Below are 69321 nucleotides of genomic sequence, written 5' to 3' on the forward strand. Positions count from 1 at the left end.
GAGTGACTGTCAGGGTCTCCAGCTGGGCACCTGTCCTCGATGTCAGTGGCTTTGAGGTCTGGTCTGTCTGATTTCCATCAGTCACAGATGAGCCACAAGTATTTGAACAGGTGTTCCCAAGGCCACCTTGACCGGTGGCCCTCTGCTGAGCCATCCTGGGAAGATGGACAGGGACGTCGATGCTGACCAGCTCTCGACAAACTTCTTTTGGGGAGAATTAAGGCTTGATGTTCTGAGGGCACTTTCACAAGGGGTTTGTGATGAGAAAGCAGGTTCTTCCTGGGGAATCCTCCCAGAAGGGCTTGCACCTTCAGGGCTCCTGCAGACAAGTCCCCAGAGCTGGTCCAGCCTCCGGCTTCTGGGGCTTTCCTGTCCTTTTCACATCCCGGGGCAGTGATGGGCTTATATCCCAGGACAGAGGTGGCCTACTGGAGGCACAGGCCACTCCCTGCATCCAAGAGTGGTTTGCAATCTGAAAGCAAAAATCAAAGAGAGATGAAAGGGTGCAGTCCCACACCTGGGTGTATATCCAGAGAAAACCGTGAACTCGACAAAATCCATGCACCCCCATGTCCTAAGCAGCACTGTTCACAATAGCCAAGACATGGAAGCAGCCTCAATGTCCATGGACAGAGGAGTGGGTAAAGAAGACACAGTGGAATATGACTCAGCCATAAAAAACAATGAAATAACACCATTTGCAGCCACATGGATGGACCTAGAGATTATCCTACTGGTGAAATAAGTCAGACAGAAAAGCAAATACCTTATGATATCACTTATACGTGGAATCTGAAAAAAGATACAAATGAACTTATTTACAAAACAGAAATAGACCCACAGACATAGAAAATAAACGTCTGCTTACTAAAGGGGAAAGGGGAGTATAAATTCGGCGTTTGGGATTAACGTATACACACTACTACGTATAAAAGAGGTAAACAACAAAGACCCACAGTGCAGCACAGGGGAATCTGCTCAGTGTTCTGTAATAGCCTATAACGGGAAAGAATCGGAAAAAGAGTGTATGTGTATATGTAACCGAATCGCTGTGCTGTACATCTGAAAATAACAGTTTTATAAATCAACTATACTTCAATGAAAAAGGAAAAAGTGGGAGTTCCCGTGGTGGCGCAGTGGAAATGAATCTGACTTGTATCCATGGGGATGCTGGTTCGATTCCTGGTCTTGCTCAGTGAGGCAGGGATCTGGTGTTGACGTGAGCTGTGGTGTAGGTCGCAGACGTGGCTCGGATCCCATGTTGGTGTGGCTGTGGTGTAGGCTGGCGGCCACAGCTACAATTCAGCCTCTAGCCTGGGAGCTTGCATATGCTGAGGGTGCAGCCCTAAAAAGAAAAAAAAAAAAAAAGAAAGAAAGAGAAAAAGACATGTCAAAATATGTGTGGCCTGTCACAGCAGGCCATCTATTGTATGGCCCGTTTTTATGGCTTTCCCAGAGTGGGCCTGTTCAGATGGGCAGAAAATAGGTGAGTACTGGCTCGTGGCTGGACTGGGGGTTGGGGGGAAAGGGCACAGTTGTTATGGGTCAAACTTTCTGTGGGTGATTAGCACTTTCTAAGGTTGGTAGGGGTGACGGCTGCGCATCTGACTACCCTAAACCAGCTGAACCCACTAAACCCTTTAACTGGGTGGCCTGTGTGGTACGTAAAAGATAACTCAATAAGGCTCTGTAAAAACTGCTAAGCAAGTGAGCTGGCATTGCAGAAAGTGCCTGGGGAATGGCCTGTGGCCAAGTCCCACGGCAGCCTCAGCAGGACGGGGGCGGTGGGTGACCCTACCGGGCTGTCCCCAGGCGCTGGGTCATGTCAGGTCCCACCATGTCTCTTTGCCAAAATGTGGCCTTGCCGGGTACAAGAAAGACTGGAGTTAACAGCTGACCAGGGATTTCTCTCATGGCACAGCAGGTAAAGGATCCCATGTTGTCCCTGCAGTGGCTTGGGTCTCTGCCGAGGTGCAGGTTCGATCCCTGGCCCTGGAACTTCCACCTGCCATCATCAGCGGTGATCAAAAGGCTGCTGGCAAAGTCATGGCTTTAGAAGCGAGGCTGCGGCAGCCACGGCGGGGAGACCCATCTTGGGGCAAAGGGCTTGGTCTTTTGCCTTTACTGGGAGCTGCGTCTCCGGGACCACGTGCCCCTGATGCCCGTGGGCCCCACACTTTGTCCTCGGCGGGTGGGAAGAGGCCTAGGACCCTGGGCAGCATCTTTTCCAGATGTGATTGGGCCAGAGCGCCCCCCCCATCTCCCCGGAGATAGTGGGGCCCCAAGGGTTGGGAAGATGGGGCAAGAGGAGCGCAGAGCGTCCAGGGAGCAAGGGCTGGCGGGCAGGTGAGGGCAAAACTGCAGGACCAAAGCGGCCGAGGTGATTGTCCAGCAAAGGCAGGCGGTGTTCTGGGGAGCGGGCAGCCCAGCCCGACCTCAGAGTGCACCCCGAAGGAGCCCCTGCCCCGGGAAGAAGGGCCGCGTTCAGGGCAAAGGTCAGGGTTGGACTTGGATTCTGGTGTCCGCTTTGCACTCGGAATGAGAGTACGGCAGAGCAGGTGGAAGGCCTTCCGGACCGCGGGCCCCGCACCGCTGGGAAGCCCCTGGGTGAGGCCGGCCGCCCTGGATGGAGCTGGTGTCGCGGCTCCGAGCCATTCTTTGCATTTGTGTGTCTGTCCACGGCAGAGACACATGGACCTCGGAACAACCCGTAAGGAGGCTGGCCAGGGACTTTAAGCCCACGCCTTCCCCCGGCCTAATGACGGCACCGAGAAGGCTGCCCATTGTCCCATAATCTGTGGCTAAAAGGATTTAAAATTCGAGGGAGAAAAATGTTGAGGCCAATTAGCTACATTGTGTGGGCCTCGAGCAGGCAGTGGCCGTGGCCAGCGGGCCCCAAGTCCCCTCTTTAAGTCAAGTGGGGGCTTTGTGTAAGTCCCTCAGTTTCTGGGTTGGATCTGCTTTCATCTCACGTGTGTGCACTGGGAGAGCGAGGCCAGGGCCTGGGGTCTACCCTCTCGTTCACCACTTGCAATGCCGGAGAGCGGGGTGGGGTGGGAAGGCTTCTGTTTGTGCAGACACGCCCAAAATAATCTCCAAGGGGGACATTTGGCGGGTCTGCTTTTCTGAGAGTGGAGCCAGAATCCAGCCCCACCAGCCACCCGCGCCGAGCGTCCGGCCCCTGGGCTCCCCCCGGCTGGGGATCCCTTCCTGGGCTGAGCCACTCTCCGCTCTCCAGGGGAAGCGCGTGCACGCAGGGCACAGGGCAGGACCCCGCCGCCCCCCACCCGCCTCCTTCCTTCTGTCTCTGCAGTCCTGATCCCTCGAGGTCGCCTCCGCCCCAGCCAAAGGGCTTCGCCAAGCCTGCCTCATGAATCACCAACATGGTACCTGCTCGCAGGAAAAATAAAAACAGCGAAATCAACACCAAGGGGGAAAGTGGCCCATCCCCCCCGCTCTCACCCCTATTTGCATTGTGACTCCCAGAGGTAACTAACCCCTCTCAGTTTCCTGTATCTACAGTGTCCTGTATCTTTCGAAACCATTCTGCGCATCCATCGGTTTGTGCAGATACTAATAACAAGCACAGGTCCAGTGCCCAGTGGACGGAGCGCTTCTTCACCAGCGCTAACTCAGCCTCTCAGGAATCACCCCATTTTGCAGATGAGGAAACTGAGGCCTGGAGAGGTTAACTTGCCCAAGCTCACACAGGCAGACTCTGGATTCAAACCTAGCAAATCACAAATGGAGTTGCCCTCTCCATGCTGCCATGCTCCTGTGTAGTTCCCCAAGGGCCTTCCGTGCCAGAGGACTCTCTGCCATGGTGACGGCCGTGCACCACGGTCTCCACGTGGGGGTGTTTTGTGCAGTTTCCGGTTTGATGTCCCGGTGCCCGATGCTGTGGGGGACATTCCGGGCATATGTCTTCATGGACTTTACGAGATGAGGTGCCACCTGCGGGAGCCCTAGAGCAAGGGGCTTGGTGGTGGCCACTGTCGCAGATGCTGCCTGGTGTCCCTCGTGGTGGCCACCCTGGCCTGCTCACTCTTCAGAACTGTGGGGCACATCTGGTGCCATTCTTGTCTTTGCAGCTGCCCGACAGCTCTGTCTGCTGGACAGATGCCTTCCCGATTGAAACGCGCTCAGCTTTGCGCCTCTGATGAGTAGTTCTTACGATGGGTCATTTTCCAGCCTCCAGTTTTCCTGGACTTTCACCAGATCCGATGTTCCAGAAATTCCCTCCATCCTTATTGGAACGGGGTCTCCGAATGGGCCGTCCTGCACACCAGGCGGGGAGACGCAGCAACGCTGTTTCGTCGCTTGTCCCTCCAACCCCCTCAATGCCCGGATTGTCAGGACCTGATTTCCCGCTTCTTTTCTGCATTTTTTTTCCCTCCACTGACCAAGATATCAGTTCAAGGAGGGTTATGGAGATTCCACTCATTCATCTGGCATCTATGAGGGCACTGATTCAGGCCAAGCCCCATGTGCAGACCCTGAGGCTGCTGAGAAGAGCAGACCAGTCCCGGCCTCCTTAGAACTGCACAGTCCTGGGTGGGTAGGGTGGATGCCGGGAGTCGGAGGGGGGCCCCTGACCCGGCCAGGGAGTGTGTGGGGGATGCAGGGAGGCCAAGAACAGGAAGCTTCTGGCAGCCCAAATTGGGAGCAGAGAAGGGAGTGGGTGCTGCAGGTGGTGGGAACGGCCAGCACAGGGACTCCTAAGGTGGGCAGAGCTGGTGCTGGGGGTGGGGGGCGAAGCGGGGTCAAGGCCAGGTGTGGGGGAGGAGCCAGGGAGGTGGGCAGGGGCCCGACGGAGCCCAAGTGCAAGGCACCTACCCCGAAGGTGCGGGGTTGCAGCTCTGGCTCAAGTGTGGCTGCTGGCAGGATGAGAATGGGAGGTTGGGGGACCTGGGGGTCTCTCTTGCTCCAGGGAGGGCAGCCCTCCTGGTGGGTGACAGGGAGGGGGGAGAGGACTGTCCCTCCCCAGCCTCTTAGAGCTGGGAAATGAGAACCACTTCCTGCGAACAAAGGTAAGCATGCGGCCAGTCAGCTCTGTCCAGACCCCACTCCTGGCGCCTTTGCTGGACTCGCTTCCGGCCACATGGTGGGGAGAGCTCAGGTGGGAACTTGAATCGGAGGGATGCCCGCTGGCAGCTGCTGGGGGGCCAAGTGAGGGCCCAGAACACAGTCCCTTCTCCCTGCAGACTTGGCAGCAGCCGTGAGAGGTTCTGGGGGGAGCAAAGGCACTGACAGGGTGCATGCCGGTCCCTGGGGTGGAGGACCAGGGCACTGCTCCCTGCCAGCTCCTGGCCAGCCCCGCACAGCTCCTGGTCTCCATCTCAGCCCGCACTGGTTGTCCTGCCCACACCTCCCCAGAACACGGGATGGCACTAGGACAGGGACAGACAGGGTCTGCCTGCCCTCTGGGGCGGACTGTCCAGCAGGAGGTGAGAGGAAGCTGACCCCTCCCCCAGGGGCCTCAGAATCCGGCGCCTGGGGGAGGGGAGACTCTCTGAGCCTAGGGAGCAGGGAGCCTCAAGTGCCCTGTGCTAGATCTTGCAGGAAGGGCAGGAGTTTCTAGAAGGAAAAGGCTGATGGGTGCCCTGGACAGAGGCGGGGGCAGGGTAAGGGGCCCAGGTGAGGGCGGGGGGCAGGATGTGATTTTGCGGGTGTGGGTTTACATCCATAGCCCTTGCCAGGCTCTGCCGGTCCATGATGGGGGGGTGTCAATCGCAGGGCCCGCCTCTGACTCCACCCCACCCCTTCCACAGGCCTGGGGCCACACCTCATTGTTAGCATTTACTCTGGACTGAATCGTGTTCCCCAAATTCATATGTTCAAGTCATTTACCCCCAGCACCTCGGAATGTGCCTACGTTTGGAGATGGGTCTTTAAAGAGGTAATTAAAGTAAGTTGTGGTCACTCGGTGGCCCCGAATCTTACAGGACTGGGGTCCTTATAGGACGAGGAGGTCAGGACACAGACCCACACAGAGGGACGGCCTTGCAAGGACACGGGGAGCAGACCAGCCCTGCCCACCCCTGGGTCTCAGACTCCGTCCTCCAGGACTGGGGACAGCGAGTGTCTGTTTGGAAGCCCTCCCAGGCTGTGGGGACTCGTCATGGTGCCCAAGCACACTGGTACCCTCACTGTGCCGTGGTCACCCATCCTTTATCCTGAGTCACCTTTCAGGATGGTCAGGCAGCAGCTCCTGCCCGAGGCCATGGTTCCCGCAAGTGAGTGGATGGCTTGCGGCAGGCCCTGACCTCAGTGAATTCCCACTCCCAGGGCCTTCAGTGGGAGGGACTGTCACCCTAGTCACAGAGGGGGACACTGAGGCATGCAGAGGACTGGCCAGGTGCCTCAGGGCATGGACATAGGCCAGCACCTCCAGAGGCCACCCTCCTGGTCACTCCAGCTGCCCTGTGTGTGGCCTGAGGCCAGGCCCTGAGGGGGTGCAGGGGCTGGGGGCTGCCCTTGGTGGGGAGGATCAGGGTGGGGGCTGCTCACAGGTGTGTCCCTCCCCTAATCCTGAAAGAATTCCTTTTCCTTCTGCTGTCAGACTCAGGTCAGAGCCTCCCCAATAGCCAGGAAACTACCCCGAGCTCCATCGACAGGTGAGAGATGCTCAAGATGAGCTCCATCCAAACAAGGACTAGGACTCGGCCGTTAAAAGGCACGGACACGGACACAGGCCATCACACAGATACACCTCAAAACATTACATCAGGGAGTTCCCCTGTGGCCCAGTGGGTTAAGGATCTGGCGTTGTCACTGCAGTGGTACGGGTTCCTGCTATGGCGCGGGTTCTATCCCTGACCCAGGAACCTCCCAATGCCAGGGGCTGGGCTGAAACCAAACATTAGACCAGGTGAAAGAAAGCAGACCCAAGAAACAGGGTATGAGTCCATTTATAGGAAAGGTTCAGAATCGAGAAACCTGCGGAGACGGCGCCTAGATTCGTGCTGTTGAGGGCAGGGGGGGATGGAGGAGGCAGGAATGACAGCCAACGGTTCGGGGTTTCTTTTGGGATGATGACAAGGTTCTAAAATCGACCGTGGAGTTGACTGCCTAACGGCGATGCCCTGGAGGCCGTTGGGCTGTATACTTTCAAGTGGTAAATTGCAGGGGATATGGATTAGATCTCAGTGAAGCTTTGGAAAATCAAAAAAATAAATGAAATAAAGTTTCAAAAGACTTAGCTTGCGTGGTCACGCCCCAGACTCTAAGACACCCCCCAGGCGCTCATCGCCCTCTTGATGAGCGGACATGAACTTAGGGTTCCTGGCGACCCACTCCAAGGTCCTGTCGGCATGTATGAAAGTGGGGTCCCTCTCCTCTCTGTGACCAGCAGCCCTCACTCTCCTTGGGCATAAGCAGTGTTCGAGCCCTCTGGGGTGCTTGCAGCTCCACACCCCCTGCAGCCCAGGGTTCCCAGAACCTAGCTAGGTGCCATCCAGGAGATACTCAGGGGGGTGCTGTGTCCCCCTCCACAGTGGGCAGGTTCCTGCCTCATGCCGGGACCAGGGCTCTGCCCATAGGAGTGGAATGGCCTTGCCTGGGGAGGACAGCCAACTGGTCGACCCAGAGGCAGCGCCTACCAGCAAAGACTGGCCCTGGCCTCAAGGATCATCCTTCTTGTTCTTTGGCTTCTCACTTTGCTGGAAGCAGAGGCCCGGGAGGAAGGACGCCCCTGCTCAACCTCGGACCCCCAGCCTGTTGGGGGACGAAGGGCCTGGTGTCCAGGCTGAGGCAGGTGGAGGTTCCAATTGTTTTAGCTCCCAGCTGTGTGACCTCAGACAAGTCTCTTCATGTCTCTGAGCCTCCATTTCTCATTGCTAAGGCGGGGCGGGGCTGAACAGGGCTGCCCTTTGGGTTTCAGGGCCTACTGGCCTGGAGCTGGCCCACTGCAGGCCAGGCCTCTCTCCCTGGCTCTTGGGGGTTAATCAGTGTGAGTCTGGGGCCTGGAGCCGGCACTACATCCGATAGTCAGGCCAGCGGGCAGGCCGGGCCCACCCGCAGAAGACAGCTCTCTGGCCCTCCCCTCCCCTCACTGAGCTCCCTCTCCAGGGGAAGGGGCTGGAGGGGTGGGAGGCCTGGACCTAAGCGGGGTCACAGGGGGTCACCAAGTACCACAGAGGACTGGGGGAGGGGTCTGGGGATGAGGGGACCCAGAGCACGCATCCCAGAACTGGCGGGGAGACGGGCTGGGGCCAGGCCCGAGGGTGTCCAGGCTGGGGTCTGGAAGAGACCAATTAGTCAAACAACTGCAGTGACCATTTGGAAGCAATTAACAGGATCACTGTTGCCACAGGACACACCCCCCACCTGGTTCCGGGTCGAGGGGGAGGTCGCCGGGCGTGGGTTGTGGCTGCATCAGCCGAGCCCAGCCCCGATGCTGTGAATGAGATCTCTGACCTGCCTGGAGGATTCCAGGAAATCGAGCACCCGTCCCTTCCCTCGTCTGGGCCCAGTGTCCGAAGGCCTGGCAGCCCAGTGGCATCCAGAGCCCAGGTTTGCTGGAGTGTCCAGGGTGCTCCCTGGCTGGAAAAGATGGATGCTGGGGAGATTTTAATGAAGAGAAGCCTCCGTGGGACGGGCCACAAAGGAGGGAGAGGCTGTGGCCCTGGGGGCTGGGGCTGCAGGCAGGTGGGCAGGCGCCCCAACACTAACAGAGGATGGGGCTTCCACAGGTCCTGGTGCAGGGGGTGGGGGCTGCAGCCAGCAGCTTTGGGTTTTAGACACCCCCTCTGACGTCAGGCTGGGGGCTCTGGCCAGGGCCCAGGAGCTTTGCTGCCTCGGAAAAGGCCCCGTAACAAGAATGCCTGTGGTGAGCTGCTGGAAGGGACCTGGGGTGTGGGGCCGCCTGTCCCAGCAACACGGCTGTTAGCAGTGCCCTAGTTCGTTCCCAGAGGCATCTCGGTTTGCATAATAAACCGTGGTCTCCTGTCGATGGGCTGCTCTGTGCCCATATGGCGATGGGACTTTTCCAAGGGGACTTCCACTGAGTTTCTCTCGCCACATTGGAGGCATTTCATACACAAGGAGCCAGCATCGCAGAGAGGTGATGCTACATGGCCAAGGTCACAGGTCTAGGAAGCAGCTGAGCCATTCATTCATTCTTTCATTCATTTATTCAGGGAGTTGGCACTGAAGGGTTATGTGGGGCAGGCACTGGCTGGAAGCCGAGGGTACAAGGAGAAACCAAGCCAGCAGAACGTCTGCCCGCCTGACCTCTCACCCCCCCTTAGAACCCTGCTCTCAGCAGCACCCCCTCCAGTTTTAGATCTGGGGGCATTGAAACTGGTCCCAGGCCATGGTCAGGGCCCCAGAGCTGGAGCAGGAAGGAGGCTGCAAGCCCAGCGCTTTTCCTCAGTTGGATTTTTCTGGCTCCTCCCCTCTTCCCGAGGGGACCTCCAGAAGAGGAGGCTGAGGCTCGTCCAGGAAAGGGGGGTCCAAAATGCTGCCCTCTCCCAGGCCCAGGCGATCACTTTTGCTTTCAGGCACTCTTGCTCTCTGAATTCTGTTCTCTCCCCTCCCCGTCCTTAACTTTTGCTCGCTCTCCGTCTGGAACGCTGTAGCTCTTCTCGTCTCTTCTCCACACTGCCTCGGGAGGTAGCTGACCCTCAGCAGCAGGACAAACGGGGTTTAGGGCACCTACAGGCCTGATTGGGGCTCTCCAGGGTTCTCCACGGAAGTTCAAGCAGCCCCGGGCCCGTTTCCATGGGTGCAGCCCCAGGGGTCAAGTCCTCCTCTTGGCTTCATCCTCAAGGGCTGCCTAGGGACTGTCATTTGTCCCTTGTAAAGCAGGCTCCATCATTCAGGGGCTCTAGCAATTGATGGCCAGGTCTTTAGACTCTTCTGGGCTCTGACTAGACAGACCCTGGCCAGAAGCCACCTCCCCTGGGACAGGGGTACTGCGTGATGGCCCAGCGGGGGTCCAGGGCCCTGGAGGCATTGAGCATGCTGGGTGGGCTCCCTGAGGAGACCCCACCCAAGGACATATCTCAGGGAGGTGTGCTAGCTCCTGCTGCTCAACAGAGGACCTGGTGCCCTCACACGCGCCCCTCCCCTGGGAAGGACCTAGTTTCCAATTCTTGATGCAGAGAAAAGGGATGGGGGGAGGAGATGCTGGCTCACCTGGCTCACCTTGGCCAGAGCCAAGACTACGGGACCTTATAGTCGTTCCTCTCACGCCCCCCCCCCCCGCAAATGCCCTTGCTTGAGCCTAGGTGTCAGTATCAGGCTGGCTGCTGGCTTGGAGGCGGGGGCGCTGAGGAGGGGGGGAGGGGGGGAGCTGAGGCCAGGGGAACAACAGAAAGACAGCAGGATGTGGCTATTCCCAACACTGTATCCGCAGCCCCACTTCCCTGGCCCCCAGGGGAGAGGGCCCCATGCCATCTACACCGCCACTCTGCACCCGCCAGGCGGCGGCGGGCCGGGGGGGTGGGGGGGGTCCACCCGCCTTTGCCACGCTTCTCTCATCTCCCTTCTCTGTGGCCACCAGGCTGCCCACTTTTCTCTGGGCACCACTGCCCGGCTCTCTTGGTCTCCACCTCTGCTTCTCAGTCTCGCTCCTTTCCAGCGCGGTGCCTCCTGTTCTCTGAGATCTTGCTCCCTGTCTTGCTCTGTGTGTCTGTCTCTCTTGCTCTCTCCGGCTCCCTGCCTCTGTGTCCCTTTCTCTGGCTCTCTTGTCCCTCCTCCTGTCTCCTCTCTGGCCCGCTGCTGGGATAGGATCCTCTCTCCAAGCGCAAACCTGTCCTTCCCGGTCCACCCGGCTGGGGTGCGCGACCGGATACAGCCCCTCGCGGCGCCCAGGACAGCGTCCTGGCTCCAGCGAGGAGCCCCGGGCACAGTCAGAACCGCGGGGTCCCCCACGCGCGCCCGCGCCCGGGGCCCTCCCCTCTGCGGTGCCCCGTGGCCGCCTTCATTATGCGCCGCCTTTCATGGGCGTTTGTCAGCGCGACTTCCCCGCAAGTTGTTTTCGCGGACATCAGCCATCGGCGGCCTTCCCATTGTGCCAGCGGATTGATGGGGGGCGGGAGGGGGTGACAGGGCCTGGGGCGGCCGCCTCGAGGCCTCGGTCTATAATTTTCGGAGGCATAATTGGTCTGGGGGAGGGGGCGGGGAGGGGCGGGGAAGGGACCTTTCAGAGCCCGGAGGGCGCGCGGGGGCGCGGGGCGCGCGGCGGAGCGGAGCCGCGGCTCGACGGCGGCGCACTGGGGGCTAAGCGTGCGCGGGCGGCGCCCGGCCCGAACCCCGCGCCCCGCGGGGCTCCGCACCCGCCCAGCCAGCCTCCCGCCCCTCCCGCGCCTCCGCCTGGGGACCACGTCGGCCTTTTGTTGCCGCACCGTCTTTTCTTTCAGCTCTTTGCCCAGCAACGGAAATTTCACCCGATCCTGGGTGAAAATTAAAGGATCTCGCTCGCTCGCTCGCTATCTCTCCCCCTCCCTCCCTCCCCGCCCCTCCCCTGCCCTCCCCTCCCCCCACTCCGCGGAGCCCGAGTCGGCACCGCCAGGCGCGGGAGCCGGCTCCGAGCACCTCGCCGGGGCTCCGCTGCCGTCTCTTCTTCCATGGGCGCCGCGCTCGCCTGCAGCCGCCGCCGCCGCGGGGCGGGCGCGATGCCACGATGGGCCTGATCTGGCTCCTGCTGCTCAGCCTGCTGGAGCCCGGCTGGCCGGCCGCGGGCCCCGGGGCGCGGCTGCGGCGCGATGCGGGCGGCCGAGGCGGCGTCTACGAGCACCTCGGCGGGGCGCCCCGGCGCCGCAAGCTCTACTGCGCCACCAAGTACCACCTCCAGCTGCACCCGAGCGGCCGCGTCAACGGCAGCCTAGAGAACAGCGTCTACAGTGAGTGTCCAGCCCCCGAGGCGCCGCGCGGCCCCCCCCCCGGGGAGGAGCGATGCCCAGGAGGGGTCGGTGCGCGAAGAGTGCCCGGGAAAGCGCACCACTTCTGCTGCCAGAGGGAGACCGCCGGGGTCCCCTAGTCTCCTCGTCCTAAATGGGGGCGGGGGAAGGGCGGGTCACGTCCGAAGAGGGCTCGGGCGGCGGCTGTCCACTGTCGGGCCAGCTGGCCCGGTCGTCTGCCACCTCCCCGCCCCGCCCGCTCGTCCGAGGAGGGACGCGGTAGGTGGCCCCGGGGCCTCCCCGCTCGGCTGGGTTCCGCGGCCCTGACAAGTTTGAGCCCTTTGGGTTTTTCGGAGAAAAGGAGCTGGACAAGGCGTTTTTCATCCTCTTTATTGTTTTGACGACTTCTCCTCCTCCTGCCGACCCCGGGGCGCCCGGCCATCCCCTCTGCCCTCCCGGCTCGCCGCCGCCCTGCGCCGCCTTTGCGCAGAAGTCGCTCTCGCGGAGAAAGCGGGGCTCCCGAGAGGCGGCCGCGCGGGTAGAGAATCGTGTCCCCAGGCTGCAGAGCGACAGGCAGCGGGGGAGTCCGACCCAGGGTGGGGGACCACGACTTGCGCGCTAGGAACTCGCAGGGGTGTCTGCCTGGATCTGGGGGCGCAGATACCCTTTGATCCCGCCCCGCAGCCACGACCCGCTCCCGGACCGCGCTCGAGCCGGAGTCGCGCGAGGCTCCAAGGTTTGGCTCCTCTGGCTGCGGGTACCTGGGCTGTCGCCGGGCCCTCCTTCGGGAGCGCAAAGCCGGAGGTGGGGGTGGGAGTGGGGTAGGACTCCTGGCCGCTGGGCTCGGTGGAGAGCGGGAGGCCAGAGCTCGGGACCAGGCAGGAACTCAGTGGGGAGCGTGGGCGTGTGGCTAGGAGACCCACGCTCTGCTCCCGCCCCGGGCGGAGGAAACGGTGCGGTGGATTCAAGGCGGCGGCGGGAATACGCTGCCTGCTCAGGAAAGCTGCAGCCCTGCGAGGGCGTCTTCGGAAGACGCGCCGGGAGCCGCGCGGTGAGGGCCAAATGTTCCCGGGGGCGCCCCGGCGCCCAGGACGGGGCTGCGGGGGCGCCTGTGCTATAGCCTCCTAGCGACACCTCGGGTCTCCCCAAATCCAGTCTCCCCCTCGGAGTGGCAGAGCATCCAAACTCTTGATGCAACCAAGGCGGGCAGCCCGGAGGCAGAGGAGGGCGCGCGCCCGCAGCCGCCCCTGTCGAGCATCCAGACGCGCCCTTCTCTGGTCCTCAGGCGGGCGCCGCGGAATCCCCCTGCCCGAATCTCACGGGAGCGGGAGCGAGAGGCGCGCATTCTTCACGCACCCTCGCTCTGGGCAAGCCCCTGGCGGCCCGCGTCTGGGCCTTGTGATCGCTGATGCGCTGGGATCCAGGCGCAAGCCCAAAGGGGCCGGCCCTGGAGGGATGCCCCAGCCACCCCTTGGTGGACAATGGCCCCACCCCCGGCTTTGTTGCAGTCGCCTGAAAAAAGAGGAAAGAAGAAGAAAAAAAAAGGTGCTTTCCAGTCCAAAAAGAAGGCATTAGGGGACACAAAGTTTCTTATAGACATAGGGGAGTGGGTGAGCACAGGTGGCTTCCCTTGTGAGCTCCCAAGTCTAACCAGGCTTCCTGCCAACATCCTGTAACCTGCACTCTGGCCGGAGACTGTTAGTTATCTCCTGCCCAGATCCATTGCCTCAATGTACTGGTGGATTCTATTTTCAACCCACCTCGCTAAGGGCCCAGCTCTCTCTCCCCGACCTCCACTGGCTTTCCGGGGCCGGCAGTGACCTGGGGAGCCCAGATGCTGGCCTCTGCTGTGAGGATTTGAACGCTGGATCAAACACCTGCGTTGTAGTCTTGGGCGAGTCAGTCTCGGCTTGCTTGTCTGTCCTTGGAACTAGCTGGCCTGGTGGTTGCGAGGCTCCGAGGGGCTCTGCGTCCTCCACAGAGTCAGCATGGAGAAGTGTTAGTTTTATTTACTATTTTCCTCCAAGTTTGAATAATCCTCCTTGCAGAAGCCTTCCCTCCTGCTCCTCCTGTGGCTCCCCCCCCCCCCACCAGGGGTTTCCCCCTCTCCTGAACTTCCAAAGGCACCACCCTGGGGCCTCTGCTGCCTTCACCACCCCTACGCCCTCCCCAAGCTGGACTTGGCTTTGGGCACGACCAGGTGGCATTCAGCCTTCACCTCTGGGCTCCGTGGGAGACAGAGAGAGTGACGAGCCTTCCCAACTCTTCCTAGGTATTCTGGAGATAACAGCGGTGGAAGTGGGCATTGTGGCCATCAAGGGGCTATTCTCCGGACGCTACCTGGCCATGAACAAGAGGGGACGGCTCTACGCTTCGGTGAGTCCGGTCTTTCATGTCCAGAGGCACAGATGGAGCAGCCCTCTCCCTTGAGCGTCCCCTCTGAGGACAGAAGGGACGGGGCAGTAGAATGCTCTGACCAGGGACGTGCAGGACCTGAGCTGGGGCCAGAACCCCGGGACCTATGGCTTCTCACCCAGGACTCTGATGGCTACTTTAGTTAGCAGCGGCTGCAGGCTGGGCGGTCGATGTGTCCTGTGTTCTCTGGTGCTGTCGGGTTAGTCTGCGTTCCTCCAGGGGTTTTGTGGTCACCTTCCAGCTAGCTGAGTGCAGAGGAGACATTGTCCTCCAAATTTCTACCAACTTAACTGAACCTTCATGAGGCTTGGGATGGAACAAACGTGTGCATTGGGCAAAAGCTCTTGGGTGCCCTGCCCAGGCTTTCCTGGGAGGGAGGACGGGCAGGGGAGGGGAAGCAGGGCACGGCACAGTCAGACCTTCCCAAGGGTGGAAAGGCAAGAGCTTAGTTCATGCGAGGGAACCTAGAGGAAGGGAGATGGACCCAGGTCCCAGGCACACAGGTTTGGAACCCATTTCCACCTGGGGATCCACAACAAAAAGGGTCCTGTGCCTGCCTGGGCATTGGCAGTGTCCCACTTCCAAGGGCAGGGGATACAGGGATACTTGGAGTAAAATACATGTACGAGGAAATTTGCTGCCTCCAACAAGTCATTACATGCAGTCCAGCTGATACTCCGCCAGCAATGAGAGGTTTTCCATGCACATGCCCCGTAGACGGCACAGCCAAGGACCATCTCTGTGCCCCTGGCATTGCCCGTTCATGTGCATTTGCAGGGGAAATACACCCACATTTCCCTGCTGCTCTGAGGTCGGGCAAAGCGCGGGCAAGAGTTGCAGGGAATGGAATTCCCACTGTGGCACGGGGGGTTAAGAATCAGACTGCAGCAGTTTGGGTCACTGCCAAGGCATGGGCTTGATACCCGACCCGGTGCAGTGGGTTAAAGGATCCAGCATTGCTGCAGCTGTGGTGTAGGTCACAGCTGCAGCTTTGGATTCAACCCCTGGTCCAGGAACTTTCCCACACCACGGGTGTGGCTTAAAAACAATTGCAGGGACATCTTCCTTTAAGGAAACCATTTTGCCGCGGCTTTTCCACAGCTTTGCTAAAGGAAAAATGCAGAAGTTGGAATCTCGCCCTTTGTTTTCCGTGGCCCAGGGGCCACTTAACGGAAGCCGTGTCTGAGAGGAGGGACTCCTGGGTGCCCAGCCTCTAGACACTGCAAACACCAGTTGTGGTTTACAAGGCTGGGCCCTTAGCTCGGGGTCTGCTCTGACTTTTCCTTGAGTGGACGGTGCCTTTCCAGCCCTCTCTGGCCCTGTGCCCCTGGTGCCAAGTGAGCAGAACTGAATTTCTGTTCCCGAAATGGTCTCAGACCACCCACGTTTGCTCCCCTCCCTTATGGAGGGGATGCCTGCTCCGCCTGCAGTGATGGTGCAGAGAGGGGCAGGTTCACACCGGGCAAGTTCACAGCGGGGGCAGGTAGGGCTGCCTCAGGAGGGGATGCCTCAAGCCTCTGCCATCTCTTGTATGGGACACCCAGGACCAGGACAAAGCATGCCCTGGGGGGTCCCAGAGGGACAGAAATCTCCCTGTGGTGTCTGTCCCTGAGCCTGACAGCAATGGCCTTGGAGACAGAGGAGGAGAGGCTCTTGGCCCACCTGGGAGAGCCAGGAGGTCTAACTGGATGGTAGGGAACCTTCTAGAGCACCTGGCAGGGAAGATCTCACCGCTTCACAGGCAGCCTGGGAGGTGCGGTAGCCCGGGTGCCATCCCTGCCACCTGCCGCTCCTTGTCTCCATCCTGGGCACCACCCATTTGCCTGCTAGTGCTGGTCCCACTGCCCTGCTTCTCGGCTGTCTCAGGTCCCTGGTCTTGGCCGTCACCTTGCTCCTCATCTACTCTGTGGGTCCGTGGCCACTGCACCCTCACAGCCCCCAATTCCAGCTCTGACCTCCCTTCTGAGTTATAGATTCCCCCCAAAATGTCCTGCAGCTCAGAGACCCCTGGAAGAGGGCAGCACACCTCAACTGAACTCAGCAGCTCCCCGACTCCTGTGCCATGATCATGAGCCACTCATTCAAGCCCAGGGTCAGCTGGGAGCCATGGAAGACCTTTCCTTCCCCCTCAGCCCCACACTCAGTTCCTCTCCAGGTCCTTGAAGATACCTTCTGAATATCTCTCTTCAGTCCCCACCTCCCTCTGCCCTGTCCCTGTGGCCAGTGCCCCTGTAACTCAGGTCCTCATCACCTCCTGGCTGGACTGTCACAACAGCCTTGGGTCCCAGCCACTGGCTTTCAGGGTCTTCCTCCTCCAGCCCATTCACCTTCCCTCCATCCCGCCTGTCTCCTTCCCTTCATCCAGCCACCCCGTCCATCCGTCCACCTCTATCCGTCCGTCTCTCCACTTATCCTTCCGTCCATCCATCCGCCTGGCATTCATTCTTCCATTCGTCAGTGTCCTGGGCATTTACCGTGGGTCACTCTCTGCTGGGTATATACTTAGCAGTCTTCCTAAACTGCACATCCAGGCATGGAGGAGCCACCAGGACTTCCCCGCCACCCACGAGTTATCACCCGGATTCCTTAGCTCAGCCCACGGAGGAGTGACCCAGACCACCTCTGCTCCCACCTCCCACCATCACTCCATAGGCCATGCCCCCACGCCAGGCTCAGGGCCCCTCCATTCTCCAGAGCAAGCCCTGCTGCCCACCCTTCCCTGCCTTCCCCAGGCAGGTGCTGTCACGGCCAGGAGTGCTCCTGCCCCAAAGTGTCCACTAGAAAATGTTGTCCTCTCCCTAGTGACTCTCTCCAAATCTCACCTCCTTGGGAAGGTGTGTGCCCTCCCTGGGCAACCCCTGCGGGTCCCCACCCCCACCCCGCCCCCCACCCAGCTTGTCTGGAGCATCTCCCAGCACAGGCAAACCTGGGAAGGAAGAGCAGCCTCCTGGGTCGGGACCTGAAAGCAACAAGGAGAATTTCGGCAGGTGGAGCCTGGGATCGGGTGACTCTGGGTGTGACCCATGTGAAGCAAAGGGCCTGGGGTTCTGGGGTGGGACAGCAGGGACAGGACGGGCATTGGGAACCATTGTCAAAGGAGTCTGTGATGCCTTTTTCCCAGGTCATCTCAAGCCCCCCCACCCAGGGACCCCTACAAGGTACAAACACGTGCTGTGCCAGCCCAGATCCCCTTCTGTAGGGCCTGAGTCTCTCCCCTTTGGGGACCCCAGGACTGTGCCCCTTCAATTGTTCTCAAGTGTCCCTAGCAAAGAGCAAGCTCACCAGAACTCCTGGGCTAGAGGGCTTAGCCTGGGGAATGTACCTTCCCTGGGACAGAGGGGCCGCAGAGTTTCTCAGAGAACCTTTATCAGGAAAGTGGTGGGGGAGGGGTAGGACAGTAAAGCCATATGCCCCACGGTGGGGGAGGGGGAGGGGCAGCTCTGCCCTGCCCCCACCACTCAGCCCAGCCCGACCCACAGTGTGCAGGGGGTGGGCACAGGCCATAATGGCATCGGCTCCCGCTGTGATCTGGGGTCTGGCCCCACACCTGGGCCTCAGTCTCCCCATCTAGAAGGTCTGGAAGCTGGCCTTGGGCAGCAGCAATGCCACTCATACCCAAGGACCCCTGGGCATCCTCGAGGGGCCAGAGAGTGGGGGGGGGTCGCGGGGACAGCCACCCCCAATTCAGCCGAAGCTCTCTGCCCCGCCACTGGGCTCCCCTGTCACCGGGAAGAGATGCTGGGCGTCTTCTTGCTGAGGTCCCTCTGGGTCACGTGCTGCCCAATTCTGGGTCTGGTCCCAAATGGCCTGTGACCTCTGAGGATGGGCCTGTGGCTCCATGGGCCACCCACGCTGAGTAGCTGCCCTCCTTCCCTGCAGATGGAGACAGACCGGGACTCCTCTGCGCTTGTCCGTGGCCAGTCCGGGGAGGGAAAGCCAGTCCCTCTGCCCTGAGCCCCAGCCCTGTCCTTGGCCCAGCATGGGGAGGGGAGCACTGTGGGGGTGGCCCTTGGCATGCCCGCCCACCTACAGCTGGGACCGAAGCCTCAGCTGGGTTGGCATGAGGCAAACCTGCCCCTCCCGCACCCCGACCCCGACTGGAGAGCCCCCGCAGCAGCCCCTGGGGGACACCGGTGAAAGAGCCTTTGGTCCTGAGTTTGCACCTTTGTCCCTTCGAGGGGGCGGGGACCCCCATCCGCCACCCTGTCCCAGGCGGACACACACCCCTGCCAAGAGACATGCCCCACGGTGCTTCCCTCCCAGCCTCATCCTGGTGGCCTCTGCGCCCCTGACCGTGACCCCCCCCCCGCCCCTCAGGAGAGCTACAACGCCGAGTGCGAGTTCGTGGAACGCATCCACGAGCTGGGCTACAACACCTACGCCTCCCGGCTGTACCGCACGGTGCCCGGTGGACGCGGGGCCCAGCGCCAGCCCATCGCCGAGAGACTGTGGTACGTGTCGGTGAACGGCAAGGGCCGGCCCCGCAGGGGCTTCAAGACGCGCCGCACGCAGAAGTCCTCGCTGTTCCTGCCGCGCGTGCTGGACCACAAGGACCACGAGATGGTGCGGCTGCTCCAGGGCTCGGCCGGGTTCCGCGGTGGCCTGTCCAGGCCACCCGGCAGGGCCGCCCAACCCAGGCAGCGGCGGCAGCCACAGCGGGGGCGGCAGCAGGGCCGGGGAGGCCGAGCTTAGCCCCGGCCCCTGGGGAGCCGAGGCCTGGAGGGTCCTGGCCCCACGGCTGGGCTCGGGGCTCCCGCCATCTGGTTGGAGGGTGTGGACCAGCCGACGGATGCCTCGTGTCCATGATCAAAGCTGACCCTGTGCACCCAGGGGTCCACTCCAGACTCTTCCCTGCCCCACCCCTTCCCACGCCAGGCTGGCTGCCCTTTCCAGGGCCAATGGAACACGTACTCAACCCTCCCTGCTTCTCTCAAACAAGGATCGCTTTGGAGCTAGGGGCCCGAGTTGTGGCTCAGAGGGAGCTGCTTTCAACCAAGACTGGGGGTTTAGGTTGGCCAGGAATGCCCTTCACGGAAGCTCCCCCTGAGGCCCAGAGTCCCAGTCTAGGATGCATCTCCCGGGGGTACCGCTGTGGGACCGCGGGGGTCGGGGGGTGCTCAAAACATGAAAGTATTTTATTCCACTGTTATTTAACAGACGATGATGCAGCCTGAGGACACACTTGCAGTTTAACGCGAACGTCTTTGCTTGTGATGATGGCAGAGTCTGTGCCAAATCCATGTTTGAAGATGTAAGATTGTGTTCTGAGAAACTGGTCTAAAGACGCGTTTTAATCCCCTGGTTTTGAAAGTTATATCTTTGCACACCAAGAGATGGTTTGCATCGATGAAAAGAAGAGGATAATGCATGTGTGTGTGTGTGTGTCAATTCCCCTGAGTGTCTGCACGCGCCCACGTGTGTTTGTAAATTTCCTTGTGTGTGTGTGTGTGTGTGTGTTTTTCTGGTTGTGCGCCGATAGGCACACGTGTGGAGAGAGGACGAGAGATTTACTTTGCTTAGAAATCCAAAAACCCCTCCATCGTGAAGCCGTGGTCGTCTCCGTGGAGACATTGGAGCGTCGCAGCTGCAGGCCTGGGAGTTCCGTCCTCGCTCCCCCCACCAGGGCCTTGGGCAGTCCTGCCTTTGCCTGAGGCTCAGAGAGGTGCTGTGGACTCGCTGGAATCCACAGCCCGTAGGTGGCCAAACAGCTGCCTTGCCTGCCCGCCCCCCACACCTGCTCCCCCAACAATGGCAGTGGGCGGGGTCACCTGGGCGGGCCCACAGGGCACCTCAGCCCCGCCGAGGGGTGTGGCCTGGGCTTGTGCCCGCAGGGGACCTCGGCGCTCTGCCCCGCCCCCGGAGTTCACCCACACTAGCCGAACACACAGGGAGCCCAGCTCAGCCCCGGCACCTGCGCAACGACGTGTGGAAATCTTGGCTGCCGGGTATGAGGACAAGGATGCTGTTCCCTGCCACCAGCCCCCTGGGCGAGTCAGGTTCCCGGGAACTGTCCCTCCGCCCCATCCCCCACCTCCAGCCAGAGGATGCAGCATCCACGCTGGGCTTCCCTCTTGAGCTTTGCGGATTATCCGGAACGAGCCGAGCCGAGCAGGTGCTACCTTCGGTCCGTTTTGCAGATGAGCATACCGCGACTCAGCAGGTCAACGCGTCCCGCATGTCTTTGGGGGGGTGCCGCGCCCCCCGGGACTCTCTGCTTCCCCAGGAACAGACAGTCCCTGGAGGAGGTGGAGGGAGAGGTTTGGGGGTCGTGGCGAATTTTGCAAACTCGTTAGGCAAGAGAATGTGTGTCTCCCGCAGCTGACAGGCTGCTCTTGGCTCAGTTGTGACCCCTCTGCAGGCTGAGAAGCTTCATCTGGGGCAGCGGTCGGGAGGGAGTTACTGGCTGAATGGCGGCGTCCCGCCAAGGCACATATTGAAGTCTTAGCAGTACCTGCTGGGTACCTTGGGATGTGGCCTCATGTGGGAATAGGGTGGTGCCAGATGGAACCAAGCTAGGGTGGGGCCATGCTGGAGCCCCGTGAGCCCTGCTCCAGTGGGACTGTGTCCTTGTAGGAAGAGGACCCACGAGGGCGGCCTCTTGCACAGGGTCAAGGCCAAGTGGAGATGAGGGCAGAGGCTGGGTGGAGCATCCACACACCAAGGAAGACAGAGATGGCCCAAGTTCGAGGAGAGGCCTGGACAAGATGCCCCGTCACAGACAGTCCTCAGGGGGGGCTCTCCCTGCCCCCGCCTTGATCTTGGACTTCCAGCCCCCAGGATCAGGAGACCACACGTTTCTGTCGGTGAAGCCGCCAGGTCTGCGGTGCTGTTATAGCCACCGGAGCAAGTCCATACAGTGGGCGGGGGCCTGCCTGCCCAGCCACTCAGGTGGCCTCAGGGGAGGGGCCCTGCTTCTGATGAACAAGGGGAGACGGTACCCCCAGGCTGAAGGCACGGGCTAGTCAGGAAGGGTTCGGGGGCACCAGCCTGTGGGGTCCACCATGCTGCCAACACCAGGCCCATCTAACATGGGCTTGGGGGGTCTTGGGGTGCTGAGGATGGGGCCACAGAGGGGTCTCACAAGTGTCCCATCCCTCCGAAAACACCAGCTTTCTGTGGGTTTTGTTTGTTTGTTTGTTTGTTTTTCTTTTGTCTTTCTAGGGTCACACCTGCAGCATGTGGAGGTTCCCAGGCTAGGGGCTGAATCAGAGCTGTAGCCACCAGCCTACACCACAACCACAGCAACGCGGGATCCGAGCCGTGTCTGTGACCTACACCACAGCTCATGGCAACGCCGGATCCTTAACCCACTGAGCGAGGCCAGGGATTGAGCCCGTGTCGCCATAGATACTAGTTGGGTTTGTTAGCGCTGAGCCACAACAAACGGGACTGCAGATTTTTGTGTTTTAAGCAATGCAAATGAGTCCTGAAGAGAAGCAGCACTTAGCATCAGTTTGAAAGCACCTAAGTAAATGCAGTGGAATCCAGCCCCCAGTGTCCAGGTCGCTAACAGCTGCTCTGTCCCTGGGACTTCGGGGAGACCTTACACCCGAGAGTACTTTGTGGGGGGCTCACACTGTGTGGCAAGGGCCACAGACACACCCATCTCCTAGGTGGGGACACTGAGGCGTGATTTGCCCCATGGCACCTGGTACCTGGGAGGGAGCTGAGGACCAGCCAGCTGCCAGGGCTTCTGGGCCCAAATCCAGTTCATGGGGAAGGTGGCTTTGCCTCTGTCCTGCTGCACTCGGCCTCTGGACACGCACCTGTCCCCAGGAGGCCCAGGCACCCTGCTGGACGGGGCCCTTCCCCCAATGCAGGGAGCGAGGTCCACCCACTCAGAGCCACCGGCCGCCCTGGCTTCCCTCTGTCCAGTTGGCACATTTGCAGGACACTGATGCTGGTGGGGTTCTGCCCCAGGCGACATTCCAGCCTGGCACCTCTGGCCACATCCTCGTCCACACCCGAGTTTTATTCCTCCTCCCATTGCTCTGTCCAGCCCGCCAGGCCCTCCCAGTCCACCGCCAGGCGCTATGCGGATGGCTGCCTCTCTCCTTCATGGAACATCAAGTCCTCATGGGGGAGGGGCTGTGGGCTGCGCACAGGAGGGGGGGAGCAGGTGGGCTCCCCGGAAAAGGAAACCAGGAAGGGGGGTGGAGCCTGGTGACCCCAACATCCTTTGGTGTTTGGCCTGGACCCTCCTGCTTAGCCCTGGAGTGGCAGAAGCTGGAGACTGGGCCCCCATCACCTGCTCCGTGAAACTGAGGCCACCGAAGCTAGGACAGGGCCTTCCAGAGGCTCCAGGAGTAGCAGGCTCCCTCCATCACCCCACCTGCCTGGCCAAGGGGGGAGAGGCAGAAGAGGAAGCGGGGAGGGGCATGGACGGGTCTGTGTCTTTGGGGGTCTCTGGGACTTTGGGTCAAGAACCTGCAACAGCAGGACCATACAATGGGCAGATGCTGTGGAGAACAGGGCAATCGTTCCTTGAAAAGCAAAGCACAGAACAGGCTTGTGGTCCAGCAACCCCACCTCTGGGTGCAGGTTCCATGGGAGGGAAAGCAGGATGCCAGCGGGTATCTGCACACTTCAGTGCCCAGCAGCTGTAATCCAATCAGCAAAAGGTGGAAGTAGCCGTGTGCATCGGTGGATGAATGGATGAGCAGAACGGGGTCCATTCCTATGTGGAATATTATTCAGCCCTGAAGAAGATGGAAATTCTGCCACAGGCTATAGCGAGGATGAAACTGGAGGACATGATGCTCCATGAAAGAAGCGAGGCAGAAAGGGACACATCCTGCAAGCGGTCCCCAGTGTAGTTAAATCCATGGGGACAGGAAGTTGACAGTGGGGGCCGGGGGAGGGGAATGGGGAGTGAGTATTTCATGGGGACAGAGTCTGCGTTTGGGATGACGAAAAAGTACTGAGAACAGACAGTGATGACAGTGACATAGGATGGTGAATATATTTCACGCCACAAAATTGTACACTTAAAAGTAGATGAAATGGTTGAAAAAAAAATCAAATCAAAAGTAGCTTCAGTGCCTTGATTTCGGGATCCTGATAATACCTGTCTTATTGTCCTTCCGGCCAAAGGTCAATACCTGAAAGGAGCAACAGAGGTGTTCAATAAACAGTGCTGAATAAATTGAAAAGAAATCTTTAGGGTGTGGCCAGCTGGTCGCCCCTGCCTGGCCAGAGCTAAAGGGAGAGGTGGCCGGCTGGCCTTGGAGGCCGTGAGCCGTTCTGCACACCCAGGCCTGCTCCGCTCACTGCCTAAGTGAGGCCAGCACACCAAGCACCCCCTGCAGGCCCCTGAGCCCTGGCCTGGGACCCCCGCTTGTCCCTCTCTGCCTCTGCTGGGCAAGGGAGGATGGTCCCTGGGTGACGACCAACTTCAGCTGCTGGCAGCGGCCCTTTGAACCCCATGGCAGCTTCAAAGGGGACTAAGGGACACCAAAAGGGGGGTCTATAATTAGTGCCCGCCCATCAGGGGGCAACCTCGGCTGGGCCACATTCCAGGGCAGAGCCAGATATAGCCCCGGAGCTGAACCCCAGGCTCTCTGGGCTGCACTGGAGTGCCCCAGGGGTCAGGGGTGGGCAGCCAGTGCCTGCAGCAGGGCCACCCCTCCACCTCGGAATGGTACCTGGGAGATGGACTTCTGAGTGGGAAGAGAGGCAGCCCACTGATCCAAACATGGCCTCGGCCACTTCTGCCATCCCAACCACTGGTGGCGAGAGCCCAGGATAAGCTCTGCCTCCCTGCAGCCTCCATCTCCCCATCTGTCAAACGGGCTCCCACTTAAGGTTCCTCTGAGAAGACACAGACAGTGACTGGCCCATAAAAATAGCTGCAGAGCTGTGAGCAGGTGGAAGAGAGGGCCGGGCACTGCAATTTCCAGCGAGATCTGGGAGATGCACCGAGAACGAAGCCGGCCTCCCCAAGGTGCCTGTTGGACGGTGCTCTTCTCTGACAGGCTCAAAGGTGAGGGATGGAGGGAAAGTCTTGTGGGCGGACAGACGGGGAGTGTTGATGGCAAGGCAGGGACTCCTAAGAAACCCCACGGCTTGGCCAGGCTGATCTCAAGATGGAAATTTCAAACATTCATTTATCATCACCGATAAGTAAGTACATGTATCTGCCTTTTGCACAGTTCAGGATACTGGCACTGTAATTCTCCATCCATCCATCTGTTTGTCTACCTATTCATCCATCTCTCCAACCATCCATCCATCCACCCATCTATCCATCCATCCATTCAAACATCCATCCATCCACCTATTCCTCCATCCACATCTCCATCCATCCACCTATCCATCTATTTATTTACCCATTTACCCATCCTTTTATCCATCCATCCATCCATCCATTTATTTACCCGTTTCCCCATCCTTTTACCCATCCGTCCATCTCTCCATTCATTCACCCAGCCATCCACTCACCCACCATCCATCCATTGAGCGTGCATCAGCCAAATGCCAGGTCCTCTGCTGGGCCGGGCAGTTAAACAGCTAAAACAGCCTACCCTTATCCATCAGAAGCCTGCAGCCCCACAGGACACAGCTCTAAAGTAAGTGGGTCGGGAGCAGTGACCTAGAGAAATTCAGGAAAAACTGGGGCAGCTCCAGTTAGGACCATGAGACACACCATCAGTCAGGACCCCTTTCTTGAAAGCTGGTACCTTGTGGCCAGTTAGCCACCATCTAGATGACAACCTGACAATATCCCCATCCATCGCCCTTTGGAGCCACCCTGGGACATGCAGGGGTCAAGACGGAAGGGCTGGGGGCATGGAGGTGGGAGATGGGGTAGAGAAAGAAGTGGCCTCACAGCAAAGGGCTTGGAGTCTGGCCGACCTGGGACCTGGGTCTCCATTGAGGCCAGCCCAATCTTGATGCTTCATTGACAGGTTGTGAGGCCAGGCAAGGTGCTCTTACTCTCTCCAAGCCTCAGTCCCCTCCTCTGTGAAATGGGCACAATAATGATGGTGATGTCACAGGGCTGCCTTGAAGATTCAGTGCAGTTTAGGGGTAGAGGCTGGTGCCTGGCACACAGTTGGCAGGGCTCTTAGGTCAGCTTAGGTGTTGTCACCACCTGCCCTGGCCCGGGTCGAAAGCAGCCGTGATGAGAATCATGCAAATCTCCCCCTTGCAGTTCCTTGGTGGTGCATCTGGTTTAAGGATCCAGCGCTGTCACTGCCATGGCTTGGGTCAGCGCTGTGGTGCAGGTTCCATCCCTGGCCTGAGAAGGTCCCTACGCTGTGGGCGTGGCCAAAAAAAAAAAAGAAGAAAAGAAAAGAAAATCTCCCCCTGTCCCCGCAATGAGCACTGACTCAAGGCTAGACGGTCAGTGGGAGATAGGGGTTCTGTCTCCATCTGCTCCGTGCGGAATCTGACACCCAGAGTGGATGCGGAACATGGGCAAGGGGGCAAAGCTGGCCAGTGGGGGCTGGGGAGGCCTGCCCCCCCCCCCACAGAGAGAGAGTCCTTGCCAGGCGAGGCTGCCTGGATGGAGAGAGGGCACCATCCCTGGAGTCCCTGGGGATGCTGGCTGAACACGTGCAGGGAAGACCTGCCCCACCCAATGATTCAGAGGACTGGGTTCTTTTTCTTTACAAGTTAATCCTCTTTGACCCCTGCCTCTGCGAACTCTCACCGCGCAAGCTCAAAACCTTGCCTCAGAAGAGCAGCCCGAACCTCTCAGCCTGCAGCTGGTTTTTGCAACAAGGCTGTCACCTCACCAGGATGCTCTTCTAGCCTCTCCCTGCCTCCCACATCCTGGGTTATTCCTCGCTTTGTGGGTACCAGGCTCTTCCCTGCCACAGGACCTTTCGCATGCTCCTGTCTGGGAATATTCTTCTCTCATTTCTTCACCTGACTGGCTCCTTTTTTTGGTTTGTTTTTTAATCTTTTCAGGGCTGCACCTGTGGCATATGGAAGTTCCCAGGCTAGGGGTCAAGTTGCCCCCTAGCCACTGGCCTACACCACAGCCATAGGAACGAGCTGCGTCTGCGACATACACCACAGCTCATGGCAACGCCAGATCCTTAACCCACTGAGCGAGGCCAGGGATTGAACCTGCATCCTCACAGATACCAGTGTCAGATTCATTTCCGCTGCACCACAGTGGGAACTCCCTGACGGGCTCTGTTTTTGATTTTCACTTCTCAGAGTGTCACTTCCTCAAAAAGACCTTCTGTGGCTATCCTATCCAAAATCAGGGTGCCTTCTCATTTTTTCTCACAGTGCCTTGTTATTTTCATTCACGGAACTAGACACAATCTCTAAGCATCCAGTGAATTGTACACTCACTGCTGGTTCCCCATCCATCACCCCCACCTGAGGGGTGAGGCACCCGGCCTGTTTATCCACCAATAGAGCCAGTCACTCCCTGAACTTCTGGCCCACCCCCTCAGGGGCTTGGGATAGGAAGCTCTGGGGTCCATGCCCATGGGATGGCCAGGGTCCAGGGCATGTGGGTAGAACCCTGCCAGAGTCTGCCACATCCTGTCATCACTGGTACAGGTGAGGAAACTGCGGCTCAGAGAGATTAAGCAATTTCCTTAAGGTCACACAGCCAGGGAAGGGCAGGCCAAGGCTGGTCCCAAGGTCTCTTGGCTTCCAGTGCTTGTACTACGACCCTACCTGGTCCTCAACGACAGGCAGGACATTGAGGAGAGGGCACGATGGTGCCGCCGCTTTGGCCAACAGTCTGGCCGCTCTTTACAATGTTAAACACAGCAATTCCGCTCTCAGGAATGTACCCAAGGGAATTGAAAATACACGTCCACACAAAGACCACATGAGTCAAAGAATGGAAATAATTCCTGTCTCCATTACCTGATGGGTGGATAATCAAAGTATCATATCCACACAATGAAATCGTCATTGGCTAACAAACGGAAGGGTAGTCTGGGAAACACTACAACATAAAGGAAGCCTGGAGATGTTATGCTAAGCGCCGGAAGTCAGACACAGAAAGCCACGTACTTATGACTTCATTTATACGAAATGTTCTGAATTGTAAATCCATGGAGACAACTGATGGTTGCCAGGGGCTGGAGGGAGCTGAAGGAAGGAGGGAAACTGATCATAGCTATGAGGTTTCTTTTTGGGGTGATGGGAATATTTTAACACTGACGTGGTGGTGGCCGTTCACCACAGTACAAAGCCATTGGATTGTACACCTGACATGGGGATACGGTCCAATTTCAACAAATTTGATTGACGCAGCCAGGGCTGCAAGACTTCCTGTGAGAATGGGACTGGCGGGGCCCTCCTAAGCTTTGGGGACAAGAGGGGAACCCGAGGTGGGGGTTGCGTTGCTCCAAGTGGCCTGGGAGGGTGCCCCTGACCGCAGTACCACTGCCCACCAGCAGGTGGCAGTGACCTTGGTGACAAGCCCCAGGGGGGCCCAGCTGACCGAGGACCGCAGGGTCTGCTCAAGCCTGGTGGGTGACAGTGGTGCCTAGGCTGGTGACATGTCTGCAGCACTTGTTGGGCCACACCCTGGGGCAGGCGGTCGGGGAGCAGTGGGCATCAGTTCAGGACCAACTAAACCTGGGAGAATGACGGGACCATGCCCGGCGCCCCCAATGTGCCACCTGGGATGATGCAGAGGGCAGAGGGCCCCTACCCCAGATGCAAGCGCCAGGGCAAGGCAAGGAGCAGGTGGTGGGTCTGGGTCCTGGGCAGGGTATACAGCAGGTGCCCACTGTTGCTGGCAGGAGACATAGGGCTGCTCCCCCTGCTGAAAAGGTGTTTATCTGTGCAAGCTGACAGTGGTGATGATGGCAGAGCAGAGGGGGAGGAGGAAGAGAAACAAGAGAAGCACCTGCCCATGTTGCTTTGATTGATCTGCGTCTCGGCTCTGAGTTGGGTTCTAATTCTCTCCCTGTGTTAGACCAGGAGCCAAGGCTCGGAGAAGGGAGGCTGCTTGCTCAAGGTCACACAGCTTCACAGCTTCCAAGGGTTGAAGCCTACATTCAAACCCAGCCACCTGGCTCCAGAACGCTGCTTGGGCTCAGGTGGTCTTCAAAGAGGGCTGGAGGTGTTCCCTGGTGGCTCCGCAGGTTAAGGATCTTGTGTTGTACTGATATGGCTTGGGTCACTGCTATGGCATGTGTTCGATCCTTGGCCTGGGAACTGCCTCATGCCACGCGGGTACCTCCAGAAAAGGGGGGGTTCAATTTCACATTTTTGTCCTAAGGTCTTTGATTTAAACCAATGCTTCTTGAAATGGGGTCGCCTGACCTGGGATTTGGCTAGAAATGCATTTCTGAGGAGGGGCCTGGCACTCTGTGTGTTAACCAGCTCTCCAGGTGATGTACTGGGCTTCAGGTCACCCACATGTGTTAAGTTAGCACATAGAGCACTGTGTCATGAGCTGCGGGCTTTCCACGTACCCTCACATGGGATTCTCCCAGTGACTCTGCAAGGTTGGCTGTTACAACCCCCATTTTACAAATGGGGAGACTGAGGCTCTGGGTAAAGCCCCAAGTCCCTAAGGGTGAGGCATGAGCTTAGACAGAAAGCTGGGTCTGAGTGGTTTCTCTGTCGGCTGCCCTGGGGAGAGATGATGGCCCTGGGGGACACAGCCGGCCCCCTACCAAAATGCATACTCTCTCTCTCTGCGGGCTAGAGGGCAGGTGGAGAGCTGGGCAAAGAAGTGCTCCCTCCTTCCAGGTATGTGGTCTTGGGAAAGTCATTGCCACTGAAATACATGCACCATTGTCTGGGGCCACCTCGGGCCCTCTGCTGGAAGGAGATTGGCTGAAGTGGGAGGGATCACAGTTCCCTCACGGCTCACCAGTACCTGGTCTGGGGCATCTCTGGCCCTGTCAGGATCAGCTTGGGTCCTGCCAGGGCACATCCCTGCACCCCCACCTCAAGGTTGCTTTTGGAACCAAATGGATTTGGATTCATAGCTCATCTTGGCCTCAGTTAAGTCTTCCAGAGTATCTGTTTTCCATCTATATGTTAGTTAGCCCAGCTAAAAGGGTCAGAAAACTCAAGATAAGTCTACTTTAAACGAGATAAAAATGTACATTTCTCATGTAATGCAGGTCCAGGATAAGGAGGCTGCTTCACATTCATCAGGGACTCTGCTTCCTCCCATCTTTTCCCTTGACAGTCATCATAGAGTTCTTTGACCTCATGATACAAAATGGCTGCTTGGGCTCCAGCCATCACACCCACATTCCATGCAACAGCCGCAAAAAAGACAGGCAGGTCCCCAACCTCACAGGACATGTCCCAGAAGCCACACCTACTAGTGTTGCCTACTTCCCATTGTCCAGGATACCCCACTAGTTTTGCCTATCTCTCATTGACCAGACTTAAATCACACAGCTGCTCCAAGCAGCAAGGGAGGCTGGGAACTGTTGTCTTTACTCCAGGCAGTATTGTATCAAGTAAAACTCGGAATATCTATTACCAAAGAAGAGAAGAGAAAAGAGAGAAAGAGAAAAGAGAGAAAGGCTAGTGGAAGGCTCTGTCTCCTTAGAGTGGGCACCATGATACCCCCTCCACCTGTGTGCCCCCCAGGGTTGTCAGGTCCTCCTTTCCCCGGCGGCTTCTTCAAATGTCAGGAGCACAGGGGAGGAATGCATGGCCCATTGGATGTCCTCTATGCCGCAAGAGCGGAGTTAGGATTTATTGCCCCCCCAGCCCGAGGCCACCTGCTGGAGGTCAGAGCCCCCATCATTCATACCCCTTGCTCAGCCGTGAGAGCTTCCCTATCCAGGGCCCACGGGATGCCCAGAGGCTTCTCCAACAGGACACTGAGCGGCTGTCATCAGAGGCCCCTCCCCAAGCAGGGCTGGTGCCCTCACCTGTCACTCCCACCCTCCCAGGGGTGGGGCCTTTTAGAGGGCCCTCAGCCATGTGCTGGGCCCTGGAACCGACCCACCTGTGGGTGCTGGAAGTTCTGGTCTCCAGAACTTTCCTGGCGGGGACAGGTGGCAGGTCTCAGCTTCCTCCTGGGCATGGGGTTCTCAGAACCCCCAGAAGTGATGCTGGCAAGGCTGGTATGGGGCAATGGTGGTGTGTGATTTATGGACAGCCGTGGAGTGATGGCCACAGAGGCTCAACTGGGGCCTGCACTGGGCACAAGGCTGGACTTTGGCTCAGTCCAGCACCTTCTCCCTGGCAGAAGGAATGGGGCTGCCTCCCCCACCACTTAAAGCCACCATGACTCAGGAGGGCTGGTGTGGGCTGGGAGGAGGAGAGCACAGGACTAGGGGCCAAGGTCTCTTGCTTGGGCCTTACAATTATCCTAAGAAGTATGTGCTGTTACTACCATCCTCGTTTTTCCAGTGAGGAACAGTTCAGAGAGGTAAAGCTAACTGCCCAAAGTCACACAGCACTGGGTCTTAAAAGTCAGAGCACAGGTCTGTGTTCAAATCTGGTTCCATCTCATGTTCCCTGGTGGTCTAGTGGTTAAGGATCCGGCATTGTCACTGCTGTGGCACAGGTTCAATCCCTGGCCCAGGAACTTTGGCATGCTGTAGCTGCGGCCAGAAAAAAGAAATCTGATTCCACTTCTTACTGCCACATGGATGGGACAGTTGCTTTGCCCTTCAGCCTGTTCGCCCCTGTAAAATGCGGGTGCCCATCCTTGCCCCATCCCCTCTTAGAGAACCCTGTAAACCAGGCAGTGTGGGACAGGTGAGGACTTTGGCTTGTCAGAACAGGCAGACCCAGAGGTCACTGGGTCCCTGATGTGATGGCCACGAGAGGGGTCAGGAGAGCTGGCCCCGGAAAGTCAAGGGTCCTGCAGGAGATGCTGCTGAGCGTGATGAGGCTGGAACTCCAGTCCTGGTCAAAGAGCGCCTACCTCTTGTCACTGAGAAAAACTCACCAGTGTCCAGTGCCGGCCCTCACTGCGCCTGCCCTTAGTCCCTGTCTCCCCATCACCAGGGTGGAGCTGTCTGGTGGCCCCGCGCTGCAGCCGCCTCTGGCAGCAGAGGGAGCTGTCTCCCTGGCGGTGGGGAAGGCCTGCCGGCACCGTCTACACTGCCTCTTGTCCGTTTCTTTCCTTCTTTCTCTCTCTCCCTTCCTTCCGTCCTTCCGTCCTTCCTTCCTTCCTTCCTTCCTTCCTTCCTTCCTTCCTTCCTCTCTCTCTCTCTTTCTTTCTTTCCCTTTATAAGGCCCCACCCGAGGCATATGGAAGTTCCTAGGCCAAGGATTGAATCTGAGTCACACCTGTGACCTTGGCAGAGACAGAATTGGCCCTGGCCACCACCAAAAACACGGAAACTGAAATCAAAAAGCAAGGAGGCGCCTAAAGAGAGGAGGTGACCAGATGGGACATGGGGTCCTGGGGCCGTGCGGGACATGAGGAAAAAACTAGGGAAATCTGCTTAAAGCTCAGACATTAGTTAATAACAATGTATTCATACTGGTTCATTAATTGTAACAAATGTAGCACGTTAATGCAGGATGTTAATAACAGGAGCCTACGGGTGGGGCACGTGGGAATTCTTCTCTCTGTCTTTGAATTTCCTATAAAGCTGAAGTTCCTGTGCTGGCTAACGAACCTGACTAGTTAGTGTCCTTGAGGACGCGGGTTCAATCCCTGGCCCTGCTCAGTAGGTTAAGGATCCGGTGTTGCCATGAACTTGGTGTAGATCCAGATATGGCTCAGATCTGGCGTTGCTGTGGCTGACAGTTGTAGCTGCAGCTCCGATTCAGCCCCCAGCTGGGAACCTCCATATGCCCTGGGTGCAGCCCTGAAAAACGAAGAAAGAAAAGAAAAAAAAAAAAAAAGAAAATTTCTTATAAATCTGAAACTCCTATAAAAGTAAAAATTATTAACAAATAAAATACAAGTCCAGCATCGTTACTTGCCTGTGAAATTAGTAAAGACCAGCCGGGAAGAAAACGAAAACCCACTGACCCAGTGCTGCTGAGGATGTGGTTAAACGGACAGGCTGGGACACTGCACTTAGTGTACTTTCGAGAAACGTGAATTTAAAGCCCAAAATGCTTGGCCTGAATTCAGAGATTCTCCTTTACATCCCAAGTGCAGAAAAAAAAAAAGGTTATGCAAAAACATGTTTATCACAACATTGTTGCTAACAGAAAAAATAACACCTCAGAAAGGACCTAATATTGGAAACGGAGCAGGTGGTTAAATAAACCATGGCACATGAATTCTCTCTACAGAAGTCACAAACTTTACGAAGACACTGCAATGACGTGGGACCATAGCAGGGTATATGTATTAACGAAAACTAAAATTGTGCTTACCGTACGGTTCATGCATCCATTAGTTTATCTAGCAAATACATATTTATTGAGAACTTGGCTGTGCCAGGCAGCCCCTACAGTCAGGAGAGGACCTTGGGGCCAGCCGTTACCCCACCCTGGGGTGAGGGTGCCAATAGAGGTGACCGTTCTAGACCCTTGGGTGAGGGAGAGGCTTCTAATGCAGCCTGGGGGCTGGACAGCTTTCCCAAGCCGAGTGGGTCAGCCTCCTGAAAAGGTGGGGGTGGACTTTCCAGGGGGAAGGCAGGTGACGACTGTGGACGGAGACTAGACCTGGGAACTTTTCCTGCCTGTACCCGGAGCCATGGAGGATAAAGAGGCAGTGACCCATCCATCCACGGAGGAAGGAATAAAGAAAAGCTGGTATGTAAAGATGTGTGTGTGTGTGTGTGTGTGTGTGTGTGTGTGTGTGTGTGTGTGTGTGTGATGGAATACAATGCAGTCATAAAAAAAAGAATGAAACAATGCCATTTGCAGCAACAGGGGTGGACCTATAGATTATTCTACTGAGTCACGTAAGTCTGATAGAGAAAGGCAAACATCATATGATATCACTTATGTGTGGAATCTTAAAAAATGACACAAATAAACTTATTTACAAAAAAGAAATAGACTCGTCGTCCTAGCAAACACCTCTGGGGTGACCAAAGGAGAAAGGAAGATAGGGATAAAGCCTCTCCCCCACCCAAGGGTCTAGAACGGTCACCTCTGTCGGCACCCCACCCCAGGGTGGGGTAACGGCTGGCCCCACTAGGATCTTGGGATTAACAGATACACACCACTGTGGATAAAATAGACAAACACAAGGCCCTACTGTACAGCACAGGAAGTATAGTCAGTACCTTGGAATAATCTATCACGGCAAATAATCTGAAAAACAATGCATACATATATTTGTATGTGTGTAGAATCTATTCGCTGCTGTTCACCTGAAACACTGTAAATCAGCTATAGTCCCTTTTTTTTTTTTTTTTCCTTGCTGGAAGCATGTGGAAGTTCCCCAGCCAGGGACTGAACCCAAGCTGCAGAAGCAACCCAAGTGGCTGCAGTGACAACCCACTGCACCACAAAGGAACTCCTCAATCTCTTTAAATTAAAGAGAAAAAAAAAGGCAGTGACCAGATCAGATTGCTTCCGGAGCCACCAGCGGACCCCGGCCCCTGGCCTGCCCCTGGCGCATTGTGGCAGCCCACTCACCGTGACTCGCGCCCTCGGCCAGAGGAAGCGGCCCCTCCCCTCGGAACCTATCGGGACCTCCATCTCCCGGGGCCTTTCTGCTGCTGCATTCCTGGACCGGGCGATCCAGATGGATGGAGGCCCCGCCCCCTCTGAGGGCACGGTCACTGCTTCTGGCGTGTCCGCATCCCCTTCCCCTGGGGACCACAATGGCTTGTGAGAAACCAAACATCCCGGGCTGACCTGACGCCCAATCTCACTGAGCCCTGGGTCCTGGGAAGCAGAGTTGCACAGCTGGGGGCCTCGGTCGTGACCGAGGCCGGCAAGAAGCCCATTTCGCCCTGGCCCAGCGCGTCTGTGCTGAAGAGGGAGCTCCAGCCCTTCCACTGCATTCCAGGGAAAGACCCTGCTGCTCTGAGAGGCACCCGTGAAGAGAGATCAGGATCTTGCCCTCCTCCTTCTCGTTGAATCCCTGCCACGAGGGTAGGAGCAGACCGAGGCTCAGAGACGGTGAGCAATTTGCCCAGAATCGCACAGCAAGGGGACAGCAGAGTGGAGCCCAGACGGGTCTCCCATCAGTAGACTCTCAGCCACTCCAGTAGTGGTTGCTGGGTTTGTTCCCGAGCTGTCCTTGTCAGGGCAACTGGGAAAAGAAAGGCGTATAAAAGACACCCATGGAACACAGAGGCAAAAGGAAAAGCCAGGAAGCCTTGACTTTGGAGTCTCATAAGCCTACACACTGCAGAGAACTGCCATCGTCAGTGGCAGGCGGGGCCCCGGGAGACCTGGAGGGAAATAGTCTCTATTCTGAGCTCAGGTTTCTGGGCTTTGCCCTGAAGCCCGTGGATAACTTACCTGCGGCTTCTTGCTCCCAGGTTCCCTCTGGCTTTGAACTCCACCCCCACCCACCGAAGTGTCCTCTGCCCCAGGGGTCTGAATACTCGCGGGCCAGAGCCGGCCCTCCACCTGTAAATGGCATCTGCCTGTCCTGCGCTGCACCTGTCAGCTGACCTGTGGTCTGTGGCGGGTCTCGGGATAGGATGGCAGAGCTGAGCGGTGGGCACAGAGGCCGTGTGGCCTGTAAAGCCACACATACTGCCTACCAGAGCTGTGTGCCTGCCTGGCCCGGCCCCATGCAGCAAGCTCCCAGACAGACAAGCAGACACCAGCTCCCACTCTCCAACCACTTCTCTTTGGGGTGAAGATAAAATGCCTCTCCAGGCACCTGAGACCCCTTCAACCCCCGCCCCTCCCCAATCTCGGTCCCTACTGTGTGTGCCACGCCCCCCTCTTCCTTCTCTGCAGCCCCAGGGTGAAGGCAGGCCCAGGCTGGCCATCGGGTGAGCAGGTCAAGGACAAACTCCAAGGCCTGGCTTGCACCCTGGGGGGCCTCCCAGGCAGCGAAGGGAGGAGACGGGCTGAGAGCCCTCAGGTTCAGAAGCTGCGGAAGATTTGGTTTAATGCAAATGAACGGTAAAGCCTTTTCTTTTTCTTTTTTTCTTTTCTTTTTACTGCTGCACTTGAGGCATCTGGAAGTTCCCAGGCTAGGGATCAATCAGAGCTACAGCTGCCGGCGTACACCACAGCCACAGCCACACTGGATCTGAGCTGCGTCTGTGACCTATAGCACAGTTTGCAGCAACTCTGGATCCTTAACCCACTGAGTGAGGCCAGGGATCCAACCCGCATCCTCATGGATACTAGACGGGTTCGTAACCCGCTGAGCCACAGTGGGAACTCCAGTAAAGCCTTTTCTGCTGCCTCCATGCTGGACTCTTGGCTGCCCTCTCTCCCCACCCCGGAGGGGATCTGAGAGGCCAGGGGGCCCCGCCTTTAACAGAAAGCCGCTGCATCCCCACCCAAACCTGCCGGGGCCTTTACAAAGTGTGGCCAGCCCCTATAGCCTCTTGGCACAAGACCCCCTGGGCTGCTCCCTGGGCTGTCTGCCCTTCGCCCTGACTGGAGCTTCAGGTCAACCAGGTGCCACCTCCTTAGGGACACGTCCCTGACCCCCAGACCCAGTCAGGACCCTTCACCCCCACATACCCCCCACTTAAGGACCTTGGATCCTGTTTCTGAATCCCCACCTGCGGGGGCACTCCTTGCTCAGCGTCTACTTCTAGTGAATGACAGCTCTCCAAGACGGGGTGGTAATTGCATCTCCGCCACATCCTGGTGCCTGGAACAGAGCCTGCCTGTGCCGGCGCACAGCCAGCGTTTGTTGAATGACTTACCGAGCTTCAGCGTGGGCAAACTACTCCCTGTGCCACGATCATAAGACCGTCTTACCAAAGCCAGAATGGGAAGAGGGTGTGTCCGAGCCTGGTAAAATATTGAGTAAAATCCCTGGAGCTGAAAGGACGGGTGTGGTTTTGTTTCGCCCATGGCCAGTGTTTGGCTCTCTGGTGGCAGATACACGCCTGCGCTGTTTTGCAATTTGAGGCCTGTGGAATGTGGCGGCGGGAGATCTTTAGTAAAATTGAACATGGCATCCCTTTACTGTTGGGATTCCTTTTTGTTTTTACGTCTCATTTGCATGCATGTGATATTAAAGGACTAAAAATATTTAGGTGCATGAACTCGCTTCTCTGACAATGGACATGGTGGGGAGTGGGCCTCGGGGATCAGAGCCGCTGTTCAGAAGCTTGGCTGCCGTGCAGGTTCCCGGGGCTTGGGGTGCAGAAGGCTTTTCTCCCCAGACATGCGTTCATGGAAGTGCCCCAATGCAGCTGGCTCGGCCGGCGTGGCTGGTAGATTCGAATTCCCTCTGCCCCCCGGCCACCTCCTGCAGCGGGTCCCCCAAGATTCCACAAGGACAGACAGAAGGACCGTGAAACTGAGAGGCCTGAGGGGGTCTGCCGGGTTTTATTTTGGCTTCTGCCCCACGTTTGCTGCTGGTATGTCAGTCGCGCCCCCATCCTACCTACGCACGTCAGGACCTGGGTTTAACTTGAATGAGCTACTAAGAAGTCCGGGCTGGTCTGACCTGGTTCTCAGGGAATGACCTCTGGGCTGGGAGCATCTATTTTAAAGGAGGCTGCCATTTGGTCTTTGCCAAAATAGTTGAAAGGAGACCCCAAAATAGCAGGCGGGGTCTGCCCCCGGCTTAGAAGCGCATCTCAGGCTTAGAGGCAGGCGCGTGGGCTGTCAAGGAGCAGGCAGCAGAGGCAGAAAAAGGCCTCCTGCCATTGAGAATGGGGGCCTGGGAAGGCCTTGGGGCTGCCCCCAAAGGCCAGGATCCTGGGCCTGGAGCCGTGGGAAGGCCCCGCGCGGGGATGTCAGAGGCTGGACTGGCTCAGGAGAGCAAAGGCGAACAGAGCACCTGTTCCTCTAGGCATTAACTTGAATCTTCCTCCCCACAGTTACCCATTTTAGAGATGGGAAGACTGAGACGCGGCACCAGGTCTCACAGCCAGGGTCAAGGAGAGAGTCAGCTGGTCCTTGCAGCCGCCAAGAATGGACCACGGGAGCCTGAGTGGCCTCAGCCACCAGTGGCAGTCATGATAAATCAGTGATGACGGATTACTGTGGGCTGTGCCTCCTGCAGTTCACTGAGCCTGGGAGAGAATAGGGTGGGTCCCTCGTCCCGCCCCCCAGGGGCTCGGCTCTGTCCCCGTCCCAGAGCAGGGACTAGTGAGTAGCACAGCATGGACACTGGGGCAGAAGGCCCGGCCTCATAGGACATGGCCAGTGAGGCTGAAGCTGGAGGAAAAACCACCTCCAGGAATCAGACGAGCACAGGCTTCTCGACACTCGGCCCGGATTTAGCCTCCGGGCCCTGGCGCTCTCTCACAGTGCCACATGCAGCCTTTCATGTGGTTGCCTTGTAAGCAGCACCCCAGCCTGCCTGGGGCTGGTCTGGTCATCAGGGTTGCTGAGAGCCTGTACCCTCCCCAGGAACCGGGTCGCTGCCCAGAGGCAGCCTGGGCACAAGCCAGTGACAGGGGCTGCTCTCGGGGACTCAGCACACGGAGGATGGGAGTTGGCGGGTGCCCGTCTGCCCAGAAGGGCCCATTCCAGCAGTGAGGTCAAGAGCCCCTCCTTGCGCAAAAAGGCCCGCGTGGACTTTCTCACGGCCACCCTGTGATAGGGGTTGGACTTGAGAGGCCAGGCAAGGCTCCTCTGAAATGTCAAGGTTGAGCCGGGGTCTGAAAGGGGGTAGGGGCTGGGGGCCAGGAGGGGAAGGAGCGCCTCTGATGAAATCTCCCCCCAGCCCACCCCTGCAGCCCCAGCCCCATCAGCTCGGGCCTGGTGAATAGAGCAGAAGACGCCTTGCTGAATGCATGCTCTCCCAGGACGGACCCCAGCCTGAGCAGCAACCCCCCCCCCCCACCCGCCCAGAGTGTCTCCCCCTCCCATCTCGGTCCACTGGGTCTCCCTCTCACCTGGCAAAAGAAAGGCCAGAACTCACCTGGAACCTGCACCTCTATGGGTGCAGAAGCCTCGGGGCAGAAACCCAAGGACTAGGTGAAGAACCAGTGAGGCTTCTTCCAGCTCTCCCTGACGTGGCAGCAGCCCCTGCAAGGGCCGTGGCAGCTGCAGAAGGCAGGGTGGGCTGCATGGGGGGAGCTGGGAATGAACACGCCTTGGGGAGCAGAGGGCCAGAGGCAGGCCAGATTCATTCTGTGACCTGTTCACACCAAAAGCAAAGGTGCACTTTTTTTTTTTTTTTTTTTTTTTGTATTGTTGACATTTCTAGGGCCGATCTCTTGGCATATGGAGGTTCCCAGGCTAGGGGTCTAATCTGAGCTGCAGCCACCAGCCTACACCACAGCCACAGCAACACCAGACCCGAGCCGTGTCTGCAACCTACATCACAGCTCACAGCAACGCCAGATCCTTAACCCACTACGCGAGGCCAGAGATCGAACCCGCGGCCTCATGGTTCCTAGTCGGATTCGTTAACCCCTGAGCCACGATGGGAACTCCAAGACGCACTTCCGATATTGAGTCCCTGAGGCCAGCAGGCTCCCAGCCGCAGGCAGAGAACTGGCCCTTTCTCTCTCTTGAAGGATGTATTTGTCCATCTACGTTCCGGCTGTTCTCAGAGTCACAGTCGCAAGTAGGGAGTTTGCTACCAAGATGCAAATTAACTTGCCTGCAGGAATTGAGAAATGAAGTCAGGAGTTCCCATTGTGGCTCAGTGGGTTAAGACCACGACTAGTATCCACGAGGATTCAGGTTCGATCCCTGGCCTCACTCAGTGGGTTAAAGATCCAGGGTTGCTGGAAGCTGTGGCATAGGTCAAAGATTTGGCCAAGATCCACTGTTGCTGTGGTTGTGGTGTAGGCCTCAGCTGCAGCTCTGAGTCGACCCCTCGCCCAGGAACTTTCATTTGGCACAGGTGCAGCCTCCAAGAAAGAAAGAAAGAAAAAGAAAGAAAATTGCAGTCAGATGTCTTCTGATGATCTTCTGACCTCTCGCCCCAGAGACGGGTCTTCCTGTGTGTGCGGCTGTGGTGGGAAATGTCCCAGACGCTGGATGAATGACACCTGCAGCTTCCCGGTGTGGAAAGAAGGCAGGCTCTGTTGGGAGCGTTTTATCACCAGTGCTGGCCAAACCACAGCAAAATCAGCAATGGCTCCGTTTCTCCCTTTTTTCTCTCCCTCCTTGATCATGGGTTTAACAGTGTCCCTCTGAGTAAAAGAGAAACTGGCATAATTACGCATCCTTTCAGGGGTCTTGATGGAAACATCTTGGGATAAACTTTCCAGAAGCTGAAAAACTGTGGCCCCAGAGACCGAGGACAAATCTTTCGCCGACTCAGGCACCTTCTGCGTCTTTGCGGTCAGCAAATTTGAAAAAGATCTAGTGGGCGTGTCCACACACAGTGCAGAAAATATTTTCGTGGATAAGTCACCTGTGACTTTTTAAAACATAGCTTCTATTTTCTTATTTTTTTTGGCCACAGTGTACAGCAGCTTGATGTGGGATCTCAGTTCTAAGACCAGGGACTGAATCTGGGCTGTGTTGCATCCTAACCACTTGACCACCAGGGAGCTCCCAGATTGCACATGATTTTGAACATATACTTTGGCAGGTGTTCAAATCCCTGAGTGACGTCACCATAACAAACCTTCCATTCCATCTGCTTATTTCTACAAGTGAGGCTTCTTGGCTTTTCCATCAACAGAAATGGAAAATGAACAGGAGATGAAGGCCAAATCCCATGTTATTCTAGCAAGAAGTAAGAACAACCGTATGAAATAACAATAAAAAAAACCCTTCCTCTATCAAATTAAAAAATTCATTTCCATCAGAATTCGATTCATACTTCCACTTGTCCATGATTTGATATTACACACATGATATTTTGATAGACTCTGTATAGTAATTGTCATGAAACAAAGTACAATGCAAGAAAGTTTAATACTAACAGTCACGAGACATTCATTTTAAAAATATTTCGATATGTAGAAATATTCTGATTCCAAAGAAATTACGAAAGGATGATCAGAAATGATTTTTTTATGGCCGCATCCTCGGCATGAAGAAATTCCCAGGCCAGGGATCAAACTGAGACTCTGCAGTCACCACTGTGGGTCTTTAACTCCCCGAGTCCCCAGGGAACTCCAAAAAAGGATTTTCAGGGTTAAAAGTACTTTATACTTGGGTAAAACTGGTGGTGGTGGGGGGAATACCAATGCAAAGAAAAAAATGCCAGGATTTGTGATTTGGGGCTGTTAGTGTAAAGCTTTTAATTTTTTAAAAACTGAAAGAAGACAGAACAACCATAGCACCCAGCAATGCTACTACGGGACCTCTGTCTAGACAAAACCATAATCTGAAAAGATACCTGCGCCCCACTGTTCATGACAGCCCTATTTATGAGTGCCAAAGCATGGAAACAACCTAAATGTCCATTGTGGGTTCCTGTTGTGGCCCAGAGGTAACGAGCCCAACTAGGATCCATGAGGACTTGTGTTCAATCCCTGCCCTTGCTCAGTGGGTTAGGGATCCAGCGTTGCCGTGAGCTGTGGTGTAGGTCGCAGACGTGGCTCAGATCCCGTGTTGCTGTGGCTCTGGCATAGGCTGGCAGCTACAGCTCCGATTAGACCCCTGGCCTGGGAACCTCCATATGCCGCGGGAATGGCCCAAGAAATGGCAAAAAGACAAAAAAAAAAAAAAAAAAAGAAAAGAAAAGAAAAGAAAAAAATAAATCCCCCAAACAAAGAACACAAACATCCTTTGCAGCTACTCAGGACAAATTTCGGGTTTCAGCTTTGGAAAAGCACAAAGGAGCCAGCTTGTTCCCACACAGACGGATGAAATGGACCCCGAGGACAGTGGCCGGAAAAGAAAAGGAGCTGGGGTTCCTAGCGGGCTCCTGCTGCTGCAAGGAGAAGAAACCTGGGCTGAGGATCCCAGACTCGCTGGCTGCCTCTCCCCCCCGGGAGCTCCTCTTCCCTGAGGGCCTGGCCCCCGGGGGAAAAGAAACACACGTGTCTCCCAAGAGAAAACCGTAATTTCCAGACAGTGCTTAATCAGAATCCGTGTTTGCAGAGGACAGATTTATCCAGGGCTTTAGGGGGGCACCCTGTGGGCCTTAAACGTCTGGCAGCAGGAGGCAGGCAGGTGACACAAACAGTTCAGAAGTGCCCAGGGCAGAGGAGACTGAGCTCTGTATGAAAGCAGCTGGGACGGGCATTAGCTGCTGAGCCGAAATCTCGTTTTGCCCTCAGATCACAGGAGCCTACCCGCCACCCGCTGTGTCCAGACCCAATAAGATGCTCCATCCAGGTGCCACTGGAGCCACCTTCCCTGGGTTTCCCCCCAGATCTGGTCCCTGGCAGCCCCTCTCCCAATGAGTAGGATGGAGGCAGAAAGGAGGGGACCCCCAGCCTCCCTGTCAGCCTCACACCCCACGGCCTCTGAAGACTGGCTGGGTGTGGGAAGAAGCAGCCAGGGGTTCTTAAAACACCAGGTCACGGCTTGTTCCATTTTGGCCCCAGATGCCGAGGTCGGGCTGTGGAAACCCCCCTTCTCAGAGAACACAGCCCCCCCACCCCATCCCCACTCCCAGCCCCAGCCCCCAAATCCATTGGTTCAGCTCCCATTTCATTTAGCCCTTCCAGACCCAACTTGAGAGAAAAATCAGCAGAGGTTCAGAGAGGGCAAGGGACTTGCCCAAGGCCACACAGCCCCTCAGAGGAGGGGCTGGCCTCTGGACCCAGCTTGGCCCACGCGTCCCATCACCCTCGCAGCCTTTGGGAGGGAGACCCCCCCTCCCTTGATTCAGGGCCTGTGATGGATGACAGCTCTGCCAGATAGGCCAGTGGCGGCAGGTGATGTTTTGAGCTCTTCTCCTAGAATTTCTGTCCTGAGAGGGGGAGAGGGAAAGAGGAGAGACCATTTGGGGGTGCAGATGCCACATGCAGAAGAGCGTGGTGTCCAGAACCTTCCCTGGGCCCAGAAAGTCATCCACAGTGTTGGGGGGAGGGGGAGGAGGAGGAGTGAGGAGCCCAGAGGCCTGAGCGGAGTTAAAAGGCCTTTCTTCCACCCCTGCTGCTCCGGTGAGGATTCCTCTTGGGGCCTGGGGGCTGAGGGAGGGGGATGGGCTCAGTCCCAGGCCCACCACTACAAGCTGGTGGGGTGGGGGGTTACCAGGGAAGAGGGTTGGCCCAAGGGTCAGGGTGCTCTCTCATGCCCCCATCCTCGGCCCTTGGGTGCTCAGCCCACCAGGCCCACAGGCCCTGCCCTGGGAGTTGGACTAAGGCTTGGCCTGAGCGCCCCCTGGAAGGGCCCAAACCCCAGGCCAGGTCCCTAGAACTGCTCCCCTTCTCGTCGTCAGCATCCAGGTGTCTTCACCCACGGGCCTTGCTCCACCGTCCCTGGAGGCTCCTTCTCATCCTGGAGATCTCAGCCGTGCTGCTCCTGGACCCAGGGACCCTCCACTGACCCTCTGCCTGTGTCCTCAGAGCGAGCCGTGGTGTCCCCATGGTCTCCAGGCAGCAGCCTCTTGCTGACTTGCTGGCCTGGGTGTCCCCTTCCCATTGGGCAGGGCGGCCGCCGCAGGACCTAGAACACCCAGGCGACGGGGGCCAGATCCTTAACCCCCTGAGCAAGGCCAGGGATCGAACCCGCATCCTCAAGGATACCAGCTGAGTTTGTTACTGCTGGGCCACAGCGGGAACACCAAGCTCTGACTAGTTTCCATTTGAAATATTAGCAGGGCCGGTGGAGAGCAGGGTGCTTAGTGAGTTCTATGATTTTCTAAGCGAGCAAACCTCCTGGGGTCATGAATCAGCATGCGTGGTTTTCACCTGCACAGTCTGAGCGTCCGATCCCCCCCCCCGCCCCCCCGGGGCAGTCGAGGTCAGGGCTGCGAGCTCTGTTTTGCAGACGAGGAAACTGAGCCTGCTCGTGGGTCCTGCGACCAGGTGTGTGTCCTGCCTCTGCTCTCTGCCAGCTGCGAGACCTTGAGGGCACTGCTCAAAGGCTCTGAACTGTGAAATGGTGATAGTGGGGGGGGGGTGCACCTTCCAGGGCGGGGTGAGGAGAAAAGGCCATGGGGAAGGCAAAGCCTTCGCAATGTGGGGCTCGGGGCGGGGGGGCGCCCAGCGCCCTGGAAACATTCAGCAGCGACCTAATCTGGAGAGATGCTGCCACTCCCTGCTAGCTCATGGGGGACAGCACTCTGGGCACTGAAGGGTCTTCTCTCCCGGCCACAGCAAGGTGGACACAGATGCCGAGAGGCGAAGCAGACTGCCCAGGGACCGCAGTACAGGCAGGGCTAGGCTGTGCTCCGGGCTCTGGGTCCACGCCCCACGCCTGGGCAGGATGGCAGCACCTCTCAACCCACAAAGTGTTGGTGCGACGCTGTCCACGTGCTCCGGCCCCGTCTAGGTGCTAAACACCTATCGCCTCATTTAACGCTCCCAGAAGCCCTTCTCCTCAGGCTCGGGTGTCACTGTGTGCAGAGATCCACACGCATGCATCTGCCTGGCGAGCTGCTCTGTCCATTTCCAGCTGTAAAAACTGGCCCTGCACCTGTGGCTCTGACCTGGCTGCGCGTGCCAAGGGTTGAAGAGAAACCAGAGAGGGACGATCGAGTGGGCACAGAGCCACCTCTGAATCCTATCCTCTTGATGCCTCACGGTCAAGGGCGCCTAAAAAAAAAAGAAGCTATATATAAAATATAAAGAGTTCCTGTAGGGGCTTCGTGGTAACAAACCCAACTAGTATCCATGAGGACGCAAGTTCGATCCTTGGCCTTGCTCAGTGGGTTAAGGATCCGGCATTACCGTGAGCTGTGATATAGGTCACAGACACAGCTTGGAACCTGTGTGGTTGTGGCTGTGGTGGAGGCTGGCTGCTGCAGCTCCAATTTGACCCCTGGCCCGGAAACTTGCATAGGTTGCGTGTGTGGCTCTGAAAAGCAAAAAATAAATAAATAAATAAATATAAATAAATAAATAAAATATGTACACATACACAAAAAACCCAAAAAATACAAAAACAAAACAAAACAAAAAACCCAAAAGCTATGAGAATGTAGATCTATTGAATCACTTTGCTATATAACAGAAATGAATACAACACTGGAAATCAACTATATTTCAATTTTCAAAAAAATTTTTTTCTTCCATGGCCGCACCTGCGCCTTATGAAAGTTCCCAGGCCAGCATTTGAATCAGAGCTGCGGCTGCCAGCCTATGCCACAGCCATGCCAACACAGGGTCCGAGCCACATCTGCAAACTCCGCCACAGCTTGCGGCAACAAGGGATCCTTCACCCACTGAGCAAGGCCAGGGATCGAACCCGAATCCTCCCAGAGACAATGTCAGGCCCTCAATCCCCTGAGTTACAATGGGAACTCCCAGGAAATTAACTATACTTCAATGTTTAAAAATGGAAAAAAAAAAAACAAACTATGGAAAACAGTATGGAGGCTCGTCAAACAATTAAACTTGGAATCACCATATGATCCATCCATTCCTGGGTCTACACCCGAAAGAAGTGGGAGCAGGGTCTTGAGAGGCATTTGCAAACCTGGGAACTGGATTGAGAACTGCATGACTGACAGTAGTCAGGAGGTTGAAACAAGCCGCACGTCCATCCAGAGAAGGAGGGATAAACTAAATGCCCTACGTCCACACAAGGGAATATTGTTTGGTCGTAAAAAAGGATGGAAACCCCGACTCAGGTTACAACACGGACAAACCTTGAAGACATTCTGCTCGTGAAACACGCCAGACACAAAAGGACAAAAACGGCTTGACTTTACTTGCATGAGGTCCCTAAAGGCGTCACATCCAAGGGGACAGACAGGAGAACAGGGGCTTGGTGTTTAATGGCCACGGAGTTTCAGGTGGGGGAGAAGAAAATGTCCTGGAGAAGCATATGGTGACGGTTGCACACAATGTGGGTGTTTTTTCTTTTGTTTGTTTTTTCCTGGTTTTTGTTTGTTGTTTTTTAGCCAGGCTCTGGGCATGCAGAAGTTCCCAGGCCAGGGATCGAACCCTGACCACAGCAGTGACCGGAGCCGCAGCAGTGACAACACTGAATCCTTACCATGCTGAGCCACACGGGAACGCCACGACGGGGTTCTGCGCTGAACTGTGCACTTAGAAATGGTAGATGGTCCACCCACTCAGGGTAGAACGTGATGACAGACGATTTGAGGAAAAGAATGTAAACACACGTATGCCAGGGTCACTGTGCTGCACAGCAGAAATTGACAGAACAATGTCAACCAACTATAATAAAAAATTTTTTAAAAAAGAAACAGGAGTAGGAGCTCCTGGCGTGGCTCAGTGGTTAACAAACCTGACTAGCATCCTTGAGGATGTGGGCTTGATCCCTGACCTAGCTCAGCGGGTCAAGGATCTGGCATTGCTGTGAGCTGTGGTCTGGGAACCTGCATATGTCATGGGTGCAGTCCTAAAAAGACAAAAGACCAAAAACGAAAAACAAAAACCAGAAAGAGTAGAAGGTAAATTTTACATTATATGTATTTTACCACGATAGGAGTTCCTGTTGTGGCTCAGTAGTTAGTGAATCCGACTAGGAAACATGAGGTTGCGGGTTTGATCCCTGGTCTTGCTCAGTGGGTTAAGGATCCAGCGTTGCTGTGAACTGCAGTGTAGGTTGCAGATGTGGTTCAGATCCCACGTTGCCATGGCTCTGGTGTAGGCCGGCGGCTACAGCTCTGATTGGACCCCTAGCCTAGGAACCTCCATATGCCACGGGAGTGGCCCAAGAAATGGCAAAAAGACAAAAAAAAAAAATGTATTTTACCACAATAAATCTTCCCTTTCTTTGGATGTTCTTTAAAAAGGTGTGTTTCTTTGGACACTGCAGCCTGTGTAGACACATCTATACACTACTGGCCCTACCCTTCCTCTTGACACTCTTAGGAGGGTCTTGTCACTGCGGTCAAAAGAAGGAAGTTGAACAAGAAAAGGGTTGAGGCATTTGCAACGGTTCCCAGCCTGGGAGCCCTGCCCCAGGCTGAGTCCTGCCTAAGAACTCGAATTGAATTTTAAGCTGCACATTTTTTTAATTATTATTACTATGACACTAAGTAAGTTCTTAACAGCTGGGCTCTTGTTCTGAGAAGCTCTGTCGCTCTTTCCCAGGAGAAGAGACCCAGAGGACCAGAAGCCACGAGTTTCTTGTAGGTTAAAAAGGTCACAGTAGGATTGCAGGTGGGAACTGGCCGGTTTCAGCTTTAATCCTCCGTTCGGCTCCCTCCCGTCTAGGCTGGTGATGGGAGGTGACACATCCTAGAGGATACGAAGGTGGGTTTATCTTCCACCCTCTGGTATGTTAGCTGGGCTCGCAGTGGAAAGGGCTGAGTGCACCCAGCCTTGTCCGAGGCTGTCACACCCTCTTGTTGAGGCGACAACCCCTGCAAGGAGTTCGTTATGCCAATTTTATAGACGGAGAAACTGAGCACGATCAGAAGTGAAGGGACCCACAGAGATGGGCACTCAGTGTGACCCTGGAGCAGGGATCACAGCACCCAGAGCCTCCCTGTGGCCCCGCAGGCTCCCTGGAACCCGGGGTGCTTGGTGAACCAGGCTCTTCAGGTGCATCGGAGCATTTTCAATCCCCAAGGGGGCTGGATCTGGGATGAGCAGTCACCTTAGCCTGACTCTTCCTTCAAATAAAACTGGGTCACCATGGAGCTTCCCACAGGGAGCCGGCAGCTCACTCCTAAAGGTTCCTAAGCTCTCTGCGGGCAACTTCTGTGCCCCGGGGCGGGGGGAGGGAGCTGCACCTCGAACCAGAGGGTCCGCCGGTGGGGAGCTCTGGGGGCACTTGGCCAGGCAGCCCTTGATGCCCAGGCACCCACGTGTGCCAGGCGCTGCTGCAGGCACGGGGGATGCAGCTGAGAAGAAGGCATGGTGGGGGTGGGGGGGTGCTCCACGGAGGGGACAGTCTGGGGAGAGGAGGGTGCGAGTCAGTGAAAAAGCTTCCTTAAGGGCTGAGAATAGACAACTAGGATGCAAGGGACTGCCCAGGGCATGGGAGCTCCAGTTTCTCTCCCAAGTGGCTGACAGTGGAGGGAGCCTTAGTGGACAGAAGCCATTGTCAAGGAGAGACCTTGAGCACAGTGGCGGACGGGGAGCGGCTGTGAGATGAGGGGCGAGGAGGGGGCTCCGGCCGGGGTCAGGTGAGAATAACCAGGCGAAGCGCTCCTGGTGTGTCCTCCACCTGCCATCTTGGGGTGGCCCTGCAGGCTTTTGCTGGCTCCTTTGAGTGGGTGAAGAGGCCGAACCCTGAGGGCTCAGGGACCCACCGTGAATCATGGTGAAGGGGGAACAGGGGGCTCAGCTCCTGACACCCTGCTGCTTGCCAGCCCTTCACAGGACAGTCCCTGAGAAGACCGGCTCTGAGATGCACCAGCACTGGGTTCTTCACTGAACTGGCCACCAAGCAGGAGAGGCAGGAAGGGGGCTTCTGGGAAGAAAAACCACACCCTGCTAGGAGCTGGGGGAGCCCTCAGAGGCCTGGGCCCCATGTCCCTGGAGGAGGAGGAGCTTACGTAGATCTGGACTGAAGGAGGGGCGCCCACCCCCCAAGCAGCTTTGCAAATGGGAGGTCAGGGGTCCAGAGGTGGCAGAACTTGCCCACAGGCTGCACCCTGTGCAGTGAGGGGCAGGGCTGGGGCAGGTTCTGGTCTCCTGATCCCCGCCCCATGGGGGGGGGGGCAGGGTCCAAGCAGCTGCAGAGCTGACCTTTTAGCCAGGAGTGGCAGCTCTGAGCTGGCCCCCAGCCAGCCCCCAGCCTCTCATGGGTGGCCACTGCTTGGTCAGGCTGCAGGCCCAGAGAGGAGCAAAGACTCTCAATGAGGGGTCCAGAGACTGGGTGCTGGTCCTGCCCTGGCCCCTCACTGGGCCCTGGGTGCCCCCCTTCCTGGCCTCAAGCCCAGACTTCAAACCGCCTAGGTCCCCTCAAGTGCTGTGAATGGCCCTGGCAGGGTGCAGAGATCTGGCCAGGGGTTCCTCAGACGGGAACGGGGCGGGGCGGGAGGTGGAGAGGCTAAACCGGCCTGGGGACGGTGTCTCTGGTCACAGGTGCTGGTGGCAGCAGGGAGTGGGTGGGCTCCAAGCCTCCTGCAGTGAGAGCTGGGCGGGTCCTGCTGGGAGGTGACAGTACAGCTCAGGTACCTTGGAGAACAGGGATTTTCACACCTAGGTGAGCCAGTATCTAGCCGGACCCGCCCCCATCGGGCCATAACGGGCCCAGTGGGGGGGTGAGGATGGCAGGTGGGGGAAGGGAGCCTTCCAGAAGTCTGGCCTGGGTACTTAAATACTTCTAGCTTTGTCACTTAAATATTCCTGCTGCAGAATTAAAAGGAAGGGGGACACCAGATGTCCCCTAGGCCCTGCCCCCTACCACCGGTGCTTGCAGGGAGGCGGGCATGTGTACCCCACGCAGGGCCCTGGTCTCCTGGAGTGTACCTCCAGCTCACCCCGTCTTCTCTTAGCGCCACCCACCCAGGTCCCCTGCTCAGGGGGCTCCATCCCTGAACTGCCCGGGGGGGCCAAACCCAGGCCCTGGCCTCCCTCCAGCCTGGAGCGTGCCTACCAGGATCGGGCCCTCCTGGCGCTAGCTGTCCTTACCCATCGTTCGTCCCCGGTGGGGCCACAGGGTCCTCGCAAAGGAAAAGCTTCTGGGGGGTCCCTGAAAGGCAAAGCGCAAGGAGTGGCGGCTCCGAGCGGAGGGTGCAGGGTGAGGGCGGCACCGGGGCCACTGAAAGAGAGGTGGAGAAGGGGCCCCGCGGAGACGGGCCAAGCAGAGAAAAAGGGCAAGAGGCAAAACTTTGGCTGGAAGACAGGAGTGGAGGAGATGCGAGCATCGGAACAAACAGGTCCGTGGGCCGGGAGAAGTCAGGGATGGGGGCTGGGAACCCTCCAGGAGGGACTCGCGGCGCTCGGGCCCCGGCCGCCTCCCCTCCCCCAATCCCGATGGGCAGGCGGCTTGGTGGCCACCAGCCGCGAGCGCCACAGCGCCCCGGGCGCCCAGGCGAACGCGAACCGCCCTCTGCGGGAGTTGAGGAGGGGGGGGCGCGGGGAGGGGCGGCGAAGGGCTATATATAGCGGCTCGGCCCAGGCCCGCCCAGTGCGCAGAGAGGCGCGCATCGCTCCGCAGGGTCCCAGCCCCGGTCGCGCGCCGGTCCGCCGCTGCTCGACTCCCCATGCAGCCCGGGTAGGTCCCGGAGCCTGGGGGCCCCGTCGCTCGCCTTCCGCTCCTCCCTCGGCCGCGCACTCCCAGCGCCCGCCCAGCCCGTGCGCCCCCGGGAGCCCCGACAGACGCGGCTCGGCTCTCCGCTTCCTGGGCGCACCGACCTACCTGCCGACGGACGCACGGCCCGAGGGCAGGGATGGCGGGGCCTGGGGCGGCCGCGGCAGCGCTGCTCCCGGCGGTGCTGCTGGCCGTGCTGGCGCCCTGGGCCGGTCGAGGGGGCGCCGCTGCGCCCACCGCACCTAACCGCACACTGGAGGCCGAGCTGGAGCGCCGCTGGGAGAGCCTGGTGGCGCGCTCGCTGGCGCGCCTGCCGGTGGCCGCGCAGCCTAAGGAGGCCGCCGTCCAGAGCGGCGCCGGCGACTACCTGCTGGGCATCAAGCGGTTGCGGAGGCTCTACTGCAACGTGGGCATCGGCTTCCACCTCCAGGTGCTCCCCGACGGCCGCATCGGCGGCGTGCACGCGGACACGAGTGACAGTGAGTGGGGCGTGCCGGACGGGAAGGGTCGGGGCCCCGGGCAGCGGCCGCCCCTTCCAGTTCGCACAGGAAGGTCCCGGCGAGCACCTGCTCGCGGGCCCTGGGAACCGGAGCGAACTCAGGTTCAGGCCCCTCGGTCGTGGAGGCGCCGGGGCCGCAATCACTCTTGGCTCGGTGAGTCACGGCAGGGACAGGCTTTGCGCAGCCCCGCCTTCCCGCCTTCAGATGTCCCGGCCCCGGGTGCCGAATTCCAGCGCCTTCGCCGTGGGCACAGGGAGCGGAGCGCAGCCATCGGCACCCGCGCGCGGGGGCCCGAGACGCGTGCCCATGTCCAGGCCGGGCTCGAGGGCCGCGGCGGCCACCTCTCTGCTGCTGTCCGGGACTGGGCGCGGCCCCCAAGGGGCCGGAACAGGGGGCGAACGGGCTGGACGCCGGGGGCCCCTTGGGGGCGGTCGGCCTGCACCGGGGAGCTGGGCCCCTTTACATTCACCTCCACCCCAGAGATGGGGGTCCCGGGGGCGCGCAGGCAGAGGGGGGAGCCAGGTCGCCGCCAGGCGGGGGAGGCGTGGCCCCAGGGTCCGGTGCCCGGGAATGACCTGCACCCCGCCCCCAGGCCTACTGGAGCTCTCGCCGGTGGAGCGGGGAGTGGTGAGCATCTTTGGCGTGGCCAGCCGGTTCTTCGTGGCCATGAGCAGCAGGGGCAAGCTCTATGGCTCGGTGAGTACCGCGGGCCGCCGAGCGGCCGGGCAGGATCGTGACGCTTCCAGGCCACCTACGCCCGGATCGTGGAACTTCCGCGGCAGCGACGGGGTCCCAGGATGGAAAGTAACCCTGTCCAAGGCCCTGAGACGGTTCCGGTGACCCTGGGTCGGCCCAAACAAGAGGACAGGAACAGCGTTCCAGCCATCCTTGAGCGGGCACTTGCTAGCCAGTCAAAAGTTGCCTCCCGGAGCCCCTCCCCATGGCCCCCGGGGCGGGTCCCAGCCAGCAGGACTGCAGTCTTTCGGGTGGACACAGTGGAGATGAAATTTTCCAAGTGCCAGGTGCTGGGCAGGTGCAGGAGCCCAGCTGCTGCCTGCCACCATATCCCTCTTCTCACCCTGGGAACAGCTTGGCACCTGCACTTCCCAGGAGAGACCCCAGCCAGGGTGGGGCTGGGGGGAGAAAGGAGTCCCTGAGCACTGCCCCCAGAGTCCCTTGGCCAGGGGGGTGGCCCCACCTGACTCTGCTCCCCTTCCCTCCCAGGCTTTCTTCAGCGATGAGTGCAAGTTCAAAGAGATTCTCCTCCCCAACAACTACAACGCCTACGAGTGCTACAGGTACCCTGGCATGTTCATTGCCCTGAGCAAGAACGGCAAGGCCAAGAAGGGGAACCGGGTGTCACCCACCATGAAGGTCACCCACTTCCTCCCCCGGCTGTGACCCTCAGAGCCCCCTGGAGGGGCGTGCTGGGGGCCACCGTGGTGCACTTTCTTCGGACGGACAGCTTGATGCAAGAGTAGGTGTAAGATATTTAAATTAATTATTTAAATGTGTATATAGTGCCACCAAATTATTTATGGTTCTGTGGGTGTGTTTTGTATTTTTCTGGGGAAAAAAAAAAAAACCACGAAAAACACAAACCCTGACTTTTCCGGTAAAACAGTAGATATCCTCTCCGTGGGATTTCTTTTACTTGTCAAAAAGTTGTCACATGTATGCTGCTGCTATCCCGTGTATTAAACACTGGTGACATCCGTCTCTGACATCAGCCCTGCCTGGCACCCTCCCCTGTGGTTTGGTGCCGAGCATCCCTGTGCGTGAAGAAGCCTTCCTGGGGCTTTGGAAGCCAGGTTGGAAGCGCCCAGTCTTGGCTCCGTTCCTGGCATCCTCCAGGGTCCCTCTCCCTTTGTGCCCCGTAGATATTCTTTGGGACGTATCAGTTTACTTTGGGTACAGAAAGCACACTGTCCAGGCCACTGCTGCTACTCTGTTTTTAGATCGGCCAAGAATGACCTTTGAACTTTGCTGTAGTCAATCTTCCTCCATCTACCAGATGGGGGAGACCCTTAGGCAACTTGAAAACGCCCATGTTCCTTTTTTTGGATCGGCCACTGCCTGTGTTTCTCTGCGGCCAGTGGGGGAAAAGGCAAAACACCACACAGCAATGCTGTCAACCCAATGGAAAGGAATCGATATTCCACAGGAAAAAGCTGGAAACGAACGGGACTGGGTATATTTCCAGCCACCACCAAAACCCTAGGTGGGGAAATACAGTCTGTGAGAGCGGAGACTTCGGAGAAGTAATAGCATATATATGTATTTTTGAAGGACACGCTTCCCTGTGTTGGGGAAGCTTCGGGTGAGAACTAGCTGTACGTTTGAGGTGACATGTGCCTGTCATTGGACAAAACACACTGAGTGCTCTTTGCGTGGAGGAAGATGCTGAGATGCTGCTTGTCTCTGTTGTATTCCTGATTAAGTGGATTTAACATCTACCTCGAAAGCCCTTAAACCACTGTCTGGCGGACTCTGCAGAAAGCGTAGGACTTTGCCACGCCGAGTGGCTCTTCTTTTTCTTTCCATATGTAGCCAAGGGGAGTTGCAGATACAGCGCCGGTGCGCCCCATTGGAACCTTGTCACGTTTGAGCTATCTTTACCCCACGATTTACTTTTAGTAAGGATAATCATGATGAAAATATTTGCAGGCAGCTGTTAGTGCACTGTATGGTCAGCAAGTAACCTTATATTTTTCTTTATATATTTTACACATGTAACCCCTGTCATTGAAGCAAAGATGGAAGAGGCAGGGGCGGTGATGTTTAAAAAAAGTTGCGAGGTGAGGGCGAACATTTAATTTTAATGAATGACTTTTTCGAGTTTATGCAAAATGACCTTAGCTTGCTCCCAGAGATGCTCCGAATGTTTCCTCGAGACTTTAATACTCTGCTAGGACGTTTCTGAACTGCCTCCCGAATTAACTTTATGGGCGTCTACAGACAGCGAGACTGGAAAATCTGATTGGCGTTTTTGTCTTTCACATTCCTTTTTAAAACTCTTTGTTCGAATGCAAATCATCTACTTAAAATACTATTCTCACACGGAGGCCTGGAAGAAAAGAAGCCACCTAAGCCGCTGTGCCTGCCATGTCATAAAAATGGTTTTGGGTTTTTTTTGTTTTTTTTTTAAACCACACCCTGGACTTCAGGGTGATTGAATGATGCTCAGAGATCTGGTGCTGATTGTGGGGTTTGGAGGATGGACTTTGTTGCCCTTCTGGATTGACTGTATCCACACAGTCGCAAACAGATGGTTCTAGATGCCTTAAACATTGCTTGATGTCTTATCTCAGAGCCCAGCCAGCTCGTCAGGAACTCAAATGTCTTAAGTGCAGAATTCAGCCATGCTTGACCATTGCGTTAGCTCAGTGACTCAGGTGTGAAGCGTTCAGAGACGTCATGGAATCTTCGAAATATTGTAAAGTGTTTCTGTTGCTGTGTTGGGGCTTTGAGGGTTCTGTCCTTCCTGCTGTCTTCAGCATCCGTCTGTAGTTTTATACAGGTGCTGGCTCACATTGTGCTGTATGTGCTGTGCACATTGAAACGCAGAATAAATGGGAAACATGTATCAGGTATAAAGAGAACGCCATTGGACTTGACATTCATCATCGGGCAAAGTTATTGCAAACGATTAAAACCTGCCTTGAAATGCCACGATACGGCTCCCTCCCCCTGTCTCCCGGTGTCTATTTGAGGCCCTGAGCCTCGCCTGGCTGGGGGTGGGGGCGGGGTGGGGGAGACAAATTTTAGCCAGCTGTGTCCACACAAATGTGGCCTTGAAGACAGGAGCCTGGAGTGGGCTGGGGGGGTGGGAGTGGGGTGGGGGGCGGGGGGCAGTGTGAGTGTCACAGTTTCATGATGACTCGGAATCTTGCAGTTTATCTCCTGATGGGGCCAATTCACACGGTTCCCCAACGGGGTCTGCCCAGAGGCCTCGGAGAGCTGTGCTCTTCACCTTGACCTCTCACAGGCTAAAGCCGTTGGCACGGTCCATGCAGTCCCCAGAGCTGATCTTCAAAAGACTGATTCCAGTATAGGGTTCAACCTCTTGCGTAGACACCACCCAGGAGCCTGAAAATCAACAGAAGGAACCCAACTAGGCTTTTCCCCAAAAAAGGAACTGGAATATGATCGAGTGGCAGGGCACATTCGGGAATGTGTCAGTCACGGTGAGGGAACCGATAGTTTTATCATTTTGTTTATACTGTTTATACCACACACAACTAGGATGTGATACCGGAGGTGCCTCGTAGTGTCGATGGCAAGAAAAAATTGCACACTGACCTAACAGGCCCCGAACTTGGGTTCCCCTCCCCCCACTCACTTGGCAAAAGGACCCAGAAAAAGCAATCAGGGCTTCTGCTGGACCCAACTGGACCTGTTTGGCTCTCTGAGCCATCACATTCTGGGAGTTCTCTTGGGGCAGAGCGGGTTAAGGAGCTGGCGTGCTCACTGCAGCAGCTCTGGTTGCTGCTGTGGCGTAGATTTGATCCCGGCCCCAGGGAACGTCATGCCCAGGGTGCAGCCAGGGAAAAAAAAAAAAGCATCACCTTCTCTTTGATACCCGAGATCCAGGGAGGATGAAGAGATACACGGGCAGTGTCATGGGTTAAATCGTCTCCCAGATACGTCGGAGTCCTCCCCCCAGTACCTTGAGAGTGACTTCATTTGGAAATAGGGTCTTACAGAGGGAACTGAGTTAAAATGAGGTTCTTGGGGCTCAAATCCTGTATGACTGGCTGCTTATAAAAGGAAGGCCGTGTAAAGAGGCGGCCACAGGGAGAAATCGTGGGGGGGGGGGTGGGGCATGCACCTGCTGTAAGCCGAGTCACGCCGAGGGACACCACAACCCACCCGCAGGTGCTCAGAGGCCTGGCCCAGGCTCTCCCTCAGCCTCAGAAGGAGCCAGCCTACCCACACCTTGAGCTCAGGCCGCCTGCCCTCTGGGAGAGTCAATTCTTACTTTAAGCCAAGCCACCTAGTTTGTGGTCCTTTGCTGCTGCAGACCTAGGTGCACCGAGAGAGTGGTACTTCTTGGACTGGGTTTGGGGTGGGGGAGTGAGACCTTGACTATTGCCCGGCCTTGGCCTCTTCTGCTGCCCCCTCTAGTCCCTAGAAGACCTCTGTCCAGATCTGTCCTGGCCAAACACAGAAGGCCTCACCCAGCTTCTGGCAGAATCTGCCAACTTGGCACATATGTGTTACGTGCCTACTGAGTGCCAGGCACAGTCCAAAGAGCTCGGTATTCTCTCTTCCGTTCTGTTCTCACATCTGCCCTCTTTAGTGACCAAATAGGCCTGGCTTGGGGGCCAGCCTCCCTGTCTCCTCCTCGCTGTGTGACCTTGGACAAGGCAGCTGACTTCTCTGTGCCTCCAGGGCCTGGCGTGAGGATGGAGGACCTGATGTGTGCGAAGTGCTCAGTGCAACAACCAGGAGCCCTTCCCTCTCGTCATTGTTATTCTCCTAAGAGACTTAATTATAGTCTTAATGTCTCAGTTCCTTTTATCTTTGCTGGTGATGAGATGATCCTGGGGCCGGGCGGGTGTTGGGAGTCCCTGTCTTGCAGAAAGAAGGCCCTCAGCTGGGCGTGGCGGGGTGGGGGGGGGCGGGCTTCTCACCCTGTTTCTGTAGGGAACCCACCTCCCACCAGGACCGCTCTGGTCCCCTCCTGTCTGGTCTGGAATATGATGAGCCGAGGGGTCCTGAGTTCAGTCTTTTTCTTCAACACGGATAAAGTGTAATCATTCGTGACTTATAGTTCAAATCCTAAATTTTTTTTTTTTCTTTCTCCACCCACCCCCTGCAGCATATAGAAGTTCCCGGGGGGGCTAGGGATCAAATCAGAGCCAGAGCTACAAGATACACAGCCACAGCTGCAGCATAGCCAGATCTTTAACCCACTGAGCCACAGCGGGTACTCCCTAAATGTTCCTTAAAAAAAAAAGTGGGGGAGTTTCCTGGTGGCCTAGTGGTTAAAGATCTGGCGTGGTCACGGCTATAGCTCGTGTCTGATCCCAGGTCTGGAAATTTCTGCATGCTGTGGGCATGGCCAAAATACGTGGGGGGTATGGGAGGGGTTCCCACGCTGGGCCATGCCCTTGGTGGGGCAGGGGACCTAGGCCTGCAATGGGCAGCTAGGCACAAAAGTAACCAGGCTGCCAGAGGATACTCAGGGACGCTGGCACCTGGCTGGACCATTTAACCCTGCACTGCCCAGCTTCCATTCCCAGCACCCCCCCAAGCCTTATCCTCTCCCTGCCTCTCTCCCCTCCCCACCTGCCTGAGTCCCCCACTCAGCCGAGGTGGCCGTGTCTCCTCCTCGACTCAGAAATCTGTCTGTCTCTCCAGCTGCCACGCAGCCACCTTCGCGCCGGTCACTACGTGGGCCCAGGTGGCTGCAGCAGCCTCTTAACTGGCGTCCCCACCGGCCCCCAGGGCCGTTCCTCGGGGTCTTCTCAGCCAGCACCTGCGATCCTATCCCGCCCCTCCCTCCCTGTGTCTGTCCACAGCCTCCCTGGGTACTTAGGGTCAAGGTCACAGCCCTCCGCAGGGCCTAAGAGGCTTTTCCCATCACTTCCTGCTGCATTACAACCTACCCCCCCAAATCAAGACCTGAGCCGGCAGCTGCAGCTCAGCCTGGGAACTTCCATATGGCTGCGGGTGTGGCCCTGAAAAGACCAAAAAAAGAAAGAAAGAAGAAAGTCAGGGAAGCAGAACAGGGCCGGGAGAGACAGCTGTGCCTGCAGGGAGTCTGGCCCACCTTAAAGCGTGGGGTCCTTCCTGGTACCTCTGCTCTGGCGGTGGCGGCAAGCTGCCCCAGGGGAGAGCGGACCCTCCCAGGTAGAGTCAGGCCTGGCGGCTCCTCTCCAGGAAACGGAAGGAGCAAGGTTGAGAGCCACCGGCAGCAGCTTTGGGATGAAGCCGCCATCCTGGGAAGGGATCTGAGTGGGTACCAGCAGCGTCACCACGCTGGCAGGTTTTTGTAACCCTTCCACGGTTATTCATTGATTATGAATCACGTCATTCGTTGCGTGGGCCTGCCTTCTCTTTCTCCCCGATTCTGGAATATCTGAGGGGGGGGACAGGCTGGGAGTTGCTGTCGAAACATCCCCAGGACCCTTGACGGCCCGGGGTACCTCCAAGGTGCTTCGCGTAGGGGTGGGGCTGCGGAGTGGGAGCCTTTCTGGGGTCGTACGTTGTAGGTTCAGGGTGCGTGGCCTCCCCCGAGTCAAGTCCACACGCTGTGTCCTTCTGGACAGGAGCCAGGAGCCAGTTTCAGCTGGTGAGGGAGCCCCCATGGTCTAACAGGACTGCCCATGTCGGCATCCACTCATCAAGCTAAGCCTCAGTTGCCCGCTGCCATGTACCCCATGGCTCCCCCTGCTTTTTCCTTGTGGAAAATAAAAGATAAATCTATCATCTTAACCATTTTTAAGTGGAACCGGCTTGGGGGCACTAAATGCTTTCATAATGTTATGCAACCGTCGCCCCACCCTTCCCCACAACGCCTTCATCCTCCCCAGCGGAAGCTCTGGCCCCACTAACCGCTCACTCCCCATTCCCCTCCACAGCCCCGGCACCCACCACGCTCATCTGCCTCTATGGATTTAACTCCTCTAGGGACCCCCCCTTTTTTTTTTTTTTTAGGGCCACACTCACAACCTAGGAAGTTCCTGGGCTCAGGATTGAGTCGGAACTGCAGCTGTGGTCTACACCACAGCCAAGACAACACCTGATCCGAGCCCGATCTATGACTTACACTGCAGCTCACGGCAAAGCCGGATCCTTAACCCACTGAGGCCAGGAACCAAACCTGCATCCTTATGAACACTATGTCTGGTTCTTAACCTGCTAAGCCACAAAGGGAACTCCTATGTGTGAAATCATATAGTATTTTTCCTTTTGTGTCTGGCTTATTTCCCTGAGCATGAAGTCTCCAAGGTTCATGCAGTCCTCCAGCTAGCCTGGGCCAGAATTCCTTTTTTTTTTTTTTTTTTTTTGGTCACACTCACAGCTAGGGACTGTATTAGTTCCCAGGCTAGGGACCTGGCCCTCACCATAGCAGTGACCTGAGCCACAGCAGTGACAACACCAGATCCTTAACCCTCTAGACCATCAGGGAACTCCACAATTCCCTTCCTTGTTTTTTTTGTCTTATTGCCTTTTCTAGGGCCGCTCCCGCGGCACATGGAGGTTCCCAGGTTAGGGGTCCAATCAGAGCTGTAGCCACTGGCCTACACCACAGCCACAGCAACGTGGGATCCAAGCCGCGTCTGCAACCTATACCACAGCTCATGGCAACGCCAGATCCCTAACCTACTGAGCAAGGCCAGGGATTGAACCCGTAACCTCATGTTTCCTAGTCGGATCCGTCAACAACTGCGCCATGACGGTAACTCCCATTACACGGCCTTTTAAAAGAAATGTCTACCAAGTCCCTTGTCCTTGTGTTTCGTGGGTTTTTTTTGGTTTTTTTTTTAGGTCCGTGCCAGTGGCATACGGACGTTCCCAGGCTAAGGGTCCAATCAGAGCTGCAGTTGCCGACCACAGCCACAGCCAGGCCAGATCCAAGCCATGTCTGCCACCTACACCACAGCTCACGGCAACACCAGACCCTTAACCCACTGGTTGAGGTCAGGGATCGAACCTGCATCCTCATGGATGTTTGTTACCACTGAGCCACGATGTGAACTCCTTTGATTTTTGTTTTTTTAAATCACGTTGTTTGCTATAGAGTTGATGAGTTTTCTCTGTGTTCTGGCTATTAAGCCATTATTAGATACGGGATTTGAAAATGTTCCCTCTCATTCTGTGGGTTGCCTTTTTACTCTGTGATGCTTAAAATTTATCATGACGTCCCATTTGTCTATTTTTTTTAATCAAATAAAGATTCTTTCAATTCTATAGGGCTTTACAATTTTCAAAATTTCACACACATGATTTCCTCTAATCCCATAATAACCCTTTTTTTCTTTGTTTTCTTTTGTTGTCTGGGCCTTTGGTGTCATATCCAAGAAACCATTGCCAAAACCAGTGTCGTAAAGATTTTCCCTATGTTTTCTTCCAAGAGTTTTATAGTTTTAGGTCCTATATTTAAGTCTTTGATCCATTTGGAGTTCATTTGTGTATATGGTGTAAGATAAGGGGCCTTTGTATTTTTTTTTGTTCATGCCTGCAGCATGTGAAAATTCTGGGGCCAGGGTTTCCTTCTGCCTCCTGCATCTCCTGCCCGGGCCGATGCTCTGAGGCCTCCACGGCCTCCAACACCCTCCACTGCTCAGCTTGAGCAGACAAGTGCCGAGGAAAGCCAAAGTCATGAGCAGGCAAGGAAAACCGACACAGCACCCGGGGGCCTCTGCTGCCTACGGGGGAAGGCCTGGACATTGTGCAATGGAGACTAGAAACCGACCAAAAATAAAACGGATTTATCTTGAAGAGGCACAATTGAAGCACATGGGATGATTAATTTTTTTTGGTTTTTCCCCTAGGGCCGTACCTGCAGTGTATGGAAGTTCCCAGGCTAGGGGCTGAATTGGAGCTACAGCTGTCGGCCTACATCACAGCAAACTCAACTCAAGATCTGAGCCACGTCTGCGACCCACACCACAGCTCAGCGCCGCCCTGGATACTGAACCCACTGAGTGAGGCCAGGGATGGAAGCTGTATCCTCATGGGTCCTAGTTGGGCTTGTTACCACTGAGCCATGACGGGAGCTCCCTGGGACATCTAATTTTTAAAATGAGTTTTAAAGGTTCAATAGATGGATTTGGGGTGGGAAATGAGTGATGGCTGAGTCTGAGGTCCAAAGTCTCATCCAGAAAAGACAGCTTGCAGCCCCCTCCCTGCTCTGGTCTGCTCCCCCAACCCTGCCCCTGCCCCAGCCCCCATGGCCCCTGTTCTGTCCTGGGCCTGGGTCTCTGCATGCTGCCCCTACTGGGCCTCCAGTGGCTGACACCTCTTTTCAGCATCTAGTTCTCAGCTTCAGCTCAGGGATGCCCTCCCATCACACCAGACAAGCCGACCTTGCAGTCACTGTCCTCTCAGGGGCAATCGTCTGAAATGACAATATTTATTTGGTTTTGCCCACGTTTGTTTGCTTCTGCCACTGCTTAGTGGTGAGCTCCTGGGCCAGGCCTTGCCTTCCTGGGTCAGTGCTGTACCCCAGTGGGGACCCTCAGTGTGTGCTTGTTGAATGAATAACTGAATGAATATATGTGGAATCTGAACATCTGATGAAAATTGGACTGGAGGTGGTTACCTGAGATTAAGAACAGACCTTTGAGGAGTTCCCGTCGTGGCGCAGTGGTTAACGAATCCGACTAGGAACCATGAGGTTGAGGGTTCGGTCCCTGCCCTTGCTCAGTGGGTTAAGGATCCGACGTTGCCGTGAGCTGTGGTGTAGGTTGCAGACGTGGCTCAGATCCCGCATTGCTGTGGCTCTGGCGTAGGCTGGTGGCTACAGCTCCAATTAGACCCCTAGCCTGGGAACCTCCATATGCCGCGGGAGTGGCCCAAGAAATAGCAAAAAAAGACAAAAAAAAAAAAAAAGACAAAAAAAAAAAGAAAGAAAGAACAGACCTTTGAAACAGAAGAACTCTGATTATTTACTAATGTAACTAATCATCTGGACAGATTGTTGCAACTTCACATGATCTGTTCTATCATTTACTTAATCTTTTTCTTTAAATCAACTCAGTTTTTATTTAAAGGAGACTCTGTATCCATCCTGTAGTTGGAAAACTACTCTCCCTTGATGTGAATGAGGCGTAACACATATATAGATCATGCTGTGTAAAATCCTGATTAAATTCCAGGGGGAACTGGTCCTCCCCGGAGCATCAGCCTGTGTATTGACTCCTTCCATGCTAGAAAGTGAGGGTTGGCCAATTCTAGGAAGACTGAGGGGTATATCAGCATTGAGACGTCCCATGGGAGGGATGAAGAAGGATGCGGAGAACATCCTTGTGCCATCAGGTAATTCATTGTGACCTAATGCTGCATCTAAGTTTCATCCACAACCATTTCCAAGCCAGCAGGTGTATGTGGCCCACACCTTGGGAAATGCTGAAGTAGGACCCCAAAAAATCAGCAACGACATAAACGAAATGAATTTGAGTAGTTTATCAACAAGAGAAACCCCCTTGCTCTAGAGAAAGAGGTAACCCATATGAAATGTATTCCACGGAATATTCTCATAGATGGATCGTGTATGGGGCCACAAGGAAATCTTAATAAATTCCCCTACCCCGAGAAAATTATAACAAGACAACAAATAAACAAGTGTAAGGTGAATTTTAGACTTTCTATCCCCTGGAAATTAAAAACAAAAACGACCAGGTGTTCCCATCATAGCTCAGTGGAAACACATCTGACTAGCAACCATGGCCTCATTCAGTGGGTTAAGGATCCAGTGCTGCCACGAGCTGTGGTGTAGGTCGCAGATGGGGCTTGTATCCTGTGTTGTTGTGGCTGTGGTGTAGGCTGGCAGCTACAGCTCCGATTTGACTCCTAGCCTAGGAACCTCCATATGCCACAAGTGCAGCCCTAAAAAGATGAAACAAAAACAAAAACAGCCAACTCTGGTAGAGGCTGAAAGAGTCGCATATTCTTCCGCATCCTGTAGTGTCTCCCTTTGGGATATGACTTAGCAGTCTTCCGGTGAAATTCGAATCTGGGTTTGACTCTAGGACTTGCTCTGGTCAATGGGACAGTCAGCCAATGCAGCGTAAGTGGAACCTTGAAAAGTGTTTGGGCATCGGATGTCTTGCCTGTTCTTACTGCTCCTGGGAGCCTTGGGTCTCACCTTGAAGAGGCCCAGGCTAACCTGCTGGAAGGGGGGACATGTGGCCCAGTTATGCCAGCTCCCGTCCAACATCTGGCCAACCACCAGCCACACAGGTGAGGCCCCCTTCCATCATATCACAAATACATCAGCAAGTCCCAGGTTGGGAAGGACGGTTACACGAATTTAAACCGAGGGCCGACGTCCAGGTCCAGGTGGGGACCACAGGCTCCGGGGCCAGGCCATGGGCTCCCAGACGCGGCCTGACAGCTTAGATTGTCTCTCTCCCGTCTGCCTGGCCCTTGCCTAGCCCCCACACTCCGCACTTCCTGGGGACTCCCCTGGCCACTTCCCAGCTCCTTGACACCAGCCCAGGAGGCTGTGGATGTCAAGAGAGGAGCAAACAGTGCCTGAAGGAAAGCCCAGAACCTGCCAAGCCCCGGACTCTTTGAAACCAGCTCAAGCCCGGCCTGATTTGTACTTCAGAGCTAATGTGATTAGAGAGGCGTTTGTCGTCAGAATATGTTAATGGACTCAAACAGCCCCAATCACCTTCCTGGGGGGCTGCCTGGGATGACCGGAGCCCAGCCCCAGCACCCCCAGGGCTCCCAGCTTCGCTGAAATCCTTGCTTGGGGGTCTTCCGGAGGTGGGCACCGAGGTGCCCTAGCTTCACAGGTGAGGAAAGTCAGCCCATAGCTACCAGCCGGCTGGAGGGTGGGGCCACCCTCTTTAACCCCAGACTCCCAGTAACCTCTTCTCCCCAGGGAGGGGCTCAGGAGACGATCCAGGCCTGAACGGTGAGGGGGGTCACCGGTGTCTGAGCCTCGCCTCCAGTGATCAGGTCCAAGTCAAAGGCTGGCACATGAGGAGCCGGGGCTGCCGCAACAAAGACGACAGCCCACGGAGGCTGAAGACAGTACAAGTCTTGGAGTTCCCGTCGTGGCTCAGTGGTTAATGAACCCGACTAGTATCCATGAGGATGCAGGTTTGATCCCTGGCCTTGCCAGTGGGTTAAGGATCCTGCATTGCTGTGGCTGTGGTGTAGACCTGCAGCTGCAGCTCCGATTTGACCCCCAGCCTGGGAACCTCCATATGCTGTGGGTATGGCCATGAAAAAAGACAAAAAAAAAAAAAAGACAGTATGAGAATACCCCAAGTTCTGGATGCCAGAATCCAGAATCAGGTTCCTCTTCCTGCCTCTCTCATCTCCTGGGGGCTCCAGGCATTCCTGGGCCGTGGCTGCGTCCCTCTGTCCTCTCTCTCCCTTGTCACCCAGCCTTCTCTCCTCCATCTCTGTTCCTAGTTCCCCCTTTTCCTCTTGCCACCTGTCACTGGGCTGGGGGCCCACTTTATTTTTTTTTTTTTTTTTGTCTTTTTGTCTTTTTTGTTGTTGCTATTTCTTGGGCCACTCCCGCGGCATATGGAGGTTCCCAGGCTAGGGGTTGAATCGGAGCTGTAGCCACCGGCCTACGCCAGAGCCACAGCAACGCGGGATCCGAGCCACGTCTGCAACCTACACCACAGCTCACGGCAACGCCGGATCGTTAACCCACTGAGCAAGGGCAGGGACCGAACCCGCAACCTCATGGTTCCTAGTCGGATTCGTTAACCACTGCGCCACGACGGGAACTCCGGGGCCCACTTTAAATCCAAGGTGAGCCCATCTGGAGATTCTCCGTTACATCTGCAGAGACCTGCTTTCCAAATAAGTCACAATTCATGCGTCCTGAGGTTATAGGGCTAAAGGTATATAAGACATACAGCTTTGGGGATGCCATTCAATCCAACATGGACGGGGAGCGGGGGAAGCCCATCCCCAACTCGGCCAGCCTGCTGGGCCAGGAGCCAGCCTTCTCTCCTGGGCTCTGGATGGAGATGGAACAGCCTGGTCTGGCTGACCCCATCCAATGCCACAGCCCAGACCCAGGAGACAGGGGAGCGAGGCCGGGCACAGGAAGAGTGGCCGTTAGAGCACAGCTATAATTGGGGGAAGGCAGATCCAGCTGGCTGGCACCACCCAGCCCTCAAGGTCCCTGCTTGCCCCACCCTCGCTGGCCTCCCACCCGTCCTCCTTGCCTTCCGGCCCCATCCACCTGCCCACATTCTCCCTCAACCTGGAGTGTTCTTGTCCCAGACCTTCGCAGATGCTCCTCTGCATCTAAAAGGCACCTCCGCGGACCCGTTAGAGCAGCCCCTGGATGCTGCCCCCGCAGGCCCCCAGCCCGAATTAGCAGCCCAAACCATCGAGTTCATGTGTGTTGTGTGCACCCCCCCAACTCCACTGAGCCCATAAGAGCAGGTCCCCATACCCCGCCCCCCCGCATCTGGAGCAGCGCTCAGCCCTTCCCAGGGACAGGACCCCTGTTTGTTGAGTGAAGGCGTGAGCCCAGAGAAGCATCACTTTCTAGTCTGTGATTCACCCACAGCTCAGATCGGCTCCCAGGCAGGCCCTGGCGACGTTTGGGGACCAGGTCCTGGCTTCCCGCGGACTCCTGGGTTGAGCCAGGCAGGCTCCTGGGGGCAGGATCAGCCTGCTGCTGGCTGCTGTGCCTGCCTTTTGGTGGGAAATGTGCATTTCTGGGGCCAAGATGGTCTCAGGAAATCCCCACCTATTCATGTGCAAACGCCGGGCCTCAGGGATCCCCAGTGGCGGGGGCTGTGACGAGCAAGGGGCAGAGGGGGTGAGCCTGGCTCAGAGGCTGGGAGCCAAGGCCAGGCAGACAGACTGGGCTGGGCAGGTGGGTGGCCGGCCAGTGGGTCCTGGGTGGTGGCCCCTCTCCCAGGGAGCTGTCACCCAGCTGGAACAGGAGGCGGTGACACCGCTGGGCGCCCGGGGCTGTTGTGGTCCCCACCTCTGGTCCCCTTAGACTTTGCACACTCTCCGGGCAGTGGGTGGGTGCAGAGAGCAGGGAGTCAGGGCGCCTGGTTTCAGCCCCAGCCAGGGAGCCCATGTCCCTAGACTCAGCTTCCTCATCTATAAAATGTCTTGGTTGTATTTATTGTCTGTTTCTGACCCTGAAAACCTTAGGATTCCAGGTCCTCAATCTCTCACCCCAGAAGCCTCATGAGCCGCCCCCGCCAGGGTTGTTAGATAAAAGCCAGGAGGCCCGGTTAACTCTGAGTTTCGTTGGGATAAACGCAAAACACGTTAATCCATGGGCCGTATTTATCCTGAATTTGGGAAATACTTATGCTAACAAATGACTCGATACTGGCTGAGACGCATGGTTAACTGGGTGTCTTGTTCTTGGTTCCTAAGTCCCACCTCTTCTTTCTGGGGCCTTAGGGACTCTGCCGCACCCCTTTCTCCAGGGCAGGTCTTATGGACAGAACGTAACCCTCAAGACCAGGACGGGAAAGGCAAGGCCTGGCCCAAGCTCTGGGTTTGCCTGACCTGTTGGGGTCCCACTTCCAGGTCCCACCTGTTGTGGTCCCACCTCCCCGACTGAGGGGGCCGTGTACCCGTCTTTTCACGGCTCACTGAGCCATGGGAGAAATTCACCTTTCTCAAGGGGCTGTGCCGCGGGTCCCTTGGAATCCAGGACGTGTGGCGCTGTCCCGTGGGACTGTCCCGAGCACTTGACTCCACCTCTGCCCACGTCTTCCTGGGATCACCCGGGCACAGCCACGGGGAGCTTTGTGCAAAAGCTCCGCCAACTCCCGCCCTCTGCTCTCTTGTCTTCTGGAGCCTCCTTCTCTCTGGCTGGACCCCCGCCCTCCAAACCCTGGTAGGGTGGGAGGCAGGGCAGCGGTCAAGCCTCCTTGACCCTAAGGCTGAGGCCCCAGGCCCTGGTGTCTGCCCTGCGGTGTTCCTGGCCTGGCTTGTCCCTAACTCTCTCCTCCGTCCCCGGGGAACCTCCCTGGTTCATGATTCTGAGCAAACTGTCCTGCAGCTGACTCTCTCTTTTTGTCTTTTTTTTTTTTTTTTTTGTAGTTTTAGGGCCGCACCCACGGCACATGGAGTTTCCCAGACTAGGGGTCGAATCAGAGCTGCAACTGCCAGCCTACACCACAGCCAGAACAATGCAGGATCTGAGCCGGGTCGGTGACCTACACCAGAGCTCACAGCAACGCTGGATCCTTAACCCACTGAGCGAGGCCAGGGATTGAACCGAAGTCCTCATGGATGCTAGTTGGGTTCATTATCACTGAGCCAGGACGGGAACTCCCCCCGCAGCTGACTCTGAATGTAACACATGGAGGATCTCCCCACCTTTGGGTGCCTGTGGGGGTGCTCAGGATGGGAGCAAGCATTTCCTCTGCCCACGATGTGCAGGCACTATTCTAGTCAGAGGGCAAGCATCTCGGCCCCACGAGCTTACGTCCTAGTTTAGGGGACAGACAATAAACAGAGAACTCTACCCAATATCCTGCGATGATCTATGTGGGAAAAGAATCTGAGAGAATGGCTGTGTGTACGTGTGTGACAGAATCACTTTTTTGCACAGCAGAAGTGGTCACAATAAATCAACTCTACTTCAGTAAAACTTGAGAAAAAAATCAGGAAAGAGGAAGAGAGTTCCCTGGTGGCTCAGCAGGTTAAGGATCTGGCGTCGTCACTGCTCTGGCGCGGGTTCGAGCCCTGGCCTGAGAAGTTCCCAAAAAAAGGAAAAGGAGAAAAAAACCTTTGGTGTGTGTGCACAGGCTGGGGTGGGGGCTGCAACTTTAATTTGAGTGGTGGGAAAGACCTCACGGAGAAAGAAAAAGGCCTTTGAGCCCTGCTATGGGGGGGCCAGCAGGTGGGCCTAGGGTGGCGGGGTGCCAGGTGAGGGCAGAGCCAGGACAAAGCCCTGTGGCTGCAGGACGGGGTGGGGGAGCAGAGGGCAGAGGCGGTGTGAGCTTCTCCTGGGAGCGATAATGGGAGCCACGGGGGGAGTTGGAGCCGAGCAGGAGCCTGATGTGACTGGTACTGTAAGCAGGCCACTCTGGCCGTTGGGCTGGGGACAGGCTGTCTCAGGACAGGAAGCAGAGCCCAGCGTGGAGGCCCCCGAAATCACCCAGGCTGCAGGTCAGGGGCTGGGACCAGAGGGCATCTGGGAGGCGGGAGAGGCCGGCGGGCAGGCTGGAGGCTGGACCTCCTTCTTTGCAAATACCATGCTGGCCCAGCCCGTGGAGACAGCCAGGCCGCCTCCCTGCCCTTGACTTTGATGGCCACTGACCCTTCAGATTGGAAATGCATGTGTTTTTCTCTTTTTCAATGAATGATTTATTTTCCGGTCTATAAAATGCACCCACCACACTTGCTCATGAGCTCACAGACCCAAAGAAAGAACGTCAGGAATTTCCCAGCAGGACAGAGGCCAGCCTCACCCCCTCCCCACGGCCAGGCCGCTCTGCTCGGCCCCCTCACCCCTGCTGGATCCAGTGCCCAGAGGTCCCGAGCCAGCAGCAGCCCTGCGGGGCCCCACAGGCCCTGTGGGAGCAGATTCCAAGACCTGAGATCCACCCTCGCCCGAGGCCACCCCATCCGGGAAAGGTCCCCTGCCCGGCTGGCCTGTGGGCTGGCTGCTGGCAAGCAGGGGGCAGCGCGGCTGTCCAGGGGCCACAGGCCATCAGCTGAGCGCCCAGGGCCCAGCAGGATGAGACCCAACGAGAAGAAAAAGAAGGCGGTGGGCAGAGGCCGGGAGTGCCCTGCCCAGCTCTGCTGTGCAATCTTGGACAAATCACTTAATCCCTCTGTTCTGTACGTCGTCCAGCTGCAAAACAGCACTTAGGAGGCTGGGGTGCTGGGAGCCTTAATTAAGCCAGGCTGGCAAAGACCTCCAAGGGCTGCAGATGAAAGCAACCATTGATGTACAAAGTCTCCAGTAACCCTCTCGGGCCCAGGTGGGAGCGACAGTGAGGAAAGAAGGTAGCATGTAGGTGGCCGAGGTCCGCTGGCCCCGGGCACCTTCCACCCCCAGGCCCACGCTGAGACCCAGTCTCTTGGCGGCAGGGCCCTGCGGCCGGCTGTCCCCTGTCCCCTCTCCCGGCAGCACGGTGGGCACAGGCAGGCTGTTCTCAGGGCAGCACAGGCGGATGGACCGCTCTCCTCGGAGGCTGGCAGAAGCCCGCCTTGGACCTTCTGCCCTGGCACGGCCCCCTCCAGGCCTCGGCCCTGCCCTTCCCGCCAGATGTCCCTCTCCTTTCCTCCCTCCTAACGTCTCCTCTCCTTCAGGGACACCAGGCGCCTCCCCCCCCCACCCATGGTGACACATGTGTGCCCAGGACACCCTGCCCGGGCGTGTCATCATGTGTATCTCCTCACCCCTGGGGTCCTCAGAAGTCTCATCCCCACCCCAGACACAGGCTGGCTCCCCTCACTCCTGCCTGCCCTCACCCCCATCCCGGGGGCATGTGTCCCAAGACATTCTGGAAGCATCTTTCTACCCAGGAGCAACCTCACTCCCAACCCCAACCTCCCCGTCTTTGTCTCTTTCCCTCGGTCCCAGCCCAGGCTCCCAGGACCCCACTGAGAAGTGTCTCCTGAAAGGACTCACCATCACCCCCAACGACAGAGGCTCCGACCCCCTCCCTCAACCACTGCCCAGAGAGGGGGGTTCTGGGTGTGGTCAGGGCCTGCCCGGCAAGTCTGTGCAACCTGACGGATCCTGGCAAGGCCAGCCTCCCTGCCGCCAGCTCTAGGGTCTGGGCTGCTGCTGGGGCCCTGAGCCTCCAAGTTCTCCCCCTAAAAGCCCTGACTCTTGAGGCAGCCTTCAGATGCACAGTGCCAGCTGAGCCCCTGGCGGCTAAAACAAAGTCCCCTCCAGAGGCAGGATGTGCCCAGCTGGCCCAGGGCCACCCCTGTCCCCTCAAAGTGCCTGCCACCCAGAGGTGGCCCCGGGGGACGGAGGGTCAGCTGGACCCACCTTTCTGGAGATCCACGTGGACTGAAAGCAGGTGCCGCCCTCCCCCTACCTCCACCTGTGACTCAGCCTCCAGGCCAGGAGCCCGAGGCATGAAAGTGACACACTTGTGACGCCCCAGAGGAGATGAGCTGTGCTGCAGCCACCGTGGGGAAGAGTCTGGTGGCTCCTCAGTGAGTTAAAGGTACCCCATGACCCAGCCATTCCACCCCAGGGATGGGAAATGAAGCCAAGAAAAGACATGTCCACAGGAAAAGCCGCACACGGATGCTCATCCAGCCCCCGTCAGAGTGATGGAGAGACGGAAACAGCCCAGATGCCCCTCGGATGAGCAGAGGAGCAAAGTCTGGTCCAGCCATGCCCCGGACTATTACTCAGCCACGAAAAGGCATGAAACGCGGACCTGGGCTGCAACACGGATGGACCTGGCAGACACTCCACTATGTGGAGAAGCCAGACCCGAGAGGCCACGTGATGTAGGACTCCACCTCTGTGACACGCCCAGAACGGGGTCTATCCACAGAGATAAAGAGGAGACGGGTGGCTGCCAGGGGCTGAGGGAGCGGGAGAGGAGGAGCGACTGCTGACAGGTGCAGGGTTATTGATTCCCTGGGCTGATGAGAATGTTCTGGAATTAGAGGTGGTGGTCACACCGCAGTGCAGATGGACTCAACACCGCTGAACTGGGCGCTTTAGAATCTGGTTGAAGTGGTCGACCGTGGGTTACATGCATTTTCCGTGGGAAGAGAAATTGCGACACAGAAGGGACGGGACC

The 69321-nt window shown here is 57.0% G+C and overlaps 2 protein-coding genes across 2 annotated transcripts; both read left to right on the forward strand.

Annotated features, from left to right (window-relative positions):
• The first annotated feature begins 11495 nt into the window (after positions 1–11495).
• FGF3 (fibroblast growth factor 3) lies at positions 11496–19608 on the forward strand. The gene is made up of 3 exons (XM_003122421.3): positions 11496–11849; positions 14119–14222; positions 18579–19608. The coding sequence occupies exons 1-3, from the start codon at positions 11630–11632 to the stop codon at positions 18951–18953; spliced, it is 699 nt and encodes a 232-aa protein (XP_003122469.2). The 5' UTR covers positions 11496–11629; the 3' UTR covers positions 18954–19608.
• Positions 19609–49276: 29668 nt separating this feature from the next.
• FGF4 (fibroblast growth factor 4) lies at positions 49277–53572 on the forward strand. Its single transcript, XM_003122418.3, has 3 exons — positions 49277–49879; positions 50493–50596; positions 51125–53572. Exons 1-3 carry the CDS (start codon positions 49540–49542, stop codon positions 51299–51301), a joined length of 621 nt encoding a protein of 206 aa, XP_003122466.1. The 5' UTR covers positions 49277–49539; the 3' UTR covers positions 51302–53572.
• The last annotated feature ends 15749 nt before the right edge of the window (positions 53573–69321 follow it).

This window comes from Sus scrofa, chromosome 2 (assembly GCF_054392235.1).
Source record: "Sus scrofa isolate SSC_HxYL_T2T_F1_AM1 chromosome 2, Sscrofa_HxYL_maternal_Yorkshire_Landrace_v2.0, whole genome shotgun sequence".
Lineage (NCBI taxonomy): Eukaryota > Metazoa > Chordata > Mammalia > Artiodactyla > Suidae > Sus > Sus scrofa.

Bases quoted from the DNA above. Each gene is read 5' to 3' on its own strand.
- FGF4 (XM_003122418.3), top strand. From the start codon at position 49,540: ATGGCGGGGCCTGGGGCGGCCGCGGCAGCGCTGCTCCCGGCGGTGCTG. The intron at 49,880-50,492 runs GTGAGTGGGGCG...CCCCGCCCCCAG, and splicing joins GCACGCGGACACGAGTGACA to GCCTACTGGAGCTCTCGCCG. The intron at 50,597-51,124 runs GTGAGTACCGCG...CTTCCCTCCCAG, and splicing joins GGGGCAAGCTCTATGGCTCG to GCTTTCTTCAGCGATGAGTG.
- FGF3 (XM_003122421.3), top strand. From the start codon at position 11,630: ATGGGCCTGATCTGGCTCCTGCTGCTCAGCCTGCTGGAGCCCGGCTGG. The intron at 11,850-14,118 runs GTGAGTGTCCAG...AACTCTTCCTAG, and splicing joins CCTAGAGAACAGCGTCTACA to GTATTCTGGAGATAACAGCG. The intron at 14,223-18,578 runs GTGAGTCCGGTC...CCCGCCCCTCAG, and splicing joins GGGGACGGCTCTACGCTTCG to GAGAGCTACAACGCCGAGTG.